This window comes from Triticum urartu, chromosome 7 (genome assembly GCF_003073215.2).
Source record: "Triticum urartu cultivar G1812 chromosome 7, Tu2.1, whole genome shotgun sequence".
NCBI classification, from domain to species: Eukaryota; Viridiplantae; Streptophyta; class Magnoliopsida; order Poales; family Poaceae; genus Triticum; species Triticum urartu.
Window position 1 is genome coordinate 578,441,136 of NC_053028.1, and position 72,089 is coordinate 578,513,224.

A 72,089-nucleotide genomic window follows, 5' to 3' on the forward strand; every position below is an offset into this window, starting at 1 on the left:
CTTACCAGTTCCTGTCATTCTCATTCTGATGTAATGGCCACAATGGCACAAGATTTCATCTATTTTTATCCCAATATGGATTCAAAGTTTGCAGAAATGAACCCTATCTCCAATGTGGCTAGGAAGTTGAAAGAATGGAAGGGTAGAATCTTCTGATATGTTTCTTTTTTGTATGATGGAACATAATGTATTAGGTTTTTTTAGGGGAACATAATGTATTAGTTTAATATGATATATGTGAGGTCTGAGGTAGTGTATCATCTATTCGAACATGTCGTCGAAAATGAATACTCCATCTGTCCGGAAATACTTGTCCTAGAAATTGATAAAAGGGACTTATCTATAACTAAAATAAATCTAGATACAACCATTTGTAAGACAAGTATTTTTCGACGGAGAGAGTATTTGTTATAGTTGTATATTTGAACGTGGAAGTATCATTTATCAACACAAGCATAATAGAACGGTAGAATCTGTACGCCTTTTTAGCTGATGTGCATTGGTTTCATTGATGGTATTCAGTTCCAATTTTATATCCAGGATGTTTGGGCATCTCAAACATGATAGCGCTTTTTTGAACAGTAGTGATGCGTGGTTGGCTGTATCTGTAAACTTTGAACTTTATAGGCGTGAACAAGGGCCCGGCCTTTTGACAAAGCTTGCATGCTCTGCTTCATGACCGAAAGAACTTCGCGCCCTTTGACATGCACGTCGTCCATGAACAAAATGTGAAGGCGCTTACACATCGGTAGTCATCATTTGCAACTCTGCCATGCAGTTTTGCGGCGCGGTTGAACGAGTGGAGGAGATTGCATTCATGGTGTAGAATACACCCATACACCGTTGATGGGATACATAACTCACAAAGAGATCCATTCACTCAGTAAGCACGATTTGGCGGAATACTACTGCAACCATGCGCCCACCAAGGTTCGGCTCCTCTGCAGTAAAGCTATTACTGTACACGTGCTGTAGCGTCTAGCATCTGCCGTTTATTTTAATCGGATGGCTCCAACAAAGAATCGCTGGGCTCATATAAAAAAGTAAAGGAAACTAGAAGAGACCCACACGGCCACACCATTCCCCCCTCTCTCTCTCTCTTATCTCTTTCGTCTAGAGAAGCTCGGCCACTGTTTTCCCCAATCCACAACACTGCTCCGGCCGAGCGAAATCCAGGTACACTCCGCTGCTCCGGCCAAATTCGCTCGCCCCGAACTGCTCTGGCGATTCCCTCCCTCTATATCCCTGCCTCTCTGCGCGCTGCTTCTTATCCATCCCCGTGCGGCCGTGCCCCATGGCTTCTACCGGCAGCTGCAAGGGATGGCCGGAGAGCGCACTGCTGCGGGAGCCGACCGAATACGCCGCTGCTGCACCGCCACATGCCTCTGGCTGCTAGTAGCAGGGAGACGACGAACTACACAAGCAGCAGAGCAACGACGAAATCGACGAGCCTGACGACAACGGCAAGCTGGAGTCTCCCCCGACGAGCTCGACGAGGAATAGGACGACGGTGATGTCCCGGAGCAGCACGGTCGACCTCGGCGCCCTCCTGCCCGGCGTAGCCCCACTAGCAAAACCCAAGGTGAATTACTTAGAACTAATTTATTCATTTTTTTCATCATTAGTTCGAGAACATGTGCTTGTTTGACTATCTATTAATCTTTCATGGCAATATGGTTAGTCAATAGCCAGTAGAGAGTACATGCATGTGTGCTGAGTTTAATTACAGTTATGTTGTGACAGTGGTCACTTGCGTCTCTGTCCAATTATTCAGATCACTACCTGAAGAATTAGTGCTTGTGCTGATGATCAAATAGTGCCACTAGCAGTCCATGTTGTATATGATTGTACACCGTACATGGAGAGATAAAAACCTATTATGGTACATAGTTGTAACCATCTCACTAGAATATTTAAAAGTGATAAGTAATCAACAGATCATTGTTGTAGTAAACCGAAATTAAACTGATTGTTCTGTCTTCGGAAACTAGGAATGAACTGAGACTAAACCGATTGCAGTGAAATAATGAACACTCAACAGATTGGCTCCCATGTGTGCTGATTCAGATATTCCTTCTGCATAATTTGTCGATCTAGCAAGACAAAATAACACATATTCATCAACCTATCCCATGATAGTTTTGTAAGTTCCAAAGATCATCGGCTTCACTCTGCAAATTAAGGGATATATAACTGATTATATGAAGTATCATATTGCTTAACAATGAATTTTATGAATTTTAGACATGGTAGGTGGAAATACCGTCAGTAAATGAGCATAGTACCCATATTCTTGCAAACCATTTGCATTTGTTCCAGCCATTTGCTCTATAGGTGCTTGGTATTGTGCTACTGAAATGTCATTCTTTCCTCCCTATGCAAAAATAAAAACAAAACAAAACCAATGTTAGTTGAGTTGTTACTATATTACTCTATTTAATAAGTAGTCCGGTTAGACATGTGCAAGAGATTTACAGAATGATTTTGATTTTTGGGTACCGCTTTAGTTGTCTCCTTCTTCTTTTTATTTGGGTGCTGATTGTCAAGCCATGATTTCTTTCTTCTTGAATTTTTCTTTGGAATTTCCTTTTTCTTTAGGCAAGCATCCTTTAAACAATCGTCTGGTTCTTTAGATATATCTTCAGTTCTGCACGTAGTAGTACGAGCTTTCTCTTCAACTTGCTTCCTAAGATTCTTCAAAGCATCATCTACTAGTTTGATACACTCTTCTGATGTAACTGCCTGTGAAGCTATGCCAAGGAACTCGTGCATGAAAAACTTCAACTGTTGTCTATCTTCTGATCTAGGATCTTCCAAAACAATGTTTCCATGGCTGTTTTGTATAGTGCCGCTTCGCGCTTCTCGAGTCCATCGCTTCAAAATATAGTGTCCTGGAAGGTACTTAATATTCATGACATCAAGTGCTTTCAAAGCATGACTACACAATATACCAACTCTTTCAAATTGCCCACAATCGCAGAAAACTTTTTGCTCTTCATAATCAACTACAACTTTGCACTCTTCTTCATATGTGAATTCTGGGTCAAGACTTGCAATTGCAACAATATATGCATTGTGTTCCATCGATGGCTTGATGTATGCTGAGATGGATCTTTCATATTCATTCTGAAAATCTTCAAATATGCGTGGTGTGTAAACCTTGCTCGCTTGTATTACCATAGGAGTCCTCATTCTGACTCTAGGTAATTTTTTCCTAGACTCATATTCCTCATTTACCTCGTTATCTCTTTTCTCTTGCACAGCCCTCTCTACGTGCTTGAAAAACCGAAGGATGTCAAGATCAGACTTTAGATGGTCTTTCAAGTCACTGTTCAAGCTCTCACTTAATTGTGTGCTTCTCATGCCTATAGTGTAAGCATTCCTCATGTAACATCTTGCCCATTTCTCTTTTACTTTGTAGATGATGTCCAACCAAGTTTGTGTATCCACATTGCTTCTGATGGCATTGAAAGCTTCTACAAAGGCTTCCTCTTCCTCATACTTGTACATGCAAGCACTAAATCAGCAAGTACATTTGGTCCCTCCTCGTCTTTTTTCTTATGAGGTAAGTGCCTGATGACATTTTGCATTATGTGAAAAGTGCATAATCCATGCCATGCTTCAGTAAATACCGCCTGAACTGCATTACCCATTGCTACATCTTGATCAGTAAAGATTGTTCTAGGTTGCTTCTTGTTATGCAATGATAGGAACGTGTTGAACAACCATTTGAATGACTCAAATGTCTCATCATATAAAAGTGCAGCACCAAAAATGACCATTTCTCTAAAATGGTTGAATCCAACAAACACACCGAAGGGTCTGTACTCTTTGTTTGTCCCAAATGTTGTATCGAAAGTAACAACATCACCGAAATGAGCATAGTCAATGATCATCTTTGCATCAGCCCAAAAGATATTCGCTATTTGTTCATCGCAATCTAGTTGCATATCATATTCAAATGCAGGATTCTCATTCTTTTTATCTCTGAAGTACTTAAGCATACTTCCAGCTTCACCATACATCAAGTCCCTTTGACGCCTGGTTCGCAAGTGGTTCTTGCGATCACGACATGTGTAGCCAAGGTTCAGTGGACCACCAACTTGTCGACTTGCTAACTCATGGGCTCTTTTAGGTACAATTCCTGAATCATCTGCTGTTTCAATTTCAAATGCTTGCAATGCCGAAATCTTCCGTTGTGACGGCATCAAGTGGCTTGTCCCAGGTAATTGCAAGACATGGTTGTGTTCAACAACTAACTCGTGCACCTCATAATTTTCTGCTTCTCGGACTATAGTGATTCCCATTCGAACATTGCAGCCGGTCCTTGTTTCTGCACGAGGACGCTTTGTATTATTATCCCTTTTGTCCTTTCTTCTGTAGCCTTCATTAGAACAAACATATCTTGCAGAAGTGATTACTCCGTCAAGTTTGCTCTTGTTTTCATAATTTACCCTTACATCAAAACCAGTATGACCTCCATAACATGTCCAAAAGTTCCAAGCCTCTTTTGTGGAATTAAACTTCATACCAATCTGAGGCATCCAACTAGGAACCACATTTGTCCTGCACAAATTAAGCATAACTTATTTGTTTCTCTGCTTACACTACAATCATAAGATGACATGGCCTAATAAGAATTGAATAAAATTATTGGTACCTGTTAGAACCTTCGTTGGTGGAGTTAATCATATTCTCCATTACACTTTGTGTTTTTTCTTTTATAATCTATGATAGCAAACTCAGTCCATGAGATCTTTGTTGCTGCCAACATGAATACAATTGAAACATATGTCATATACTTTGAGATTGACGTCTTTATTTTTGTTGCTACCATGTACTCCCTCCGTTCCAAATTACTCCCGCGACAAGTAATTTGGAACGGAGGGAGTACATCACAGGCACCTGTATATCATCTACAACTCAATATATCTTGTTCTTGTCCTAGCTACAAGGAGGACGATCAGGACAAAAGTAAGATAGAAGGGAAATCATCTACAACAGGCACACACCAACGTACCTTGGTCTTGTTCTCGCTAGAGAGGACGAGTGGGAGGAACAAGGGAGACGAGCAGGAGGAGGCGCCGAGGAAATTGTCAACACGTTCTGATTGGCCACAACGTTAGTTCAGCAGAAGCGAGATCTCTACAACACGTTCAGATCAGCATACCTTGGTCTCATTTTTTCTCCGAGGAGGACCATCAGGAGGAAGAGGACGAGTGGGAGGATTTTGGCACCAAGAAACTATCAGCTCGCTCTGTTTGGCGCCAGCGTTTATGTGTTTGGCGGCAATTGTACAACCGTGGGAGATTTTCCTCCGGACTAATAGGGATTTTTGTTCTAATTATTCATAGAATTAAGGGGGGAGAAAGAAGAGCCATCCGATTAAAATAGACGGCAGATGCTAGACGCTACAGCACGTGTACAGAGGAGCTGAACCCCCCACGAAGCGGCGCTTCATGTACTACTAGTGCAACCCTGAGGACGCTAGTTGATATAATATTTCATGGACCATTAACTTGAATTCTCGGTGTCTCCTTCTCCCACATCGGCATCTATATACACATGGCATTTGCTAATCTCATCAATTTGTGTTTTCATCAATCTCATCTCTCTGAAGGAAAAGAGATTTTGGTCGTGTGCCTACTTTGCTACTTCAGCAGTGTCACACATGTAAGCTATTGTTATGTGGGACAGCCTTGCACGCATTACAAACAACAATGAAGGTTGTGAAGCTCTAGTAAGGCCATTTAAATAGGATATACAGGCTATGCAAATCGGGGACATCATTCTAACAGGAGAGGATGGCACATGGATATTTTAATTCATGGAGATCTTGATGTCAACTTTGGTCTAATAAAGTACACACTTTCTTCCTAAATGTAAGATGTAATTTTGAACTGCCAAATCGTCTTACATTTAGGAACAGATGGTGTATTTGATAGCACTCTATAAATTAGCATATAACTCATGAACATCTAGCCTGGTGTGATTAACAATTTTAGAAGTCATTGGGCAAATCTCCCGGGCAAACAGACTGCAAAACATACACAGCGAACACGTTTGCGTACCGCTTACTCAGTACACTAATCTTGAAGAGTGCATTTACAGTATAAACAGAAATGGGCCAAACTGATGAGCAAAAAAAATGTTTATTTCCACTAAAGAATCGAGTAACCGCTTTCATGGTTGTATATGTTGCAAAGGATATAAATATGAAACTACCAAACCCCCATTTGGATTCTTGCACCAACCACAACCAACACAAGGGGAAGCCAATCAAAATTAATAGACAAAATGGACAGTACATTATTCTTTTACATTGACAAACACTACATGGTTGAATCAGCTCAGTCGACGAGAAGTCAGCGTGGACGATGCGGTCAGACAGACAGGACTGGACTATGGAAAGGGACCGGGCAAAGGATGCACAATCTTCACAGGTGCGCCTAAGTACTTACGGATGAAGATCGTATATGCTTATTCGCCTTGCAAACAGTAAAGTTGGCGCATATTTCCTGAAGCTGGACACAAGATTTAATACATCTAATTGTCGACTCCAACAGTTTATCTGAACAGCAAATGAAACAATTTTTGCAATGAAAGAAAGTCTGATGGGGGAAACTGAAAACATAAAGACCAGGTCGATCATATAGTTGAGTTTGCTACTTCGGTTACAAATACAAATTCATTCGGTTAAGTTTACCAATTTTTGAGTCAAATGAAAGAATGCACCAAGAACCACATTCTTATCACTGTATTAAATATTGTCCATATCACTTCAGAAATGACGAACAAAGCAATCAAGAACCATGGCAAGCATCAAGAACTGCACTATTATTAGTCTTGTCCAAGTCTCCCAAATTGCGAACTTTACTAATCCTGAATCCTAACAGGGATCCTGAACCATTTTTTTATCAGTGAGAGCATCAGTTGTTCTTTAGAAAGTGGTTAGTGTCAGTTGAATATTAATGGAAAAATAAATATGACTACATTATGTACGGTTCCAAACACATATATGAGAAATCAATGGTGATAACTCCAGAAAAGCCAGTGCCAGATCATTGCTTGGAGTCATAATTATCCACCATACTGCACAATGTAAGATCATATGACCACTAACTAACTAGAGCGGATATTGCATGAAAATCAAGTTCTCACATATTACCATGAGATAGCGAGTGACAATAGCATGGACTTTTAATTAACTTATGTTTTCGAACATGTAACCTAGTGTGATTAATTAGGAATTTTAGCTTATGTTAACATATAGTTTGCGAACATGTAATCTAGTGTGATTAACTAGGAATTTTAGCTTATATTAACATATAGTTTGCGAACGTGTAACCTAGTATGATTAACTGGGAATTTTAGCTTATATTAATAATTTTCAAAGTATTGTGCAAATCCTCGGATCAAATAGAGTGCTCAGATACGCAGCAAACACATGTGTGTACCGTTTACTCATATACCGATCTTCATAGTGCATTTTTATAGTATAAATAGAAATGAGCCAAGTTAAAGTGTGAAAGATGTTTATTCCCACTAAAGAATGGAGTAACCGCTATTCATGGTTGTATATGTTACAAAGGATGTAAATATGAAACTACCAAACTCCCGTTTGGATCCTTGCACCACCCGCAGCCAACAAAGGGTGAAGCCAAAATTAATAGGCAAAAATGGGCAGTACAATTATTTACTCCATCTGTTTCTAAATATAAGTCTTTTTAGAGATTTCAATATAAACGACATACGGATGTATATAGACATACTTTAGAGTGTAGATTCACTCATTTTGCTCTGTATGTAATCTCTTATTGGAATCTCTAAAAAGACTTGCATTTAGGAACGGAGGGTGTATTTTACATTGACAAGCATGACACGTTGGAATATTGTTAGAAATCAGGTTCAGTCAACCCTCTATTCCTATTATGCAGTAGTGTTCAGCTCTCCTTTATGCTTGGGGTTGCGACCACCTTTTATTTCGTATGCATGAGACTAATACTCGGTCATATAACTCATGAACGTCATCAGTACCCTAATCATATAAATCTACAATAAAACTCTGATAGCTCTTCAACCTACCTTCACCCTAGGCCTGTATGGTTTGGCTGGGGTCGCGGACGCAATTTCCCGAGTTGCACCTAGTGTTAATGAGATAAAATCCATAACAAAATGCATATCAAAATTCTTAATAAATTGGGTTTGACTAGATATGCACAACATGGTAGTATAGGCAACCATATGTTGGTAACACATCTAATCTGTATATCCCTGGGCTGCAACCCTATCTTATGAGATTGCATCCACGGTGTAGAATACACTCATACACCGTTGCTGGGATACATAACTCCCAAAGAGATTCATTCACCCAGCAAGCACGATTTGGCGGAATACTACTGCAACCATGCGCCCATCAAACGGCGCTTCATGGACTACTAGTGCAACCTTGAAGACGTCAGTTGATATAATATTTCATGGACCATTAACTTGAATTCTCGGTGTCTCCCTTTCCCACATCGGCATCTATATACACATGGCATTTGCTAATCTCATCAATTTGCCGTTTCCATCTCATCTCTTGGTCGTGTGCCTACTTTGCTACTTCGGCAGCGTCACACATGAAAGCTGTTGTTATGTGGGTCCGCTGGTGCACGCATTACAAACAATGATGAAGGTTGTGACGCTCTAGTGAGGCCATTTAAATAGGACATACAGGCTATGCAAATCAGGGACATCATTCTGACCGGAGAGGATGGCACATGGATATTTTAATTCATGAAGATCTTGATGTCAACTTTGGACATCATTCTGACTGTACACACTTTGTTCCTAAATGTAAGACATAATTTTGAACTGCCAAATCGTCTTACATTTAGGAACAGAGGGTGTATTTTATAGCGCTCTATAAATTAGCATGTAACTCGTGAACATCTAGCCTGGTGTGATTAACAATTTTAAAAGTCTTGGGCAAATCTCCAGGGCAAACAGAGTGCAAAACATACACAGCGAACACGTTTGCATACCGCTTACTCAGTACACCAATCTTGAAGAGTGCATTTACAGTATAAATAGAAATGGGCCAAACTGATGAGCAAAAGAAATGTTTATTTCCACTAAAGAATCGAGTAACCGCTTTCATGGTCGTATATGTTACAAAGGATATAAATATGAAACTACCAAACCCCCATTTGGATCCTTGCACCAACCACAACCAACACAAGGGGAAGCCGATCAAAATTAATAGACAAAATGGGTAGTACATTATTTCTTTTACATTGACAAACACTACAAGGTTGAATCAGCTCAGTCGACGAGAAGTCAGTGTGGACGATGCAGTCGGATGGACGGGACTAGACTATGGAAGGGGACCGGGCGAAGGATGCACAATCTTCACAGGTGCGGCTAAGTACTTACGGATGAAGATTGTATATGCTAATTCGCCTTGTAAACAGTAAAGCCGGTGAATATTTCCTCAAACTGGACATGAGATTTAACACATCTACTAATTATCAACTCCAACAGTTTATTTGAAGAGCAAATGAAACAATTTTTGCAGTGAAAGAAAGTCTGATGGTGGAAATTGAAAACATAAGGACCAGGTCGATCATATAATTGAGTTTGCTAATTCAATAACAAATACAAATCCATTTGGTTAAGTTTACCAATTTTTGACTCAAATGAAAGAATGCACCAAGAACCACATTCTTATCACTGTATTAAATATTGTCAATATCACTTCAAGAATGGCGAACAAAGCAATCAAGAGCCATGGCGCAAGCATCAGGAACTGCAATATTATTAGTCCTGTCCAAGTCTCCCAAATTACGAACTTGACTAATCCTGAATTCTAACAGGCATCCTGAACCATTTTTTTTATCAGTGAGAGCATCAGCTGTTCTTTGAAAAGTGGTCAGGGTCAGTTGAATATCAATGGAAAAATAAAGATGACTACATTATGTACTGTTTCATACACATATATACGAAATCAATAGTGATAACTCTAGAAAAGACAGTGCCAGATCGTTGCTTGAAGTCATAATAAGCCACCATACTGCACCACCCGCAGCCAACAAAAGGTAAAGCCAAAATTAATAGGCAAAAATGGGCAGTATAATTATTTACTTTACATTGACAAGCATTGGGCTCAGTCTACCCTCTATTCCTCTGCCTTGTCGTCCATTAATACATACTAGTATACATTATGCAGTAGTGTTCAACTCTCCTTTATGCTTGGGTCACGACCACCTTTATTTTATATGCATGAGACTAATTGAAAGATCAAGAATGTCGCCTAGAGGAAGGGGGGGGGGGGGGGTGTGAATAGGCGCTTTAAAATAATTACGGTTTAGGCTTGAACAAATACGGAATAAACCTAACGGTTAATTTGTCAAGCACAAAACCTAAAACGACTAGGCTCATCTATGTGTACCAACAACTTATGCTAAGTAAGATAAACAACTATGTGATAGCAAGATATATGACAACAAATAATATGGCTATCACAAAGTAAAGTGCATAAGTAAAGAACTCGAATAAAAGATAACCGAGGCATGCGGAGACGACGATGTATCCTGAAGTTCACACCCTTGCAGATGCTAATCTCGTTTGGAGCGGTGTGGAGGCACAATGCTCCTCAAGAAGCCACTAGGGCCACTGTAATCTCCTCACGCCCTCGCACAATGCAAGATGTCGTGATTCCACTAAGGGACCCTTGAGGGCGGTCACCGAACCCGTATAAATGGTGACCCTTGGGGCGGTCACCGAACCCGTACACTTTGGCAACCCTTGGGGGCGGTCACCGGTACCCGTCAAATTTCTCGGGGCGATCTCCACAACCTAATTGGAGACCCCGACGCTTGTCCGGAGCTTTACACCACAATGATTGAGCTTCAAACACCACCAACCGTCTAGGGCGCCCAAACACCCAAGAGGAATAAGCTCATGGGTACCAAGCACCCAAGAGTAATAAGCTTCTCAACTTGTAACTTCCACGTATCACGTGGAGAACTCAAACTGATGCATCCAATGCAATGGCAAGGACACACGGAGTGCCCAAGTCCTTCTCTCTCAAATCCCACCGAAGCAACTAATGCTAGGGAGGAAAATAAGAGGAAGAACAAGAAGGAGAACACCAAGAACTCCAAGATCTAAATCCAAGGGGTTCCCATCACATAGAGGAGAAAGTGATTGGTGGAAAAGTGGATCTAGATATCCTCTCTCTTTTTCCTCAAAAACTAGCAAAAATCCATAGAGGGATTGAGAGTTGGCAAGCTCGAAGAAGGTCAACAATGGGGGAAGAATACGAGCTCAAAGGATATAGTTCATTGGGGAAGAAGACCCCCTTTTATAGGTGGGGAAAAACCAACCGTTATGCTCACATCCCGCACAGAGCGGTACTACCGCTCGTTCTCACGGTACTATCGCTAGGGGTCGCGGTACTACCTCAAAGGGTAGCGGTACTACTGCTTGCGAGCGGTACTAAAAAAATACATCCGTGCGTACCACCGCTGGACTTGTGATGAGTTTTTGGTCCAGAGCGGAAGTAGCCACGGAAGTAGTAAAAAATCACATCCCCTCCAAGCGGTAGTACCGCTGCAGCTTTTATAAGGACACCAAAACTGACACAACTTCTGCAAACGGACTCCGAATTCAACGAAACCAAGTTTGTTGGAAAGCTAGCGACAAGGGCTAACACAATCTTGATAAAAAACAATAAGAAGCAAATTAGAAAAGTCCCATAAGAAAATGGTGAGAACCCTTCCTCGAATAAGACTGGTAAAACCTCCAACACCGAAAACGCAATAGAAAAAGCATGTGAACTCCATTTTCGATGAACTCGAGCTTGTCAAGAAGATGACCATAAGCTCCCAATCTCACAAGGAGAAAACCAAACAAGAACCAAGAAAGATGATGCAAGCATGCAATGGTTTGAGCTATCTACGAACGATACGATCAAGCTACTCACTTGGGATCCCCCCTTGATAGTACGACAAACGATCCTATAACTCGGTCTCCAAACTACCACCATGAGACCAGTAAAATGGAGAACCTATCAAGGCCAAACCTTTGCCTTGCACAAAGTCCACTTGAGCTAGATGTAGACGATCTTGACTTCCTCAAGTAGGACCACCTTTCTTGATTGCGTTGGCTCGGTGAAGACTAGTAGATTTCTTCCCCATACTCCATTATGGGTGAGCCACTTTTCAGCACATCTTCACAAGCCCATTATCACCACAATGGACGGCAATATTCAAGCACTTGATCTCTTCGTGATGCATCACTTGAACGTGCACACCGCAACCTAACCCCACAAAGAACTCTCACGAAGACTATGGGTTAGTACACAAAGCGTAATGGTCAATGCTTACCATACCATGGGATCACTTGATCCCTCTCGGTACATCTTCTACACTTTGTGATTTGATCAACTTGATTCACTCTTGACTTAGTCTTGATCAACCTTGAACCTTTCCAACTCTCTTCATTTGGATGATGCCTTGAAGGTAAGCATGAATGATCACACAATCTTCTTCTTCAAGACATGCTTGCAATAAGACCAACTCTCACATGACCAATCTTTGGATAATTCCTTAATATCACCTTGGTCAACACATAAACTCCTTGAAACCAACACATGGACTTCAAGAAGTGCCTATGGACAAATCCTTCAAATATAACTCAATGCAACCATTAGCCCATAGAGAATGTCATCAATTACCAAAACCACACATGGGAGCACCGCATGTCCTTTCAATCTCCCCCATTTTGGTAATTGATGACAATCACTTTCAAGAGAGTTTATATAAGGAATTATGCATCACCATGCAATGCAACAACTAATGATCCATGAGTATGAGATGCAGATGCTTAGGAACAAAACCAAAGCAATGCATGAGTATGAGATGCAAAAGCTTAGGAACAAAACCAAAGCAAGAACAAAACTCTGAAAACTTCTCCACAAAACTCTCTGAAACTTCTCCCCAATTAGCATCGATTGCGAAAATGGGAGGAAAGCTTAGAAGGCCAATAAATTGTGTTCCTCCATAAATTGTCTATTTCTCAACAAGAGAGTGGAATGCAATACACATATCCAACAGTAAATACTTGGAGGAAGACAAACTATATTGAGGCCCAAAGATTGCAAAAGAATGATATGCCACAAAAACATAACAAAGAGATAAACAAGCAATAAAGCAATCAAAAGATACCAATTGAAGCAAGCTATCAAAAGATACCAATTGAACCAACTAGACCAATGATCCTACGTGCCACATGAATAAAAGATATTATGGTATGAACAAAGGAGTGTTCTAGAGAAACTAGAGAAGCTCCCCATGATTTGTGCACAATTTAGTTTTGTAATTGGATACAACGAGCACAAAATAGGATCGTCACTCCCCCAAGATCAATAGAACCTCACGACAAGTGCAAGAGAGCAATGGAGTGTTCTAAAGACACTAGTGAAGCTCCCCATGATTTGTGCACTCCTTAGAATATTTGTATTAGGATACCAAGTGCACAAAATAGGATCATCACTCTCCGAAAATCAATAGAAACTCACAACAAGTGCAAGTGAGCATGTAGGAAACAAAGCCTAGCACTTGCAACAAACAAATGGTTGAGCAACATATAAAAGAGTCAACTTAAGAGTAGGCTCAACCAAAATGATGTGTGTGAGTCATGGGAAAGCACTTGAGAAGACTAATGTAAGGGTGAGCATTAAGCATCAACATAGTCTTGAATAGTGGAGATACAAGGTGCATGACATGTCCTTCCCACACACACCAAGCAAATAGATAGACAAGCTTACTAAAAAGTGAAATTACAACAAAGCTTGTGACAACCCATGGTGAAGATAGAAAGTGAAAGCCTCATCAAGACGAGGGATACCAAAGCCTCGTCAAGACAAGCATGAGGAAAAAGATCTTCACCACACAAGAGTGCATCAAGATGCAACGAGATATGACCCGCACTCAAGGCACACACTTTCACGGAGCCACCAAAGAAATAACAAGAGAAAGAAACTGTGGGCGTGAAACAAGGGGATATCAACTAGAAATGCAACTTCTCTCAAGTGTATAAGATTCTAGGTAGATGAATATCAATCCAAAAAGAAGGATGTACACACGAAATAATTACACAAAGGAAAGAACAAGATATCCACAAGGAAGTCATAAATATACCAATAAGATATTTGCTTGAAAGCATAGCACATGGCTAGATATGGTATTATTGTATATAAATGAAGTCCAACCACACATCCATCAAAGACATCACAACTAGCAACAAGAGATCATCGTTGGTATGCTTTAAGGAAGGAGACAAGTATCACGAGAAAGAATGAATTACATGCCATGATGTAACCTACACAAGGTTGATGCAAGAAATGTGTGCATGAAGTAGATAATGATACTTGTTACTGAGATATCAATGGAAGGAAGTAGTAGATACCAATTAAAGGTAGATAGTAGTTCATTGATCATCCTCGCTTGACTCCAATAAGCACATGGTGACACCACCTTCCTTGTGAGTGAGCCGAGCATCCAATGCATTTCCAATTGTCCCTAGACCAACAACACAGACAAAATGGTACCCAAACTCATTGGGACCAAGGAGCTAGAGAACCAACAATACATAGGACAAACTCCACATAAATATGTGCATATAGATATGAAAATGAATTTCATGCACATCTCATCCAATTTGAGACTTGGTGGAGTTTCCCCTATATATAGGGTCAAAGAAAGAAAGCATGCCAAGGAAACTACATGAAGTTAATATGCATGCTCAAGACTTTCAAGAACCGATACCAAATGACAAACAAATACCAAGTGAAGAAAAGATACCAAATGAATAAATCATCACTTGGAGGATATCCATAAAAGATACATCTAGGAATGAGATATCCATTGATACATGCAAAAAGAAAGATGTCAAACTCCCAAACGAGAGAATGGTTTCAAACAAACCAAGTGCTCTACAAAGTTTCATGATGGCACAAAGTACTAAAAAGAAACGATTTTCATTCCACCAACACAAACTTGATAAGGATCACAAGGTGAGCGTTCTAAGAAAAATAGGATAGCTCCCCCAAGCATTGTGCATTAGAGAGAATTTGCATTTGAATACAAAATGCACAAGATGGGATCACCACTTTCACTATATCTATACAAACACTAGACAAGCTCAAGGAAATAACAATATCCACAAGTGGTATGGAATACAATGGGAGATGACACAATCCTAGGCAAGAGATAAGGCAAATAAAAGCAAAGGCCAATGTAAAGATGATCAATAATTTCTACCGCACATAAGTGAGTACCAATTGTCATAAGACAAGAAGTATTTGGAAATAGTTCCTGTTGATAGATAACAAGGATATCCAACATCATCTTCACACCAAACACAAGCAAATTGCAACTTGTAGAGCTAACATGCCACCTAGGAACAAGATAATTTACAATATCAATTCATCTCAAATGTACACATTTTCTAGGCTTGTAATATGCACATAGTATATTACTCCCCCATAATGTGATACCAATAAAAATTTAACAAGAGGCAATAAGAGGATTCAACAAGATATAATTAATGGACTATTTAAAATTTTAATTTCTCATGAGAAGACATACCACATAGCGACTAGATAATCTTGTAATATCAATACTATATGATATTCCTCATGTACACACATTTATAGGATTGTGGGGTGCACAAAGCACATCACTCCCCCACAATGGGATATTCCATTAATCTCTCACAAGAGCCAATTAAGATACAAACAATATGCAAAAGGCTCAAAACACAACTCACACATACATGAAGTGCAAACCAACATACACATACTTGATTACTCAAAATAAGCAAATTGGAAGCACACATATACAAACACATGCAAGGAACAAAGCCAAAACATGCAAAGGGGCAAGTAACTTTCAATGTAAACAATTTGAGTACAAGTTACCGAAAGGAGGCACATTGGATATAGTATAGAAACTTGATAACCCAATTGACTTGGCTTGAGACAATAAGAATGATGAAGTCCCCTTAATTCTTCATAATGTAGCCAAGTCTCCAATGCCCTTCAAAGACACATATTGATCAAATTTGAGCTTGTTGGTCCCCAACCAAGTTGGGTCCTAAGAGGTTAGTCACAATAGGCTTCGCTACCCAAGTGGTTCTTTTCTTAACACCACTTTGAGTACCAACAAATTTGGCAAACACATTGCCAACCTTATCCTTCCCGAGAGAATAGAAATCAACAATTATAATAGGGTTGGATAGGGTACCATTCGTGCATGAAGAAGCAACGTGACCTTTTTCACGACATAGATAGCAACGTCTACTCTTCACTTTCTTCTCACTTGATTTCTCAACTTGAGAAGCATTAGCTTGAGTTTTCTTTGGAAGAGGCCTTTCTTCAACTTGAGGTTGAGCATGAGAATGAACTTGTGGCCGCTTCCCTTGTTGCTTATCACTGATGACCTTCTTCTTCAAAGGGCAAGATCTAACATGATGCCCTTCAATTTTGCACTTGAAGCAAATGATCTTGGACGGATTCTTGACTTGTTTTTGGACCTTATTCTTGTTGCTCTTGGACTTCTTCTTCTTATTGGAGTTGAATCCAAGTCCACCTTTGTCATTGGGGGATTTTTTCACACTCAAGATATTGTTGAGTGTGGCCTTCCCTTCATGACACTTTTCCAAGTTTTTCTTCAAAGAAGTGACTTGGGCCTTGAGCTCTTTGATTTCTTCTACATGGTTAGTCTCAACACAAGCACTAGAAGAAGTATAAGCTTCATCGTTAGAGCAACAAGGCAAGGAAAGCAATTCATCACAAGATGTACCAATATTATGCATGGATGAATCACGAGGACTAGCACAAGGCAATATAGCATTTTTGACTAAAAGTAGTGCTAGTATCCACATGAGGCTCACTAGATGTTACCTTAGCAATCATGGCCTCATGAGCTATCTTTACCACATAATGGGATACAAGAAGATCATCATGAGAGCTTGAGAGCTTTTCATGGCTTTCTTCCAATTTCCCATAATTGCTAGATAGCAACTCAAGTTGAGCCCGAAGCGCAACATTCTCCTTCAAAATGGATGCTTCATAAGTAATAGAGTTAGTAGCACAAGCATCATCAATAATAGCAAGAGGAGAAGGAAACTTGGCAATGTCTTTAGAATATGAAGCTTTAAGTTGAGCATGAGACTTGGTGAGTTTGATGAGCTCACTCTTAATGACCCTTGAGCCATTTTCGAGGTGCCTAGAGTCCTCAAGGAGTTTAGCATGCGCAACTTCAAGCTTCTCATTTTTAGTTTCAAAAACATTGGCCACCTTCAAGAGCTCTATCATGAGATTCCTTCACTCTAGATAATTCTAGAGAAAAAGTCTCCTCAAGAGATTCCTTGGTGGTTCGTTCAAGTTCAAGAGCTTGGGAGAGGTCCGCAATCTCATTAGCATAATCACGCTCATGACATTCCATTTTATCAATGGTGACCTCATGCTTGTCAAGATGAGATTCCAACTCATCAATATATTTCTTGCCCTCAATAGCAATAGACATGATTTCCATGAAGTTGGAATGAGCAATTTTATTCTTAAGAAGAGCTTTAAAATTCATTTCCCCCTTAATGTTTAAGGAGGCAACATTATCATTCTCTTCATCATAATCAACATCGTCATCATTCTTGCCATCATCAATATCATCACAAGATATATTAGGATTCAAAGTGGGAGATACCTTTGAAGCCCTGGCCATAAGGCAAACTGCAATAGATGATGATGTAGGATCCCTTGAAGCACCATTCAAGACCACATCTTGTTCCATGGGGTGTTGGGTTTCCTCTACATTATTAGCACAACAATTCGAGGAAATGGATGCATTTTTATCATGGCAACAGGACATAGTAAGCATATCATCATGAGATTTAGTCAAGCAATTTCTACAAGATATGCAAGGACTATCAACACAAGCATGTGAAACATTTGGAGTGCTTGAAGTGCTAAAGTCCAAAGATGAAGCATTCCAATAAGAAAGTGATGAAGGATTATCAACACTAAGCCCACTATCATCATTGCAATGAACACCACTACTCACCATGTCATTACCTTGTGGCAAACCACATGTAGGTGAAGTAGAAGAAGTTGAGAACACAACACGACTGGAGGTGGAGGGAGAACAATCATCCCCACAAAACTTGGACACCCCATATTTATCTTGAAGCTTTGTCCACAACTCATGAGCATCCCGGAACGGCATGAGTTGAAATATAACTACATTGCTCAAAGCATCGAAAAGCATATTAGAAGCTTGAGCATTGAGATAAGAGTTTTTCTCATCCTCTAAATATAATCTTTGGGGATCCTTTGGAGGCGAAAATCCCATATCTACAATTCGCTCTAAATTTGGGTCCATGACCCTAAAGAGATTAAGCATGTGAATTACCCAAACATCAAAATTTGTGTCATCGAAACTAAGAGTGTCAGAGAATCCTAATCCCCTAGTCGACATCTTTACTCTCTAGGCGGTTAAGCCTAAACACGAGAGACGAGGCTCTGATACCAATTGAAAGATCGAGGATGTCGCCTAGAGGGGGATGAATAGGCTCTTTAAAATAATTATGGTTTATGCTTGAACAAATGCGGAATAAACCTAGTGGTTAATTTGTCAAGCACAAAACCTAAAACGGCTAGGCTCACCTATGTGCACCAATAACTTATGCTAAGCAAGATAAACAACTATGTGATAGCAAGATACATGACAAGGAACAATATGGCTATCACAAAGTAAAGTGCATAAGTAAAGAGCTCAGGTAAGAGATAACCGAGGCACGCGGAGACGACGATGTATCCCGAAGTTCACACCCTTGCAGATGCTAATCTCCGTTTGGAGTGGTGTTGAGGCACAATGCTCCCCAAGAAGCCACTAGGGCCATCGTAATCTCCTCAAGCCCTCGCACAATGCAAGATGTCGTGATTCCACTAAGGGACCCTTGAGGGCGGTCACCGAACCCATACAAATGGAAACCCTTGGGGGCGGTCACCGAACCCGTACACTTTGGCAACCCTTGGGGCGGTCACCGGTACCTGTCAAATTGCTCGGGGCGATCTCCACAACCTAATTGGAGACCCCGGCGTTTTCCCGGAGCTTTACACCACAATGATTGAGCTTCGAACACCACCAACCGTCTAGGGCTCCCAAGCACCCAAGAGGAACAAGCTCAAGGATACCAAGCACCCCAGAGTAATAAGCTTCTCAACTTGTAACTTTCACATATCACGTGGAGAACTCAAGCCGATGCACCAAATGCAATGGCAAGGGCGCACGGAGTGCCCAAGTCCTTCTCTCTCAAATCCCACCGAAGCAACTAATGTTAGGGAGGAAAATGAGAGGAAGAACAAGAAGGAGAACACCAAGAACTCCAAGATCTAAATCCAAGGGGTTCCCCTCACATAGAGGAGAAAGTGATTGGTGGAAAAGTGGATCTAGATCTCCTCTCTCTTTTCTCTCAAAAACTAGCAAGAATCCATAGAGGGATTGAGATATAGCAAGCTCGATGAAGGTCAACAATGGGGAAAGAACACGAGCTCAAAGGATAAGGTTCATTGGGGAAGAATACAACCTTTTATAGGTGGGGAAAAACCAACTGTTATGCTCACAGCCCGAACAGAACGGTATTACCACTCGTCCTCACGGTACTACCGCTAGGGGTAGCGGTACAACCTCAAAGGGTAGCGGTATTACTACTTGCGAGTGGTACTAAAAAAATACATCCGTGCGTACCACCGCTGGACTTGTGACGAGTTTTTGGTCCGGAGCGGAAGTAGCCACGGAAGTAGCGGCGGTAGTACCGCTCAAGTGGTAGTACCGCTCCCAAGAGCGGTAGTAAAAAAATTACATCCCCTCCAAGCGGTACTACCGCTGCAGCTTTTATAAGGACACCAAAACTGACACAACTTCTGCAAACGGACTCCGAATTCAACGAAACCAAGTTTGTTGGAAAGCTAGCGACAAGGGCTAACACAATCTTGATAAAAAAACAATAAGAAGCAAATTAGAAAAGTCCCATAAGAAAATGGTGAGAACCCTTCCTCGAATAAGACTGGTAAAACCTCCAACACCGAAAACGCAATAGAAAAAGCATGTGAACTCCATTTTCGATGAACTCGAGCTTGTCAAGAAGATGACCATAAGCTCCCAATCTCACAAGGAGAAAACCAAACAAGAACCAAGAAAGATGATGCAAGCATGCAATGGTTTGAGCTATCTACGAACGATACGATCAAGCTACTCACTTGTGATCCCCCCTTGATAGTACGACAAACGATCCTATAACTCGGTCTCCAAACTACCACCATAAGACCAGTAAAATGGAGAACCTATCAAGGCCAAACCTTTGCCTTGCACAAAGTCCACTTGAGCTAGATGTAGACGATCTTGACTTCCTCAAGTAGGACCACCTTTCTTGATTGCGTTGGCTCGATGAAGACTAGTAGATTGCTCCCCCATACTCCATTATGGGTGAGCCACTTTTTGGCACATCTTCACAAGTCCGTTGTCACCACAATGGACGGCAATCTTCAAGCACTTGATCTCTTCGTGATGCATCACTTGAACGTGCACACCGCAACCTAACCCCACAAAGAACTCTCACGAAGACTATGGGTTAGTACACAAAGCGTAATGGTCAATGCTTAACATACCATGGGATCACTTGATCCCTCTCGGTACATCTTCTACGCTTTGTGATTTGATCAACTTGATTCACTCTTGACTTAGTCTTGATCAACCTTGAACCTTTCCAACTCTCTTCGTTTGGATGATGCCTTGAAGGTAAACATGAATGATCACACAATCTTCTTTTTCAAGACATGCTTGCAATAAGATCAATTCTCACATGACCAATCTTTGGATAATTCCTTAATAGCACCTTGGTCAACACATAAACTCTTTAGAACCAACACATGAACTTTAAGAAGTGCCTATGGACAAATCCTTCAAATATAACTCAATGCAACCATTAGCCCATAGAGAATGTCATCAATTACCAAAACCACACATGGAGGCACCGCATGTCCTTTCACTAATACTTGATCATACAACTCATGAATCTCATCAGTTCCCTAATCACATAAATCTACAACAAAACTCTGATAGAGCTTCAACCTACCTTCATCTTAGGCCTGTATGGTTTGGCTGGGGTCTACTGATGCAATTTCTCGAGTTGCAACTAGTGTTTATGAGCTAAAATCCATAACAAAATGCATATCAAATTCTTAATAAATTGGGTTTCACTAGATACGCACAACATGGTAGTATAGGCAACCATATGCTGGTAACACATCTAATCTATATATCCCTAAGTTGAAAGCCTATCTTGTGAGATTGCATTCACAGTGTAGAATACACTCATACACTGTTGATGGGACACATAACTCACAAAGAGATCCATTCACCCAGCAAGCACGATTTGGCGGAATACTAATGCAACCATGCACCCACCAAACAGCGCTTCATGTACTACTAGTGCAACCCTGAGGACGCCAGTTGATATAATATTTCATGGGCCATTAACTTGAATTCTCGGTGTCTCCCTTTCCCACATCGGCATTTATATACGCATGGCATTTGCTAATCTCATCAATTTGCCGTTTTTATCAATCTCATCTTTCTGAAGGAAAAGAGAAAAGAGATTTTGGTTGTGTGCCTACTTTGCTACTTCGGCAACGTCACACACGAAAGCTATTGTTATGTGGGTCCGCCCGTGCACGCATTGCAAACAACAATGAAGGTTGTGAAGCTCTAGTGAGGCCATTTAAATAGGGCATACAGGGCTATGCAAATCGGGGACATCATTCCGGAGAGGATGGCACATGGATATTTTAATTCATGGAGATCTTGATGTCAACTTTGGTCTAATAAAGTACTACACACTTTGTTTCTAAATGTAAGACATTTTGAACTGCCAAATCGTCTTACATTTAGGAACATAGGGTGTATTTGATAGCGCTCTATAAATTAGCATATAACTCGTGAACATGTAGCCTGGTGTGATTAACAATTTTAGAAGTCTTGGGCAAAAATCTCCAGGGCAAACAGAGTGCAAAACATACACAGCGAACACGTTTGCATACCGCTTACTCAGTACACCAATCTTGAAGTGTGCATTTACAGTATAAATAGAAATAGGCCAAACTGATGAGCAAAAAAATGTTTATTTCCACTAAAGAATCGAGTAACTGCTTTCATGGTCGTATATGTTACAAAGGATATAAATATGAAACTACCAAACCCCCATTTGGATCCTTGCACCAACCACAACCAACACAAGGGGAAGCCGATCAAAATTAATAGACAAAATGGGCAGTACATTATTCCTTTTACATTGACAAACACTACATGGTTGAATCAGCTCAGTCGACAAGAAGTCAGCGTGGATGATGCGGTCGGATGGACAGGACTGGACTATGGAAGGGGACCGGGCAAAGGATGCACAATCTTCACAGGTGCGCCTAAGCACTTACGGATGAAGATCATATATGCTTATTCGCCTTGCAAACAGTAAAGCTGGCGGATATTTCCTGAAGCTGGACACAAGATTTAAAACACCTAATTGTTAACTCCCAACACTTCATTTCAAGAGTAAAGGAAACAATTTTTGCAGTGAAAAGAAGTTTGATGGTGGAAACTGAAGATATAAGGACCAGGTAGTCATATAGTTGAGTTTGCTACTTCGGTAACAAATACCAATTCATTTGGTTAAGTTTACCAATTTATGACTCAAATGAAAGAACAAACCAAGAAGCACATTCTCATCACTGTATTAAATATTGTAAACATCACTTCAGGAATGAAGAACAAAGCAACCAGGACTAACCATGGCAAGCATCAGAAGTGCATTAGTCCTGTCCAAGTCTCCCAAATTACGAACTTGACTAATCCTGAATCCTAAACAGGGATCTAGAACCATTTTTAAAATTTGTTTTATTTTAGCAGTGAGATCATCAGTTGTTCTCTAGAAAGTGGTTACGGTCAGTAGAATATTATTAATAGAAAAACAAAGATGACTACATTATGTGCAGTTCCAAACATATGTAGAAATCAATGGTAATGACTCTCGAAAAGGCAGTGCCAGATCGTTGCTTGAAGTCATAATTAACCACCATAATGCACAATGTAAGATCATTTTTCAATGACCACTAACTAACTAGAACGGATATTGCACGAAAATCAAGTTCTCACGGATTACCATGAGATAGCCAATTACAGTATCATGGACTTAAGGAAAAACTGCCAGACCTCAAAAAAGAGAGGGCGTCAAGTCAAAAGCTGGTAGGAGACAAGCACGAAAAAAAACAAATATGCAAACATTAATCTATCATCACAGTAATGTCAATAAAGGAATTAATTACCATATAGCCAGTCCTTGAATTGAGCATGAAGGGCACATGCCAATTCTTTTTTCCGGTTATCATCAAGCTCCAGCTCTCGTATATTCTTTTGAATGTCTTCCAGAGAAGCATTCTGAAGAAGTGCAGCAAGGAAACCAAATTTTAGAAATATATAAGATATCAAGATATGTGAAATACACTCATTAACATATCAGTATGTTATCACATAATGAGCAGCAGACAATAACAAGAGAGTGAACTAATCACACTGTTCCAAACAACATTGGACTCACTAAGTCCAAGCCAGCACCTCAAAACCCTACCAGGAAATACATATTCATTTCAAGCTTTCAGCTCATTGTGCTTATCTGAATCAGCAATAATTCAAATAACATTGGTGGTTGACGAAAGGGCAACGGTTTTGACATATATATACCCTTACTAAATTAATATTACATATTTACATTCAAGAAGTAAGTCCAAGTTACTCCCTTAATATCAATGCTACAGCCTTAACCCCATAATCTGAAAAACAGGGTATTCTAGCCCCTACAGCTCCAAACCAGAGAAAATAACCCCCTAGCCTGGTTTACTTCAAGATAGCGTAGAGTGGTGTAGGTGACGTAAACTTTGCAAGCCTAATCATCATACTAAATAGATATTTTCAAATGAAAAAGTTAATTGTGCAATCCGAAACGATTTTGGAGTTTAGAGTTGAAAAGCGGACTTTTCTTAGAGTTAAGGGTTCAATTGGGGACTTCTGCCTCTGACCACTAGCAAGAGCGGTGAGTTGGGGAGAGTTGAGAGAATTGGAGTGAATAATTTTCCAGCTGTGGCCAGTTGTTAGGAGAGAGCTGACCAGTGAAAGGGCTAGTTGTGGTATTTTTAATGGCAGAACTGATCCACGTAATCTTGCTCCAATTGTGAAGCTTCTAAATACCTGGTTATTTAATTCAGGGGGTTAAGTGACCGAACCCCAAAAGTTCAGGGTAATCTATACTAATTCCTACAACAACTTCGGCTCCTTCCTGCTCCAGACATACTCAAGCACCACGTTCCACTATATAAATACTGTAATTTAATAAACAGTGTGTGCCTGCTTTAATCAAATCCCACAATTGTGTGCAAGTATGTCCAAGATAACTGTCCTAGTTTGTACTTTGTAATGACTAACGAGTAAATGATGCAAAAATGAATTTGGATTGCAGATGAACCTTTTTCCTCTGTGATGCCCAGTAAACTTCAGGTAACGTAAATGGATTGTATTTGGTAGAACCTTCTGCCTCAAACCAACTAGGAATCTGCAGAAAGATATTAGCCAATCAGTCAAAAAAATACAGAGAAGATTAACAGTGTAAAATGTATTGCATGATGAATTCTACATTACTACAGCACAACCAATAAAAATAATATTTGGCTGGTCAGAAACCATGGAAAAAATAACATTGTGAATCTTCAATAATATATCAAGTTTCAGCATCAGGTTATTCACTGTTGCCAAGTGACAACTAACTAGTTACAACTGAGAAATATGTCAAAATGACATCTCAGTTATTACTACAACTGCCACGGACAAGGAAATAATAAGGTTAATGTGGACGCATCAGATACAACAAGTTGACATACACCAATAGATTGAGAACTGAGATCTGCTCGGCAAAACAAACAAAGATTTTCATGGAATTCATTAGTTTATCTTTATTTAAGCTGCAATAATCTAGGTAAATAACATATTTCCATACCATGAAGTCTGTGAATAGATCAGGATCTAGACAAGTGGCAGACTCGGCTTGGACATCAGAAACCCCTGCAGGATGAGATAATGAATCATGTGGATCAACAACTCCCAGCACAAAAGGTTGATCCCACTTGTTGACGTTAGGGTCCACACCAACTTGTGCCAAATGCTCCCCAAGTTGTGGATAATAAGTATTAAATGGAGCAACCTGTTAAAACAAGAGGTAAGAAAATTGTTGTTGAAGTGCGCAGTAAATATCAAATAATACAGGTCCATCATCAACTTTTGCTGTTATAATTTAGCAGGATAGATGCTAGTCTTCTACATTTGGTAGGATTGACTTTAAAACTTCACAAGTGCTCCAAAGGGTGCCTCTTTGATCTCCAAATGTGCAGGAATGGGGAAAACATAACATATTGTGCCTCGTATATATCTAAAATGCTTGCAAGGTTTGATCCCACTGTTCATACAGTTTTTGGTCTTTTATAACAAGGATATGCGGTAGTGTATATTTCATCAGATGAAAATAATAATTGAATCCCACTGTTCATACAGTTTTTTTGTCTTTTATAACAAGGATATGTGGTACTGTACACTTCATCAGATGATAACAATAATTGGATAAACATATACTCACTTGTAATTTATGGTTGTCCCCCACAATAAGTGGTTGGTGATTTACTCCCAAGTAGAAGATACATTCTCGACAATTGGCAATAAAAATTCTTTTAGAAGCCGCAACTATTTGCACACGTTCACAATGCTCAACTTTTACCACCTGACAGCATGAAACAATATTAGGCTTGAACATAGTTTAAAAAGGTGGGCCTAGGCGGGCGCTTAAGCGCGCATAGGCCCTAGGAGATAGGAAAAAAAAGCCTAGCGCTTAATGTGCACATTTGCGCATAAGCGTGCACTTTGGTTAGAAAAGCGCAAGGCAGTGACTAAACACATTATTAACGCCTAGCGCTTTTTTTAACCGTGGGCTTGAAACTATGTAATTGAAGATACCATTTCTATGTGCATAATAATTAATATAGGATAAAGTAGAACTTAAAAACTATGCATTGGAATATAAGAACAATAGTCTTATGAATAACATTATGTTGCCTGATGCATTCAAATAGAAATATGGATAGTAAAATTACATCACATACATACCTTGCCAATAGCACCAAGAACAACAGTTGTGTCCGAACATCCATACACCGTAGCATATTTGAGAGGGGCTAGGATGTAGATAACAGAATCATGGCAGTTCAAAACCTACAAAAAAACAATTAATTTTTTGTAGGAAGGGTCACAAAACTCAGCTTTGGAATTCCCTTACTTAAATAGACACTTTATGTTACTTGAATTTCAACCGAGATATGAATCACAGAGCAAATCATCTTCAGTAAACCTTGATATCAACTTACATTACTAAAAACTAATACATGGGTACCTTTATTGAATGCCCTTTAATATCAGACCCGTGTTTGACAACAGAAGTTTTGGAGATACCCTCCACAAAAGATGTATTTCGGTAGTATCCAGGATTGTTTTGCACAGAAGCACCAGTTGATGAGCTGCTCTGGATTCTTGTATTTGTGACAGCATCAGCCATTGCCACATCAGGATCAGATACACTCCGTTGATTGTTTTCCTTGGTTATAGCTTTTTCTGCAGTATATTCCAAGGAAGAAGCTATATTCTGCAGAATCCAGTCATGAACTTGAGTAGCCGGAACAGGAGCAGCAGGCATGTCTAGATCAGAATTCGCAAAAAATGGAGCAGCTTGGCTTAAAGGAGTTCCTTCGGAGAACTGCAACAAGAATCCAAGGTGCTCAAAAGTCTCCATTGTCAGTACCTGCATATAGAGAAATACAAATGACAGTTAGTGTCTATACTACTCTACTCTATGGAGTTTTCAGAGTAAGAGTATATCACACAGCAATGCGGCCGAGATTATTTCATTTACTCCTATATGACAGTAATGTGGATAATTTTGTTCTGCAATCATACACAACCATGGATGGTATATATCAAGATCTTTTGTACTGCAGAGAAGATGAACTAGCTCTGTTCTTCCTTCAATCTAAGACCCGATTCATCGAAAGTGCCTTGCATTTGCAAAGTAATCTACAGATATATTCCATCATATGTGCTTCCTAGAATGACCAACCCAGGTTACCTTATCCTCAACAGCCCATAGGAATATGAATATCTTGTCTACTTTCATCCTTAAATGTCTTCACCACACAATTGTGATCCTTGCAGTTCCTTTATTTGTTTGATGAGGCTTCTAGCCTTTGACGTGCATGCACTTGCACTGCTTGGGTTAATTATTTAATTGTTAATTCATTGATTTCAGTGGCCATGAGCATCGGGCAGGGGTTACACAAAGTAGTTGTGCCTTCTTTTCAATTCAGTTACCAGTATTATTGTCAGGAAACCAAGTATTACCGGTATTCTACCAGTTTTATTCAAAATTGTGCCCTACATCTACTACACACACTGTTTAAGATCTGAAGTTACTGCTTGACATGATGACCTTCGAGTAGGGGAATTGATCAGAGTGCATTAATGTTATTGACAAAGAACAAAAGTGATCAACTTTGTCACACAAAATATTGGATTTCTTAAAGGAAACTTGTTACAGATTAATTGATACTGACCATAGATTCATCACCCTCTCCATCAACAGAATCTGCCAAAAGAGTTAAAACATTGGCCATATGCTTTTGTAAATAAGATAACTGATGAGCTTCTTCATCTGCTTGCGAAGGCATAAACCGACGGCTATTACTGCGTACAAGCTGCAATAGAAGATAAATAGTAAGGATCTGCTTGACAACTAACAAAAGTAGATGTTGTGGATCTCTGCCTAATCTAGGCAGAAGAAATGCAGCTTGTGCTTTGCATGTAATGGCAACAGGAGACAAATGTAATTGTAACTGAGTAGTAATCATGGAAAAGGAGCACAGTAGCACAAGCCCGTGCTTGCATAACTCACTGTCATGAAAAATAGTGCCTTTAAATTTTGTTCTGGACAACGTATGATAACTGCATACTTGGAGTGGAGGATAGCATGATGCATGTAAACAACGCACTTTAAAGGCCCTCGCAGGCTCTGAAGCACCGATACGGCCATACAGAGAAATGTACGGATACGCGTATCCCTAAGTATCCCCTCCTTTTTTATTTAAAAATAATGTGATGCCCTGGCGGTCGGGATACTTGGAAGACACGGCTGGGACACATGTTGAGCTTAAACCTAGAGTAGAGTTGCTTCTAGCAGCCACCCTCCAGGCTCTCCCAGTCGTGCGATCCCAGTCGTGCGAGAGCCTGCACCTGGAGAAGAGGCGAGAGCCACAACTGCACCATCACCGGGATCTTCTTGCTCGTCGACAGGCGACGTATCCTCCATGTCCGGTGGCCAGTGCCATCCATGTCTTCCCCTGTAATTGCCAACAATGTCTCCTCCTCCCCTAAGTGGACGATGCCATGCGCCTGGAGAAGAGGCGGCGACAGCCAGGACCAGGACACTGCCGGGATCTCACATCCACATCTGCATTGCTCTTGTTAGCTGTTGCTGGCCGTTGCGGGCTTTCCTCTTTGCCGCCACCTTGTCATTGCTGGCTAGGTACAAATGCCATCTAAGACACTGGGTGAGATGTATTTTAGCTGCTGGCTAGGGAGGCAAGATATGGGGTAGTACTTCGATCTGAAATCTTAAAATTATCTTTTTGTCTTGATTACATGCAACATTTTTCAGCTATTTATACATACTTGTTGGCTGTTTCTGGAAAATGCCATATCGCATATCCCTGTGGTCTGTATCCCCGTGTTGGTGCTTCTTAGCTCACGGGAAAAACAGCATTTGGATAGGAAATTTCAACAATGGGCAAAATTGCCTTCTATAAAGAGAGATATGACCGTGGAGTATAAAAGATGCGTGGTGGTGTAAAGTTTTCTTTTTTTGACATGTGTGGTGGTGTAAAGTTGCAGCTGGGAAAGGTGTATTTTGAAGTACAACATTATTACCAGTCAAATACTGCAACACACAGTGTAGTCAACCACAGAAAAAGGCCCAAAATGCACAAGGAATATCACACTTCAGTGTAACTAACAATCACCCTGATCACTGACTGAATCATCAAACACCCCATTAGCCACTAACTCCCAGCAGCTAGAAAGAGCGGTGTCTAGAAGTATGAGTACATTACCATACACCAATACCATACAGTGCACAAAAATGGAGCTACACGTGCATTACTGATTAACAAAGTAACGCTGAGGAGCAAAGGAAAATCAAATGTTTCTCATGCTCGTCATTTCAGTAATGGATATATCACCGGGTTGTCATTTCTTAACCATGTACAAACAGAAACCAAATCCATGTACCAGACAGTAATCGGTCGGGGGCTCCCCAATCCAAACACGCAGCAATCATGCCACAAGCAATCGGGCCGGGAAGGGGGGGTTGATCGGGGCCTGACCTGGATCGGGGAGAGCGCGGAGAGGTAGCCGTCGAAGGCGGAGGTGGATGGCCAGACGTCGGCGACGGACGGCGAGTCCTTGTGGGCGCGCGGCACGAGGCGCTTGTAGGACTGGATGTAGAGGAAGAGGAGCACGTCGCGGAGGTCGGCCTCCCATGCGCCGTCCGCGGCGGGGCCGTCGTCGTCGCCGGGGAGCACCGCGGCGAGCGTCGCGAGCGCGAGCGCGGCCTGGTCGGCGGGGATCTGCAGCGCCTCCGCGAGCGCCGCGGCGCCCACGCGCCCGGGCCCCGGCGCCGCGAGCTTCGCCTTGAGCTGCGCTAGGGTTTGCGTGAGCGTGCCCTCCGGGAAGACCAGCTTGGGGATCGGCAGGAGCCCGTGCTCGAACGACTCCCGCCGCGGCCGGAGGACCAGGGACGCGGTCGCCGCGGGCGCGGCTGCGGGGGCTGCGGCCGGCGCGGGGGAGGGGGCGGGGGCGGGGTCCGACGCCGCGGCGGGGGCCGCGGGCGCCGGCGACGCGTCGAGGGGCTCGTCGGCCATTGCAGCGCGGGGTGGGGAGCGAGGGAGAGGCGGGTGGGGAGATCTGGGAGGGAGGGAAAGGTGGGGAGAGACGGTGAAAGGAACGATGGGCTCGCCGCTCGCGTAAAATTTTCCTCGCTTTTTTCCTTGTCCTGCGACGGTCTGGGCTGGGCGTGGAAGACAGTGTCTATGGCTGGTGGGGTCGGGGTGTGGGTCCGCATGTCACCGTGAGCTGGAGCGTGTGAGGCGGGAATACAGGGGCAGCATCGGGGTCATGTGGCATTTGCTTGGTGATGTCACGAATGGAGGGAGTGCAGGGCGGAGTCTGTTATTCAACGGCCAAGATTAATGCGGGTTAATCCCAAGAAAGAATTCCTTATTTAACACTGTTTTAAATTTAGTTTCCCTATTTAACACTGGAAAATATTGTTTTCTTATCTAACACCAACTTAAAATTTTGTTCCCAATATAACACTTTCGTCCAATTTTCGACCTAATGGTGTTAAATGACACATGAAATGACAAGTTTACCCCTGGCGCTAGAAGCACCTAAGGGTTGTACACTACTTCAGGCACCTGCCCGTCTATAGTAACCATCCAAGTCAACTCTAGAGAGTGGTAAAATCACCCTTCACAATGGTCTGCCTTTTATGGTAACTGTAGCATCTTAAATTATGAATTTAACTGAAATTACTCCAATTTTATCCATCTCCGGCTGGCCGGGCGCAAACGCCATGGCGTCCATCTAGGACGAAGCCACACAGTCGGTGGATGAACGATACGTACGCGAAGCAGATCGATTAGGAAGAACGCACAACATGCAAAGCTTGCTTGATGCCACACCATGCAGTCCCACTCTAACACCTGCTGCTCGGCCGGCGTGCATCAAGCAGTTCGACAGTGCAGTGCGCCGGAGAAGATGGCGACAGAGAAAAGCAAAAGATTTTCACGGGATTGGAGTTTTGGAGCACCAGATATGAAGGTTTGGCAGAGGAAACACGAAATTACCAACACCCTAGCGTACAACAGGAGAAAGCTAGCTCACAAACACACAAGCAGCTGGATTAATGCTCGTCCCTAGCCAGTTAGCCGTGTATGTACTCGTACGTACCCGATCCTTACTTGCGCTACTTGTTAGTAGTCTGCTTATTTTGTTACACTAACCGTGGACCCCACCCGTATAAGACACCAGAACAAAGAAAAGGACCAAATAGATGTTCAAGGGCATAATTGTCATTTCCTGTGCCATTTAACACCATTTGCACAAAAAATGAATAGAAGTGTTATATTGGGAACAAAATTTAAAGTTTGTGTTAGATAAGGAAGAATTTTTTTTAGTGTCAAATAGGGAAAGAAAATTTAAGACAGTGTTAAATAAGGAATTCTCTCTAATCCCAACGATAACCATTTGTTCATGGACAGCCAGCGGATGTAGGCTATCCAACTGTATATCCTCTAGCATAGGGGATGGTACGCAAGTGAATATCTGGAAGGATCCGTGGCTGCCGAGGGGCACCACCAGGAGGCCAGTAATGCGGCAAGGCCAGTCGATTGTTACCACAGTGAATGAACTGCTAAACCCTGTTACTGAAGGTGTGACGAAGAGTTGGTGAAGGAGCTTTTCATCGAGGAGGATGCTCAGATCATCCTTGCAATCCCTGTGCAACCGGACATGGAAGATTTCCCTGCGTGGCACTATGACAGGAAGGGAATTTTCTCTGTAAAATCTGCCTACCAGCTGGGTGTGAGCCTGAAGGAAGCTAGGGGCCAACAGGACGCTGAATCCTCAAGCGGGCAGGGACATGTGATGGGAAATTGGCAGCACATCTGGAAGCTAGAACTGCCTGGGAAAGTTCGCATGTTCCTTTGGCGGTTGGCACACAATAGCCTTCCAACAAGAATGAACATCAAAAGGAAACACATTGAGCTAGACACCTTATGCCCTATGTGTGGGCGACTAAATGAAGATGGGTGCCACTTGTTCCTTAAGTGCAAAAAAGTAAAGGCTGTGTGGCGTGAGCAACAGTTGGAAGATGTCCGGCTGCAGCTCTGTGAGTGTCAGGATCCACATGCCATGTTTGAGAAGATCTTCACCCTGCCACGAGAGAACCTGCTGCGTGTGGCTGTACTGTTGTGGGATTGGTGGACATCCCGAAATAAAGTGAATGCTGGCGAGAAGCAAAAAATAGATGACGAGGTGAATGGCTTCATCAGCAGACACCTGCTTGACTTCTGCAGGTGTAACATTCAGAGTCCACCAACGCCTGTACCCATGCCTAGGTGGAGTCCTCCGCCGTCTGGTACAGTTAAGCTGAACTTTGATGCAGCTTATAAGGAAGACAGACACGCAGGAGCATGTGGCTTCATTGCAAGGGACGAAACAGGACAGTTTCTGGCGGCCGCTGCTGGTAGTCTCGAGCATGTCCGAAGCCCTCTTCAGGCGGAGGCCAACGCATGCCTGAAAGCGATTGAGGGCGCGTCTGATCTAGGGGCTCAACGTGTCATTTTTTAATCCGACTGTCTAACTCTGGTGAATGCTCTGAAGGGCCGGGAACATGATGCTTCGGACCTGGGGGTGCTCTACAGAGAAGCGAGGAGCCAATGCCATGCATCCTTTCAATCTTGTGAGTTCATGTTCTGTAATCGAGTCTGTAATAAGGTTGCGCATAGTCTGGCGCAATTTGGAGTGGGATCGGCTAACCCGCCCTCTGTGTGGGTGTACGACGCCCCAGACTTTGTATCTGTCATGGTGGACGCCGATTTGGCGGTCCAGGTTTAAGTTGAATCCATGTGGTTCTGTTCAAAAAAAATGTATATCCTCTAAGGCCTCCTTTGGTTTGAAGAAATTTTATAGAAATTCTAAAAGATAGGGATTTTGTAAGAATTCTTTTCAAGCCCTTTGATTTGTAGGAATGGACTCCTATTTTTATGTAGGATGAAAAATCAATCCTAGTGTAGAAATTAAGATGCATAAACTCAATGAAAAAAATCTTATCCTATGAATCAAGTGACATCTCTTTTCCTATAGAAATTAGGATGCATGACATCTCACTTCATATGATTTTTCTAATTCTATGATATTCATATATCCTATTAACCAAAGGAGGCCTAATTATTTTTCTCAAATTAGCAGCAATCACGCCATAGGCGGTTGTGGGGTCGGTAATGGCTTACTCTGCAGCATAGAAGTGGGCGTTGTAGCAGTTATCCCTAGCGAGACCACTGAGGGAGTCCTGGATTAGGGGGTCCTCAGGTGTCCGGGCTATTTGATATGGGCCGGACTGATGGGCCGAGAAGATACAAGCAAAAGACTTCCCCCCGTGTTCGGGTAGGACTTCTATATGCGTGGAAGGCAAGTTTGGTGTTCGGATATGTTATTTCCTTCCCTCACAAACTGACTCTGTACAACCCTAGACCCCTCTGATGTGTATATAAACCGGAGGGTTTAGTCCATAGAGTTCATCAAAATTCTCATGGGCTAGACAGCTAGTGTTTAGCCATTACGATCTCGAGGTAGATCAACTCTTGTAGCCCTTATACTCATCGAATATAATCGAGCATGACGTAGGGTTTTACCTCCATTAAGAGGGCCCGAACTTGGGTAAACATTGTGTCCCACTTGTCCCTTGTTACCTGTTGGGGAACGCAGTATTTCAAAATTTTACCAACGATCACGCAAGATCTATCTAAGAGATGCATAGCAACGAGACGAGAGAGTGTGTCCACGTACCCTCGTAGACCGAAAGTGGAAGCGTTTAGTAACGCGGTTGATGTAGTTGAACGTCTTCATGATCCAACTGATCCAACTACCGAACGTACGACACCTCCGTGTTCAGCACACGTTCAGTACGATGACGTCCCTCGAGCTCTTGATCCAGTTGAGGACGAGGGAGATTTCCGTCAGCACGACGGCGTGGCGAAGGTGATGATTAAGCTATAGGCGCAGGGCTTCGCCTAAGCACTACGACGATATGACCAAGGTGTGTAATTGTGGATGGGGGCACCGCACATGGCTAAGAGAAGATTTGGTGTGCCTTTGGGATGCCCCCTGCCCACGTATATAAAGGAGGAAGGGAGAGAGGCCGACCCCCTAGGGGTGCGCCAAGAGTATGGAGTCCTACTAGGACTTCCAAGTCCTAGTAGAAATCCCTTTCCTTTTCGGAGTAGGAGAGAAGGAAAGAGGAAAAGGCAAGGGGGGCGCCGCCCCCTTCCCCTAGTCCAATTCAGACCCATGGGGGGTGTCGGTGTCAAAACCGGCGGATCTCGGGTAGGGGGTCCCGAACTGTGCGTCTAGGATCGATGGTAACAGGAGACGGGGGACACGATGTTTATCCAGGTTCGGGCCCTCTCTATGGAGGTAATACCCTACGTCCTGCTTGATTGATCTTGATGAATATGAGTGTTACAAGAGTTGATCTACCACGAGATCGTAATGGCTAAACCCTAGAAGCCTAGCCTGTATGACTATGCATGGTAATGAGTATATCCTTTCCGGACTAACCCCTCTGGTTTATATAAACACCGGGGGGAATCTAGGGTTACATAGAGTCGGTTACATAAGAAGGAATCTTGAGAGTCGGTCGCCAAGCTTGCCTTCCACGCCAAGAAGAGTCCAATCCGGACATAGGTACAGTCTTCAGCTTTCATGTCTTCACAGCCCATCAGTCCGACCCATGGATAACAGGCCGGACGCCCGAGGACCCCTTAGTCCAGGACTCCCTCAGTAGCCCCTGAACTTGGCTTCAATGACGAGGAGTCCGGCGCGCAGATTGTCTTCGGCATTGCAAGGCGGGTTCCCTTCTATCCGAACTTCAAGATAGTCTTCGGATGTGATGATAGTATCCGGACCTTTCACACACACACACCATACATAACCACAGAGAGAATATATTTTTACACGAGTCTAATCTGCTCACAGCTTTTTACAACATGACATCAGGTCTGCCTGGTCACAATTCCAAACCGCTTTCATGTTTCGATGCCCCACGTCCCGAGACGCGATTGCCATTGGCACGTCTTGTCAAAGCAGAGATCGTGTCCCCTTATCGCGGGATTCTCATCAATGCGGGCATGGGTAACCCAACCGTGCCATTTATACAACCCTTGGGAATAGTGTAACATCCCAAATTTTCAATTTGGAATGTTATACATAGGTCATCCATGCATACCATATTCTATTGCATTTCGGTTCCGCAATCCTCGAAATCCTAAGCAACTCAAGGACCCTCGGAGAGAGTTGGGGATTTCCCGGTTTTCATATTTGATTTTTATCAAATAATGAAACGAGGATTTTGATTGTAATAATTTTTCTCTCCGAAAAATATTTCATTTTAAAATAAATGAGAGGAGATAATACGACTTCTCCAAAATAATTGAAATATTGGACGAAAACTATTAAAATCAGTTATTTGATTTTATTTGCATTAGAAAATTGCACGTTTTCAAAATTGCATTTTAGGTCCAAGAAAATGTTCATCTTGTTCTACATATTTTATTTAGACGGTGAAAATTTGTTTTGGCATTTTTAGATTTTTATTTTATTTTCTGGGATTTTATTTCTGTCGGCGAAATTGTTTTTTTAAAGAGGAACTCCCCACGCCGACTGGGCCGAACCTAGCTGGGCCGTCGGCCCAAGTCGCAGCCGCCGCCTCCCCGCGCGCGAGCGCCGCCGCCGCCGAGCTCGGATCGGAGTCTGAGCCGGACTCCGCCTCCGCCGCGCCTTGCCCCCTCCTCCAAGTCGCCCCCCTCCTATTTATACGCGCCACCCCAGCCCCCCACCACCACACCACCGCTGCCCCGCAGCCGCCGCCACCCGCGCCTGCCGCCGCCGAGCCCCGCCGCTCCGCGAGCCGCCGCCCCGCCGCCCAACCCCGCCTCACCAGAGCCCCTCGCCGGAGGTACCGCGCCGGATCCCGAGCCGTCGGTTTTTTTAAAAACCGTTCGTTTTTTAGAAACCCTAGTTCGTTTTTTTAAATTGGTTCGTCGTTTTTTCTCGGTTCTTCTAATTAGTGGACGTTTGTCCGTACGTTCGTCTTAACGAACGGTTTTCGCCCGTTAGTTACAATTAACGAACGCTCGTTCGTTAGTCTGTTCGTCAGTTTTCTTTTTATCGGATTTATCCGCGATTATTCTCGATCGCGATTTCTGATCCGACCTTAGTTTCTGTTTATCTTTTCGCTCGTTAGTCGGAATCAGGCTATTCAAGCGCCTAGATCTTCGTCTCGAGACCTTCTTTCTGTTTAACCAACTTGCACAAGTTTTTACTACTGTAAAATTTGACCTAGGTCCATATTAGTAAACGGATCTTGTTTCTCTCGCCGTTTGAGTTTCGTTGCTCCGTTTGATTTGATTCTTTTTGTGTACCGGAGTTCTTAAGTTGAACTTTCTGGTCAACCTCTCTTATTTGAGTTTTGCTTGTGCATCTTTGCTTGTTGCTTATGTATGTTATTGTTTGTTTGCGATAGAACACCCAGAGTGCGAAGCGTGTTACTACGAGTCTCTAGGTTTCGCGGATCGTCAGCAAGGCAAGTAACACATTTGATCATACTCTTTTCATACCCAATTTTTATGCATTAATTCCAATCCTCAAACATTGCATGATTAGGATGTCTTTAACTTGTGGGTTGGGAAGTAGTTATTGAGGTAGAACATATTACCCTGTTAATATCAAACCCTTGGTAGTTACTTCTGCGCGTTGCTTATTGCTATGCTATGCTTGTAGACGTGGTTTGGGTTTGAGTGAAATCCATGACAGATGTGAGATTGTTAATTAATGGTTCAACTTAAGGTGGCAACTTGAATACACATCTGGGTGGATTAAGGCACCTGGGGAACCCAGTGTTGTCTGTTTTTTGGAAATCCCGGGGTACCCGTGTGATCTTCCTATGGACCGCCACCCAGGCTCAAAGGGAACTGAGATGATTCATGCTAGAACTTCCGTGTGCAGCCACAAGCTATTATGTGCTCTAGCATAGTTGAGTAAGTTACGTGAAGCTCTTGAAGAGGTAGATCAGTAGGTAGTGGGTTTTGTAGGTTTGGTATGGTCTACCCAGAGTAAAGAGTTAATGTTTCTGAAAGACTGTGTCTAGGTCATCCGTTTCTCAAACACCATGCAGTGCGAGAATTCCAACGGAGGCGATTGGGTCTTGTGGGGAAAAGTGCGCAAATCTCTACAGAGTGTACAATCTAATCATGGTTAGCTGTGTCCCCGGTTATGGACAATCTTGAGTATCTAGTACTTGGGTTATCACATGTATCTCATCACTCTTAATTCAATTTGTTGGGTTATTAAATACTTTATTTGGGATTGAGTTGGGGTTACCTTCTCAATGTTGTTCAACTACCATCATAGTTAAATAAAATCTATTCCTTTGTTGTAGGGAAAAATTGGCTTTACGCAAAACTGTAACCATAGAGCTTTCCACCAGCCAAATATGCATGTAGTGATAGCATTATTTTGTTCTTGCTCTACTGTGTTACTTTGCCAGCATATTCCATGTGCTGACCCATTCTCGGGCTGCAATGTATTATGTTGCAGACTTTTTAGACGAGGAGTAAGGTTCGCTAGGTCGTTGCCGTGCAGCTCAGCTATGTCATTGGAGTTGATGGACTCACTTATCTTCCAAGCCTTCCGCTGTTATCGCATTAGATGACCTTAAGCCAAGTTATTGTAATAAGTTCTCTTTGGAGACATTCGATGTAATAAGTGTGTGATTGCTACTCTGTTATAAATCCTTCAAGTACTATGTGTGTCAGCATTACCGATCCAGGGATGACACTGAAGCACAACAACTTGACCGTTTGAGGTCGGGTCGCTACAAGATGGTATCAGAGCACACGCTGAGTGTAGGACACGACCACTAAGCTAAAGCCATAGATCACTATTCTCTTCTCATTTCTGACTCCTCTCCATTTTCTACTCTTTAGGATGACGGAGATGAAGAACAAGTTTGCACAACCGGATGAAGACACACCTTTTGGACGCCACTTGAAGGAAGTCACTAGGTACTTGAACATTGGAATACCAAGCTTCACCGGGACGTCACTACAAAAAAAGACACATCCGTGACATTTTGGGCCGAATGAATTTTTTTTCTGTCATACATATGACACTTCTATGACGATAATTGTGACAAAACCCGGTATCATCATAGATGTGGTGGGCTCCTACTTCTATGACAAAAAATCATGACAGAAAATGGGCTTTTCGTCCTGGGCAGGCCGGAGACGCAGCTGCATGACATTCTTTGGGCCATCCATGACGAAAAAAACTGTGGTAGAAGCGAGGGCGAGGAAAATTTCGGGGAGTTCCCGGTTACGGTGGGAGGTCGGGGGCTGAGCGATGCGCGCTTCTCTCGTACACGTACGCGCGTGTGTGCGAGGCGTTGGCTCTAACTGAACCCGAGCGATTGCACTGCAGGCTACGCGTTACTGAACCCGAGCGATCGATCGACGGCTGTTAACTGAACCCGATCGAGCGATTCCTTCGCTACTGCTGCTAACTGAAGCCGATCGATGCTGCCTCTGGATGAACAGTGAGCGTTGCGGGGGGGAGGGGGGGTTGGATGAACAGTTCCCGGTGGGGGTGGATGAACAGGACCCCCGTGGTGTTGCCTCTGGATGAATAGGACCCCGATCGATCGAGCCGGTTGGGGCTGGATGAACAGGACCCCGTGGAGGGCTGGATGAACAGGACCACCCCGTGGAGGGCAGGATGAACAATAGACGGTGGAGGGCAGGATGAACAGTAGCCCGTGGAGGGGTGGTTGAACAGGAGCCTGTGGAGAGGGCTGGTTGAACAGGAGCCGGTGGAGTAGCGCGCGGTGGAGGCCGGATGAACAGGAGCCCGTGGATGAACAGTCACAGGTGGAGGCTGGAGGAGGTCGACGGTGGATGAACAGTAGCTCGTGGAGGCTGGAGGGGGTCGACGGTGGAGATGAACAGTATCCCGTGGAGTCCCGTTTTGCGGTACGCCACACCCCTCCTGATAAACAGGACCCCTGTTTCGACCGTAGCGCTCCAACACAAGTCCGTTTCGCCCGTTTTGCGGTACGCCACACCCCTCCCGATCAACAGGACCCCCGTTTCGACCGTAGGAGGTCCGTTTCCTCTGTTTTGCGGTATGCCAGACCCCTCCCAATGAATAGGATCCCATTTCGAACGTGGCCGGTCGAACACAAGGCCGTTTCCTCCGTTCTGCGGTACGTCAGGCCTCGTTTCCATTGCCTGTTCCGTCCAAGCCCTCCCGATGAACACGACGCATTTCGTTGCCTCCCCATGAACACGATGCATTCCGTTGCCTTCCCATGAAAACGAGGCATTCCGTTGCCTCCCCATGAACACGACGACGACACTGTTTCTCCGTTCCGACCCAGCCATGTACACGAGCCCTGGCCGTACATATGCGTGAGTAGGCGTTCGAGACCCCGCCCGTATGTACACATACGTGGTCGTATTTTCTTTCTTGCACCCTGGCCGCCTCTACTACGACACGTGTGCGCCTCTACATCCACCAGTATATATGTACGTACACGTTCGCGACCAGAATGACAACGCTACGTACGCTTCGACCAGGTGGGTCCCGACTGTCAGGCACTTCCTTGCGTGCGAAGATGTAGCTAGTGGGTCCCAGCAGTCAGGGGCAAACATTTTTTCACGAAATACGGTGGCCCGTCCGGTGGGTCCACGCTGTCAGGTGGAGGAATAATTATTTTGCATGTAATAAGGAGGCACTTCCTTGCTGTGGCCATGGACCCAGCTGTCAGCCTCTTCACCTACAGTCCACGTCCGATGGAAGTTGTTCCTTGACCAGGTTAACCACGCCGCGCCGAGAGCATCAGGGCGGTGGACGACGGCGAGGCCTAGGAAGGGGACGACGTGGAGCCGGGGAAGACGCGACAGTGGATGCCCACACGTAGAGGAGTACGGGGGTTCACTGGTTCGCTGCAGTGTGAGGCTGCCATCGCCGTAGAATAACAAGGGGTGTGGGTGAGTAGAGGGATGGCCTGGCCAGCGGTGGGAGTAGTAGGGGGCGGTGAGGCCTCCGCCGCATCGCAGCCGGCCACGGGAGGCAGGAGCACGAGGCATGACCGGCGCTGGTTTGGGCGGCTAGAGCAAGAAGACCAGAGGTTGAAGAAGCACTACGGCCGTTGGATGGACATCGTACGGTCACTGGAGCTGGAATCATGCATATTGACTAAGTTGACAAAGCCCTCCGTCCCCGTCAACTTAGTAGGCCCACAAGTCAGCCTCCCACCAAGGTGGGTCCCAGCTAGCAGGGGGTATTCATTTTTTTGTGCGCAATAAGGAGGCACTTCCGGTGGGTCCGAGCTGACAGCAGGGGGAACGTTTTTTTGCGAAATACGGTGGCCCGTCGGGTGGGTCCCAGCAGTCAGGGGCAAACGTTTTTTTTGAGATATACTGGTGGGCGTCTGGTGGGTCCCTGCTGTCAGGTGGAGGAATAATTATTTTTCGCGTAATAAGGAGGCACTTCCTTGTGGCTGCCGTGGACCCAGCTGTCAGCCTCTCCACGTACAATATTCTGCCGATGGAATTCGGCCGTTGACCACATTGACCATGCCGCGCCGACAGCACCACGGTGGTGGACGACGGCGAGGCCTAGGAAGGGGACCACGCGGAGCCGGGGAAGACGCGGCAGTGGATGCCCACGCGGAGAGGAGTACGAGTGTTCACTGGTTCGGCTGCGCTGCCGTCGCCGCAGAATAATAGGGGGTGTGGGTGAGCGGAGTGGAGGCATGGCCTGGCTAGCAGTGGGAGTAGTATGGGGGCGGTGAAGCCTCCGCGGCAGCACAGCCGGCCACGGGAGGCAGGAGCAGGCGACACGACCGGCGCTGCTTTGGGCGGCTGGACCAAGAAGACCAGAGGTTGAAGAAGCACTACGGCCGTTGGATGGACATCGTACGGTCAGTCGAGCTAGAATCGTGCATATTGACTAAGTTGACAAAGCCCTTCATCCCCGTCAACTTAGTAGGCCCACTATACTGGGTCCCAGCTAGCAGGGGGAGTATTCATTTTTTTGTGCGTAATAAGGAGGCACTTCCTTGCGTGCGAAGATATAGCTGGTGGGTCCGAGCTATCAGCGGCGGTAACATTTTTTTCGTGAAATACAGAGGCCGTTTCGGTGGCTCCCAGATGTCAGGTGGAGGAAATCATTATTTTGCGCATAATAAGGAGGCATTTCCTTGCATGCGGCCGTGGACCCAGTTGTCAGCCTCTCCACGTACAGTCCACTTCAGATGCATGTCGGTCGTTGACCATGCTGACCACGCCACGCCGAGAGCACCAGAGCGGTGGACGATGGCAAGGCCTAGGAAGGGAACGACACGGAGGCAGGGAAGACTCGGCCGTTGTTTTTGTTTCCCACGCGGAGGGGGGTACGACTGTATGAGGGTTTACTGGTTCGTCTGCCGTCGCCGGAGAATAACAACAGGTGTGGGTGAGTAGAGGGATGGCTAGGCCAGCGATGGGAGTATGGTGGGGCGGTGAGGCCTGCGCGGTAGCACAGCCGACCGCGGGGAGGAGGGAGCAGGCAGTCCCGCCGGCGCTTGTTTGAGCGGCTGGAGCAAGAAGAGCAGATATTGAAGAAGCACGACGGCCGTTGGATGGACATCCAACAGTATACAGGCCATCTGTGGAAAGCCTCAAATCTGTGGAAAACAGCATACATCCCATCTGTCATTATTTCAAATAATTTACAACCCATTTGCTAGTTCTTACGGGTTTTTTGGAGCCCATATTCTTTATGTTAGCATTACAGCCAATATTGTGGCCACGGTTAAAAAATTATATGAAATTTTGCATATGTCGGTGCAGTCTGAATTGTTTTTAATCCCAAAATTTCGAGTCACATTTAGACTGATTTTAAAAAATAGTTGTATATCAATATAAAATCCAATAAATTGTCCACACATAAAAATCAATGCAATTTAAAATCTTGAAATGAAAAAAATATATTTGAAAATAATTACCGGTTTGATGTGTTTTAAAAATGTACAACCCATTTCTCATTACTGATAGGCCATTTTCTCGGGCAGCCGAATGAAGCTCTCCTCATCTTGAAAGATTTGCAGCCCAACAGGTCTGATAAAGCGACTTACTTGACAAATCACAAAAGAACTGAGCTAGCCATTTTCAGAAAGAAAAAAAACTACTGGGCTGGTTTGTGGTAAACATAAAAGAAAAGGTTGTCTAGACAGGCCAGAGTGTCCCGCACAGCCCAGTTGACACCCTACTTCCGTCTCAAAAACAAATTAGATAAATGCCACTCCAATTATGGCGATTCATAAAAATGCCACTGCAATTTCCAAACTTTGAAAAATGCCACTGCAATTTTTGCAAACTTTAAAAAACGCCACAGCAGTTTGCAAACTTTGAAAAACGCCACTCCAGACTTCGAAAAATGCCACTAGAAATGGCATGAAATGGCATTTTTCAAAGTTTGGAAATTGTAGTGGCATTTCTCGGATACACCAGATTTGGAGTGGCATTTATCAAATTAACCCAAAACAAAAATAATTGGGCGAGCTGCTGGGTCCCTGGTGTCACCCGCTCGTTGTGCAATTCTCTCGTTTATTGACTACGTTGACAATGGCATGGGACCCAGATGTCAAAAATCCACTAGGAGGAGCCATTTTTTATTGGCTTGAAATAAGGAGACACTTGCTTGCGTACTGCCATGACCTTGGCGGGTCCTTGCTGTCATCCTCTCCACGTACAATCATCTCCTGATTGTGTACACGTCAACTTGCTAGGCCCACAAGTCAGCCTCTAAACCGTGGAGGACAAATACAACCCATTTAAGAAAATAACAGCCCATTCCATACGTTCAAACGAAAAGTTCAACATTCAGAGCAAAGTAACAGGTCTGATCCACATATAGAGTACTGAACTTCCACGTTGACAACCATCATAGCCAAGTTAACTATCTACTCCCACTAACACTCTAGTAGCGTACAAGTACTAACTTACTCTTAGTTAACTAGACGATCTTCTGTCCATGCTAAACGCCGGCACCGGTGTCCTCCGCCTCACCTCGGACTTGCCAGTGGTGCAATAGGGCGCGTTGCTCACACGCGTTGGCCCTTTCCATGCCGGCGTGGTCCACCAAAGCTTCGGCTTCCAAGCAGGAAACCCACTTGACGAACTGGTAGTAAAAATCGGCGTCGCGAACGCGTGCGTGCCCGACAGCCTCCAGGGCTATTTGTCGGGCGCCGGCCTCCACGTAGTCGGCCCAGTTGCGGGCGCTCTGCTCGCGACTCAGAGCGTCGGTGCGCTGCTGCTCCATGTCCCGCTGGCGGCGCAAATCGGCGATACGCTGCTCCTCCGCCAGGCGGTCGCGCTCCAACAACTCCTGCTCCTCCGCCATGCGGTCACGCTCCAACAACTCCTCGATCTCCGCATTGCCATCTAAAGACAGATAGAATGCCTCCTCCCTCCGTCTGCCTTCCGGTGAAAACCAGAACACTAGTTCCGGCGGTGACCGCCTCCGGCGTCGCTTACCGCGAACGGGCGGGGGCATGGCGGACGTGGCGAGCAACGTCGGGCCGGTGGGGGCTTATGAGGATATGGCGAGTTGGGTCACAGTGGTACCTGAGAAGGCCGGGAAACAGTACTTATAGGCGGAAGGCAGCGTGACGGTCATCAGAATTCAATGCATAATGGCTTAGCGCGCCAGCTTGCCGTGGAAAACTAGAGAAACTGAAATTATGATTGTGCCGTCCCGTCCCGTCTGGGTCGCACGCCGGCATGGCGGTCAAACGAGTGCACTCGAGTCATCTCCCTCCTTGTCAATAATGATTCCACGGATTTAAAGCGTATCTTTTTTCGCATCAGTTAGCTGCCTTAATTACGGCCGGCTGCATGCAGGCACTCAGAATCGCTCGCAGGCAGTACGCGAAGCAGCATGCAACGAGTCGCAGCCGAGGGCACGCATGCAGCCACTTAAATCGCAGGAATTAATTAGGCTTAAACTTCTGCATGCCGTTAATTATTGCCATGCCTTGGTCTTGCTGCTTTGCTCACGGGACTAATAAATCCCGGATGGAGGGAGTACCTTGGTTGGTGAGAGGTTTCAATTAAGCCTTGCAAACCGGAAAGGAGGTACTAGTATGTGCGTGATCCGCTATTTATTCGTGTAGGATCGAGTAGGTCATTTCTTGAATTGAGCCCTGCAAACTGGAAAGGATGTAGTACGTGCGTGATCCGTTATTTATCCGTGTAGGATCGATAGTGTAGCTTGTCAGTTTCTTCAGAGGTAGGTATTTTTATCCGTGTAGGATCGATAGTGTAGCCTGTCAGTTTCTTCAGAGGTAGGCATTTTTATTCAAAAAACTGCCACTTCGCATCTTGCGTCGCAAATAAAACTGCCAGGAGCACATTTGTAGGCTAGCTAGTGATCGATCAGTAAGTTGTAAACATTGGGCGAACAGAAATAAGTAACTGTTAATGCATCTCAATGATTCAAAGATCATATGCAAATATGTAGGTCCAAAAGCAAAGATCAGCCACTTTGGATCTTGCGTCGCAACTAAAACTAACTAGTACGATTCCCATACATAAGATCAACATGTTAATGCATCTCAATGATTCACAGATCATATACAAATATGTAGCTCCAAAAGCAAAGATCTAGAAAAAAACATTTGTTCTTCCTACTAACATGGATGCTTCTCTTGGCCAACATTCAGTATAGAGTGAAAGACAAATTTGTTTGTGAAGTCTACAATTCCTCTTGTCGTGGTTCTAAGCCTGACAGTAGAATAGGGGGGGGGGTAGGAATGTAGAGGCAAGATCCTAGCTATGGAGGAGTTGTACATGCGAGTTTTACGAGTTTAGGCCCTTCTCGAAGGAAGTAACAGCCCTACGTCTTGGAGCCCGGAGGCGGTCGACTGGATATATGCGTGTGAATTACAAAGGGTGTGAACCCCTATCCCGGAGGAGGGGGGTGGCTTATATAGAGTGCGCCAGGACCCCAGCCAGCCCACGTTACAAAGGGTTCAATGTACATTACGGCAGGGCATTACTGGTAACACTAGTAATAAAGAGATATAAATGATCTTTAAGGTTACAGAGTGAATGACCGACCGTTATCATCCTGAGTGACGTTAGGCCTTCTACACTCCGAGTGGTTTCTTTTATCGTCAAGTGGTTGTTCGCATAGTCGAGTGTCTTCTATACTGTCAAGTGGAACATAGCTTCATGGTCGAGTGGATGATGATTTTGCTTCGACCACTTTTGGTTCCTTTAGAGATGTCCTTGGGGAGGGTATCTTGGACAGATCCATGACCCTACCCTAGGTACATAGCTTCATCATTAGCCCCCGAATGAATCAGGGTTTGAGTGAGGAAGGAGTTGGGAACACTTCTGACTCATTCTTTGTGCTATGAGTATAACTTGTTCTGGAACAATGAACTGGGGAGACAACATCAACTTCTTTTTCAGTCGCCTTGGTCCATTCTTAGTTTTTTTTCGAGTGAACTTTCATGGTAGAATTCCGTATGATAATGTGGAGGATGTTTTCAGTCTGACCAGTTGCTCTGCTCTCCGCGGATTTCGCGGGATTCGAATTTCGGGAAGCGCGCTAGACGGGCGAGGCCGTGGTAATCGGGATGGATTAGGCAGGTCTCCTTGATCTCCGCGCCACCTTTTTCGCCACGTACTACGCATGCGACTATTGCGGGATTTGTTTAGATCGTCTGGGCCTACCAGTCAGTCACTCGGGGAATGACCTTATAAAAGGCACCGGACCGGGTCTCTGCACCGTGCGCTCCCATTCTCTTTTCTTCTTCCTCTGACCTCTCTGCCACGCTCGCTTCTGCTCTCGTCGCCGAACCCTCGCTCGAACTCGATCCACCGCCATGGGAAAAGAGAAGACGGTGGCGCTCGAGCGCGCGAAGAAGGCGACCGCGAAGGCGAAGGGCAAGCGGACCAGCTGGGGCGGATCCTCGTCGAGATCCGGCCTGCCGCCGGGCTGGATCCAGGGTGATTGGATCCGCTCGACGATCAGCCAGGACGACCTCGATGACCTGGTGGAGGGGGGACTGATTCCCCACAAATCGGCGCGGCTCCCGGGGAACGAGACCGAGCCGCAGCCAAGGGAGGGTGAGTGCGTTCTCCTCGCCACCCACGTCGATCGCGGATTTTCTTTGCCTCCCCATCCTTTCTTTCGGGGATTTTTGAACTTCTTTGGGGCTCAGCTCCACCAGTTCACTCCAAACACCATAGTCTATCTGGCTGCTTTTGTGTCAATGTGTGAAAATTTCTTGGGCTGTCGACCGCACTGGGGCCTCTTCAAACATATCTTCACCTGCCGCTCCCAGTCGGTCAAAAAGGCCAATCCGAGTGATGAGAGGATGCACGTGATCCAGATGTGCGGGGGCCTGGGGATCTAGATGAGGAACAAGAGCACCTTCCCGGCGATGATCCTTCCCGACTCGGTCCGCGGCTGGCAGTCGACTTGGTTTTACTGCAAGGATCAGCCGACCCCGGGTCAGTCGACTGGACTTCCTCCCTTTTCCCTGGCTCGAGTGGAGAAGCCCTCCTCCTTGAAGGTGGTTCCCGAAGAGAAGGCGCAGGTCAAGGTGCTGGTCGAGCGGTTCGTCCAACTCGTCCGCAACAGGGTGACTGGGATGGACCTGCTGGAGGTCTTTCTCGGTCGACGCATCCAACTGCTTCAGGCATGTGATCATCCGATGTGGATGTATTCTAGACTCGAGGACTCCACTCGGATCCACCCGGAGGACGTCAGTGAGGACATCTTGGAGAAGTGGCTGATGGGAATCACCAGCAACAAAGACAACCCCCGGGGGTCTAGGAGGGTGATTCCATTCGACCACTCGCGCCAGCCGGAGCAGGTATGATTCTGTTTTACCAAGTATCTTTCCAATTCACTGTGTGACACCTTGTTGATGGTCGATTGTACTCCTTTTGCTCGTTGTTCTTTCAGGCTCTCATTGACATGTACTTGATGCCCAACGGAGTGCAGGAGCAAGACGTCGAGGAGGGAGCGAGCGGGGGCGAGAGCGGCGAGTGGCACTCAGATGCAGAGGAGGACGGGGAGAGCGACGACTCGAGCGATGACGAAGAAGTAGACCCGCCTCGTCGCAGAGAGAGGAGATCCAAGCACGCACACGACCCGGCGAGCACCCCGGACCTGGCGACCGTGCTGACTGGGCAGTCTTCAAAGCGTCCCCGGACGTCTTCCCCAGCGTCGATTGAGAAGGCCCCAAAGCAGCCCAAGATTGTGCCGCCTCCAGCTCCAAAAGCACCGAAGGCCACCTCCTCCAAACTGCCCAAGGCTTTGCCCAGGATCAAAGTGACCGTCCCTACCATCTTCGGGTAATCATCTGACTTGTTCTTTTCGTCAACTCGAGCAACAAAACGTAACCGACTGAGTACGGACACTTGCAGTGCTGCTACATCGGGAACCTCTTCCCTCCAGTATCGAGACGAGGAGATGGAAGACGCGGTTACCTCCAACCCAGGTAGAAACTCTTATGATCTTGTTCTTGATTACTTGGTCGATTGCATTCTAGTGGTTCACTTGGGGTCGACTGATCTGTCTTGCAGCTCCACCCAACGTCATCGATCTTCCAGATGACGATGAAGATGTGGCTCTTAAGCCCAGGAAGAGCAAAAAGGTAGCAGCTGGCCAGATGTCTCAGCAAGGTCCAACAACAACACCACCCGTCCGTCAATTTGAAGACGCGGGCAGGGCGTCTATAACCTTCACTGCATCCTTGTCGAGTGAGCACCCCGCACCGTCGACTGCACCGGTGATTCCTCCAGTCGTCCAACTCCATGCCACGGAGCTCCAAACTACCACACCTGGGTCGTCTGCTCTCTTTTTCACCAGCTACCCCGTTCCGGACAACCAGTCGGAAGCGGCTGCAGAAGCCATCCGTCAGGCTAACATGATGATGGAGCGAATGAAGACGGTGCATGAGAATAGCTAGGCTGCTTATGACGCCAGCGCTGCTCTCCGGGACAATGTCCAGGTAAGTAGACTTTTTGGCTGACCTTGTTCTGTCAGGATATGCTATCTGAAACATTTTCTTCCATAGAATCTCCTGTTGTTTGCGTCGAATCTGTACACCCACTGGGTGTTTTGTTGTATTTGGTATTTGCGTTCTTCCACTCGGTCTGGGCGAGTAGGATCTAAACCGGTGGGGGCACGCTAAGTGCACCCACTGGGTGTAGTCCCCGAGACCGCAGTCGACTGCTGGCAGTCAACTGGGGTCTGAGTTCTTTTTCCTTTCTGTTCTTCCACTCAACCTGGGCGAACCGGTCGAATGGGATCTGAACCAGTGGGGGCACGTCAAGTGCACCCACTGGGTGTAGTCCCCGAGACTGCGGTCGACTGCTGGCAGTCGGCCGGGGTCTGAATAGTTTTTTTACTCGACCCGGGAAGGCCGGTCGAGTGCGGTCTGGATCAGCGGGGGCACGCCAAGTGCACCCGCTGGGTGTAGTCCCCGAGACCACAGTCGACTGGGGTCTTAAGTGACCTCTTTAGGTTTTATCCACTCGGAAGTAAACAACCTTTGATCTTGTCGATTGACCCGTCTTTTGCCTTATGCAGAAGTCTTGTACTCTTATTTCCAAGTTTGCTGAACTTGAGGGGAAGCAGAGGCAACTCAACCTCGACTTGGAATTGGCCCAGCAGAATCTGAAGAAAGCTCAAGATGAAGCTGCTGGTATGGAAGGTAACTGCTTGTCGACTGTCTTTCAATATATTTCTTCGATCTCTTGTCTGATTCGATTGCTTCTTTTGCAGAGAAAATGAAGTTGGCTCTGGAGAAGAAGGACTCGGACCTCGCCGCCACACAAAAATAAGCCCAAGATAAAACTGCCCTTGCAGACCAGAAGCTGGCTTCAGTAGGAGCGCTGGAAGGGGAGGTGAACAAACTTAAGTCCTGCCTCAACGAGTCCAACCGAGAAGTGAGTCGTCTGAAGAAGGATAAAACTGTCCTGAATGAAAAGCTGGAGTCTGCGGTCCACAAGAGGAATGACACGGAAGCTTATCTGAGAACTCTCGCCAAGAAGCTCTATCTGATGCTGGAAGGTACTCCTTTCAACCCGACTGTGTTGATGCTTGCAAATGAACCCTGTCCAGTCGACTCACTAATTTTTTGACTGCAAAATTCTGCCAAGACTTTGACAAGGAAACTGGAAGGGTCGAGACGGGTCTAGACCCTATCGCTTCTCTAGTTTGCGACGAAACTGCAATGAACATGCTCTGACTGGAGTCTTGTGTCACCGACGTCTCAAGCTACCTCGTGCGTCGGAAGGAAGTAGTCTCGCGAGTCGACTCATTGCTCTGGCCAAGGGCGACGCTTCAAAATGACCTGGAATCCCTGATGGCTCAACTCAACGAGATCCCTGATCGAGTGCAAGAATGGAAGAAGTCCTCCGCCCAGTGTGGTGCTGAGGTGGCACTATCCTTGGTGCGAGTCCACTGCAAGGAAGCTCGTGAAGACAAGATGGCGGTGATCAAGGTCGCTAACACCAAAAAGCATGACTTCCAGTCCTGCATGGAGACTTTCATCGCTGCTGCCACTCGGATCGCGGATGGGATCGACTTGGACGAATTTGTCGAGCCTGCCAGCCCTCCTCCTGCCGAGTGAACAAACTTATGAGACTTGAACCTGCCTTAAATTTGCCTTGGAGTGCCGAGTGATTGCTGTAACCGTTAAACTCCTTCGGGATTGATGCTCGAATACTTTTGGTTTGCTGCTTGGAACTTAAGGATTCATACGAATTTGGTTTATTTCTGAATATGCTAGCGTTTTGCCTTCAAGTGGAATTTGTTTTTTGCTCTGAATAATCCTTTTGCTTGAGATGTAGCTCTGAGGTGGAAGGTTGCAGTCGACCTGCACCTCGCCATCCTTGTGGATAGGGATGGAGCGTACATTGTACTTGTGGCGTAGCTCCGAAGGAGAAGGTTGCAGTCGACTTGCACCTCGTCGTCCTTACGGATAGGGATATGTTTCGAACTTAGGTGAGTACTGGACTACAGCTAAGCCCCCGAGTGGGAGGATTGCTCTCCACTCGGTAGGATTTTTTAAACTTAGGCGAGTATGGACTGTAGCTAAGCCCCCGAGTGGGAGGGTTGCTCTCCACTTGGTAGGATTTTTTCAAACTTAGGCGAGTACCGGACTGCAGCTAAGCCTCCGAGTGAGAGAACTTAGGCGAGCACTGGACTGCAGCTAAGCCCCCGAGTGGGAGGATTGCTCTCCACTCGGTAGGATTTTTTCAAACTTAGGCGAGTACCGGACTGCAGCTAAGCCTCCGAGTGAGAGAACTTAGGCGAGTACTGGACTGCAACTAAGCCCCCGAGTGGAAGGATTGCTCTCCACTCGGTAGGATTTTTTCAAACTTAGGTGAGTACCGGACTGCAGCTAAGCCTCCGAGTGAGAGAACTTAGGCGAGTACTGGACTGCAGCTAAGCCCCCGAGTGGGAGGATTGCTCTCCACTCAGTAGAATTTTTTCAAACTTAGGCGAGTACCGGACTGCAGCTAAGTCTCCGAGTGAGAGAACTTAGACGAGTACTGGACTGCAGCTAAGCCCCCGAGTGGGAGGATTGCTCACCACTCGGTAGGATTTTCTTTCGAGCTTAGGCGAAACGGATTCCCAGCTAAGCCTCCCGAGTGAGAGGCTTGCTCATCACTCGGTAGGATTTTCTTTCGAACTTAGGCGAAACGGATTCGCGGCTAAGCCCACCCACTGGGGGATTTCAGAGGTAAATAAGAACAACAACAATCGTATGAGAGGACTATAAAGCTCTTGTCTTTGGTAAACAAATTACAAAGGTGTTTCTTATTACATTTTATTCGAGCGAGTGCTTAAGTATAAAAGGGGCGGAGCAGCTCCGCGTTCCAGGCTCGTGGCTCGTCCTTCTGATGCTCAACACTGTAAAGATGGTATGCTCCATTGTGGAGAACTTTGGTGACGATGAAGGGGCCTTCCCAAGCTGGGGCGAGCTTGTGTGGTTTCTGTTGATCCACTCGAAGAACCAGGTCTCCTTCTTGAAAGGCTCGACCCCTCACGTTTCTGGCGTGGAATCGACGCAAGTCTTGCTGATAGATGGTCGACCGGATCAAGGCCATCTCTCTTTACTCCTCTAGGAGATCGACTGAATCTTGCCGAGCCTGCTCTACTTCTTCTTCGGAGAAAAGCTTGACTCGGGGTGCGTTGTGGAGCAGGTCACTTGGCAGAACAACTTTGGCTCCATAGACCAAAAAGAAAGGAGTTCGTCCAGTCGACTGATTGGGAGTTGTCCTTAAACCCCACAAAACTGACGGAAGTTCATCGACCCAAGAGCCTGCTGCGTGTTTGAGATCACGCATCAGTCGGGGTTTCAATCCTTTGAGAATTAGGCCATTGGCTCTTTCTGCTTGTCCGTTTGACTGCGGGTGAGCGACTGAAGCATAGTTGACTCGTGTGCCTTGAGAAGCGCAGAAAGTTCTAAACTCATCAGAATCAAAGTTTGATTCATTGTCAGTGATGATGCTGTGAGGGACTCCATATCTGAATGTCAATTCTCTGACAAAACTGACAGCGGTGCTGGCTTCAAGATTCTTGATAGGTTTAGCTTCGATCCATTTGGTAAACTTGTCGACTGCAATGAGCATATGAGTGAAGCCGCTCCTACCAGTTCTTAGTGGTCCAACCATATCCAGTCCCCAAACAACAAAGGGCCAGACGAGGGGAATGGTCTTCAGGGCTGGCGCTGGCTTGTGAGACATGTTGGAGTAAAACTGGCAGCCTTCACATCTGTCGACTATATCTTTCACCATTTCATTTGCTCGTGGCCAATAGAATCTAGCTCGGTATGCTTTAGCCACGATGGCCCGAGAGGATGCATGGTGACCACAGGTCCCCGAGTGGATGTCATTGAGGATCATTCGACCTTCTTCTGGCGTTATGCATTTCTGACCGACTCCAATCACGCTTTCCCTGAACAGTTGTCCTCTGATCACAGTAAAGGCCTTGGATCGACGGACGATCTGTCGAGCCTCTTCTTCGTCCTCTGGGAGTTCCTTCCTAAGGATGTTCGCAATGTATGGCACTGTCCAGTCGGGAGTAATGACCAGAACCTCCATGATTAGGTCGACCACGGCTGGGACCTCAACTTCAGTCGGATCTGTGGCGCTCTTAGGCTACGGGGGTTCTTCAGTAAAAGGATCTTCCTGAACTGTCAGCGTGTGAATATGTTCCAAAAACACATTGTTGGGAATGGCTTCTCTCTTGGATCCTCTCTTTGCCAGGTCATCGGCTGCTTGATTTTTCAGTCGGGGTACGTGATGAAGCTCTAACCCCTCAAACTTCTTTTCCAACTTCCTCACCGCGTTGCAGTAACCGGTCATGGCTGGGCTTCTGATGTCCCACTCCTTCATCACTTGATTGACTACCAAATCTGAGTCACCGTAGACCATGAGGCGACGGACGCCGAGTGAAATGGCCATGCGCAACCCATATAGGAGTGCTTCATATTCTGCTTCATTGTTGGAGGAATCAAAGTGAATCTGGAGGACATATCTGAGCTTATCTCCTCGGGGGGATACCAGTACTACCCCAGCACCAGAACCATTCAACATTTTGGATCCATCAAAGAACATGGTCCAGTGCTCCGAGTGAACTTGAGTCGGCAATTGCTGTTCGATCCACTCGGCGAGGAAATCTGCTATTGCCTGGGACTTGATAGCTTTCTTTGCCTCAAACTTGATATCCAAGGGAAGGAGTTCAATCGCCCATTTTGCCACTTGTCCAGTTGCGTCTCTGTTGTGTAGAATCTCTGACAATGGAGCGTCACTGATGACTGTAATAGAGTGATTAGAGAAATAGTGTGCAACCTTCTTCGTGGTCATGTAAATCCCATATACGAGCTTTTGATAGTGCGGATATCTCTGCTTTGACGGAGTCAGAACTTCAGAAATATAATAAACTGGGCGCTGAACTTTGTAGGCTTTTCCCTCTTCTTCCCGCTCGACCGTAAGTACTGTACTGACGACTTGTCCAGTGGCTGCTATATAAAGCAGTAAAGGCTCTTTGCTGATTGGGGCAGCAAACACCGGCTAGGTGGAAATCAGGGCTTTTAGCTCTGCAAATGTTGCATCAGCTTCAGGAGTCCACTCGAACTTATCTGATTTCTTCATCAGTCGGTAAAGAGGCAGTGCCTTTTCACCGAGGCGAGAAATGAATCGACTTAGGGTGGCCAAGCAACCAGTAAGCTTCTGGACATCATGCACACGCACAGGGTGTTTCATTCAGAGTATAGCACCCAGTTTCTCTGGGTTAGCATCGATCCCTCGTTCGGAAACGAGAGAACCGAGTAATTTTCTTCCGGAACTCCAAACGTGCACTTTGATGGATTGAGCTTGATATCATACCTTCTGAGGTTGGCAAAGGTTTCAGCAAGGTCAGTCAGTAGGTCGGAACCTTTACGTGACTTGACCACAATGTCATCCATGTATGCTTCCACATTTCGACTGATCTGAGTGAGCAGGCACTTCTGAATCACCCGCATGAATGTGGCTCCAGCGTTTTTCAAGCCGAATGGCACAGTGACATAACAGAAGCACCCAAATGGGGTGATGAAAGCTGTTTTTATCTCGTTGGGTCCGTACAGACGGATCTGGTGGTACCCGGGGTAGGCGTCCAAAAAGGACAAACACTCGCACCCCACAGTCGAGTCGACTATCTGGTCGATGCGAGGGAGAGGAAAGTGATCTTTCGGGCAGGCCCGATTGATATGCTTGAAGTCAATGCACATGCAAAGTGAGTCATCCTTCTTTGGGACCATGACAACATTAGCTAACCACTCGGAGTGGTAAATCTCACGGATAAACTCATCTGCCAAAAGCCGAGCCACCTCTTCACTGATTGCCTTCCTCTTCTGTACGGCGGACCGTCGAAGATGTTCTTTGACTGGTTTCACTTTTGGGTCGACTCGCAAACGATGCTCAGCCAGTCCCCTGGGAACACCTGGCATGTCCGAAGGTTTCCATGCAAAGATGTCCCAGTTCTCACGGAGGAACTGGATGAGCGCTTCTTCCTATTTGGAGTCGAGTGTAGTTGAAATGTGAGTCGGAGCAGCATTGGGGTCTGTCGGATGAATGTGAATCGACTTTGTTTCGCCAGACGACTGGAATGCTGAGTCTGTGGCGGGCTTCTTGGCTCGCAACAAATCACTCGGATCTGCATTTTTCTGATATTCTTGCAATTCTACCACGACCATCTGTGCATCGGCGATCTTTGAACCCTTCTGGAAGCACTCTTCTGCCTTCTTCTGATTACCAGTGATAGTGATCACCCCTTTGGGACCAAGCATCTTCAATTTGAGGTACACGTAACATGGTCGAGCCATAAAATGTGCATAACCTGGCCTGCCTAGAATAGCATGATAGGCACTCTGAAAATCCACAACTTTGAATGTCAACTTTTCTTTGCGGTAATTCTTGGAATCACCGAAAACCACGTCGAGAGCAATCTGGCCGAGTGATGCAGCCTTCTTGCCTGGAATGACCCCATGGAAACTCATATTACTCTCACTGAGTCTGGACATCGGAATGCCCATTCCTTTCAATGTCTCTGCATACAGTATATTCAGGCCACTGCCACCATCCATCAGAACCTTTGTCAGTCGGGTGCCTTCGACTATTGGGTCGACCACCAATGCTTGCCTCCCAGGGGTGGCTATGTGCGCTGGGTGATCGGACTGGTCGAATGTAATGGCAGTCTGGGACCACTTCAAATAACTGGGTGTCACCGGAGCGACCATGTTCACTTCTCTGTTGATGACTTTCAATCGACTTTTACTCTCAACGTCAGCGAAAATCATCAGGGTGGAATTCACGTGGGGATAACCATCATCATCCTCTTCCTCATCCTCAAACTTGTCTGCCTCCTTCTCCTTTTCCTTGGGCTGCTTCTCTCAGAACTGTTGGATTAGGAGTCGACACTGTCGAGTGGTATGCTTCGGGTAAATGAAATTACCCTCTTCATCTTTTTTGGTGTGGATGTGGCATGACAAATCTAGCACATCATTTCCATCTTGATCTTTTACCTTCTTGGGGTTCCACGGCCCCTTGGGCTTCCCCTTGAATTTTCCTTAAGTCACAACTAAGGCTTCACCAGGGGCGGCTGGCTCGGCCTTGCGCTTCTGTTTCCGACTGGAGTTACCTCCTCCGGTTTCATGGGCGACTATTTTGTGCTTGTCACTCTGAAGTCGGTCTTCTTCTTCACCGTTGGCATACTTGGCAGCAATTTCCACCATTCGAGTCAGAGTCATATCTCCTGTCCGACCGAACTTCATATTCAACTCCCGATACTTGACACCTTCTTTAAAGGCACAAATTGCCTGGTGATCAGACACATTCTCCACCGTGTGATGCAGTGTGATCCATCTCTGGATATAATCTCTCAAAGACTCATTCGGTTTCTGCATGCAACACTGTAATTCAGTCAGCCCCGCCGGCCGTTTGCAAGTCCCTTCGAACATTCTGACAGATACTCGGGCAAGATCTTCCCAAGTATAAATACTGCTTGGTGCTAACCGATTCAGCCATGCTCTAGCCGAGCCTTCCAACATCAGAGGAAGGTGTTTCATGGCCACTTCATCATTGCCGCCACCAATCTGGACATCCACTCGGTAGTCTTCAAGCCAAGTATCAGGCTTGGACTCACCAGTGAACTAACTGACTCCAGTCGCCAACCTGAAGTTGGGAGGAATCACTGTAGCCCTGATGGTCCTGCTGAAGCACTCCGGACCTGAAACATGCGCCCTGCTGCTGGTTGGTACATCTCCGTCACGATCCTCTCGGTGAGCTATGTTTCTGTCGACCAAGCCCTGAACGAGAATAGATCTTGCATCAAAGCCCGGTTCTCTGGGGTCGACTAGAACCCCTCGCCCCACACTGTGAGGGCGTCTATCATCATGTTGCCGAGGCACGTACGACCCACTCCTTGGGGGAGGTGTGGGCACTCGACGATGATCATTGTGATCGACTCGGTGATCATACTGCTCACGGTTTCTATATTGATCTCGTCGATCCCCACGTCCCTCATGCCTCGGGGGCGATCTTGGGCTGTGAGCCGACTGAACTGTGTCTGCAACCACAGACTTGCTATGGATCCTATTCCGCGACTGAGATACTCCTGTATTCTGCTCTCTTGCTGCACGGAGCAAAGCTCGGATCTGCGCCAGACCTCGACCAGTTTCTGACTGGGAAGGTTGGATCGACTCCGCTATCCGGGCTGCAGCTGCGAGATTCTGGATCGGAGTTCGGTATACCCGAGTCGGAGGCGGAAAGAGTTGACGTCGACTGGATTCAGGAGCATGCTGTCGAGCACGCTCATCGAGTGCACGCTGGAGATTCTCCAGTTGAGTGCGCTCAGCCAAGTTGGCCAGGCGCGCCTCCTCCAAGGCCTGGGCCTCAGGGGTTTCTCCAACGATAGGAGTGTGAAGTGCATCCATGTTCCGGTGGTGAAGTTCTTCTCTCCGCTGCGAGGAGAGGGGTTCGGGGCAGTACTCTTCATGAACGCGCGACGGATCGCCGTTCCCATCGCCTCTGTCTTCACGGGTGAAGCGAGGAGGATTGCGTGGTCCATTGACCATCAAAACTTCTGCCCCCCGGGTCGCTGCTATCGCACTCGGATGCGGTCTCTACGGAGCCAGTCGACATATCGAACAAGCCGTAGAGGGTTTCGTCGGGCTTGATTGCCACGACTTGAGGGGTGGCCGATTGATGAGCCACCGCATGCTTCACCCACCGCTGAAGCCTCGACCGACTGGAACGTTTGCTCTGGCAGGCCGCAGGGAGGGGGGAAGCCATAGGAGTCGATCGGTACTGGGTCAACGGCTGCCGCAGGAGGATGCCAAGGATGCACGTGCAAAAGTGCGTCGCCCCACGGACGGGGAGTGCGTCGACGTCGAGTGGAGCCTCCTGAATCCAAGCGAAGTCATCGGCAACAAACATGAACTCGCCGAGACAGATCTCGCGGCCCTCAGCCAAACCTCCGCTTGAAACCATGATGAAGGGGATCGGAAAAATTGCAACTTCTCCAAAAAGTCGCTAAGACACCTGCCCCACGATGGGCGCCAACTGTCATGGTTCTAAGCCTGACAGTAGAATAGGGGGGTAGGAATGTAGAGGCAAGATCCTAGCTATGGAGGAGTTGTACACGCGAGGTTTACGAGTTCAGGCCCTTCTCGGAGGAAGTAACAGCCCTACGTCTCGGAGCCTGGAGGCGGTTGACTGGATATATGCGTGTGAATTACAAAGGGTGCGAACCCCTGTCCCAGAGGAGGGGGGTGGCTTATATAGAGTGCGCCAGGACCCCAGCCAGCCCACGTTACAAATGGTTCAATGTACATTAAGGCAAGGCGTTACTGGTAACGCTAGTAATAAAGAGATATAAATGATCTTTAAGGTTACAGAGTGAATGACTGACCGTTGTTATCCTGAGTGACGTTAGGCCTTCTACACTCCGAGTGGTTTCTTGTATCGTCGAGTGGTTGTTCGCATAGTCGAGTGTCTTCTATACTGTCGAGTGGAACATAGCTTCACGGTCGAGTGGATGATGATTTTGCTTCAACCGCTTTTGGTTCCTTTAGAGATGTCTTTGGGGAGGGTATCTTGGACAGATCCATGACCCTACCCTAGGTACATAGCTTCATCACCTCTTGCAAACGTAAGTGGTTTCACCAACAGTTGGAACCATGAGAATGAACCACACATGATGGAGGAACATCCACTGCAATATGATTTGGTCTTCTCTCGATCACATGGCGAGACTATTTTCGGAATACAAACTTTAACTTAGGCAAAATGATGCCCATTGTATAATCAGACCAAAGCAATTAAGCACCTAGTGTTGGCCAATAAATAGTACAATACTACTTTTCTGCAGTCCATGAAGTGACTATCCAATCTTTCTGTGTCTATTTTCAAATGTCACTGCATGCAGTGACTATACTATTCTCTTGTGTAGTTCAACCAAAATTGCGGGCACTTTGTTTGTTTGCCAAATAGCAACGGGCAGACATCTCTGTCTGCACAAATATCAAGCAGCTAGTAAACATATACCACACCTTGTATTTTCGGTTTAAACATGTCTCTTCCGCTTAGCATCTGTCATGTTCTGCACTGGACAATCTGATATAGTTATGTTTTGCCCTGGACAATTTCATACTGAATTGATTTGTTGGTTCAGAGAAGAAATATAGCGCCTATTCTTCTAGACCAAGGATATCCATGTTCGTAGTGATGGAAGAGGTGAAATTGATACAACCGAAATTGAGCATCCAATCATTGAATCCTATCCTGCACCTCCAATGTAGGTCCACCCTGCCAATAAATTCACATGCAAACCACTAGTATTACTATCTAATGACAGTACAAAACGAGTAGCAAGATAGTAGCAAACCATGTACCTTCGTAATGAACAGCTCATAGTGCCACCAATTGGATATAAAGGTTTGGGAAAAAACATGCTCCTAATGTTGAACCAGTTGGACTTTTTGTGCAGTTCCACTAAAATCGAGCATCCCTGTTTGCATAGATATTGAAAGTATGATTACTCTAAAGGTGGCACTAGTTGAAGCATAGACTCACAAATATAAGCATTCCAATTTCTTAATGGGAAAAGGTAGCAAGACTGTTTCTAACCACCTGTTTGAAGGAATAAATAAAGCAACAGCGGCTGATGTCAGGAAGGCATACATAGTTTTTTCTGGAAAAGTGAGCCATTCCTGACCTTTCCTCTTCTTTTAAGCAAATTTTGTGCAGTTCTACTAAAATAAAATGCCATCACCACCTTAACAATTCAGTGACACTGTACAAAAGGAAATGACTTAACATTACATCATGATGTCAGGTATGTAGTAGACAGACGTTAGAGACAAACATATAGACCTCCTTAAGAGAACAGCCGGAGGAGGAGGTGCCCACTCTTGACCTTTCCTCTTGTCTTCATAATTGTCTGTGCAGTTTAACCAAAATAAAATGACATCAGTGCCTTGGCATTTTGGTGACACTGTACAAAAAAATTAACTTATCTCATGAAAGTGAGGTATGTAATCTATAAGCATTAATAGTTTAAAAATCTGAAGGTAGTAACAAGTTTCATCGTTGGTATACTGGCTGTGCAACAACATTAGAATGCCTTAGCTGAAAAATCTTTAATACATCCACAATCAACAGCTAACCCTGAAATAATCCAGTGACATTAAATGGCATTGCTTAAATTTATGGGTGGCATTAGACTGAGAGCGGCATTAGTTAAATGTGGCATCACTTTAGCAGTAGCATTGATTGACTTGACTGCTGGCGTTATACTAATAGCAAAAAAGTGGCAATAAGAGCATGGGAGGCCCATTTGGACAGTGGGCGCACCAGTACTCCACGGACGCAAAGTGGTGAGGGAGGAATGGTTGCCCAGAGCAACAAATATCCAGGCAGCATATGTGGATTACGTCCCATTTTTGTTCTCTTTAGCCACCTTTTCCTATGCGAGGACAACAAACCGATCGACCTGGTCATTCTCTATTGCGTTGCCATGCCTTTCTACCCTTCTTCAACCAAGAGACACGAGACTTGTTCCTTAGCTACTGATTTTCCCCTTTTCAACCTAGATGAGGGTTCGATGCCTACTCTCTTGGACAGTACAGTCTCCCTTCCTTTCCTTATTCAACCCAGACATGGATTAGTCTGCATGAAGTAGGGTTTCCTTTAATAGTGCAAATTATGGTTTTCGTCTGCGTGGCCAGCAGAGTAGAGGATAGCAAATTGGGAAGATGGTGGAGTGGAAAAAGATCCACATGCAACGACGTAGCAGATGGGGCAATAGAACAAGGTTATGGCTCGAAAAGAGGTAGCATACCTGAGGGTCGGCGGGAAGTGGCTTCGCTCGTGGTCGTCGTCCTCCGCACACACTACGGCAGCGAGCTTGGGGACGGAGGCCATCCCGCGCGGGCGCTAGGTCTGAGAGGACGGCCTTGTCGTCAGTGCGTGACCTCGCTCGCCGACGACGAGTGCGTCAACGCTGCACGTCCTTTTCTTCCCCGACAGATCTGTGACCACCGGTGAGGAGGGAGAGAGGGGCCGTCTTTTTTAGATCTAGAGAGAGGGTGGTAGTGTGAGAAGCAAGTGGGCAGCCCTTAGCAAGAAAGCGCCGAAGCTCCAGCCTATATATATTTTTATACTACTAGTACTGGAGGTGGGGTAGTGGTAGAGTAGTTTATATTTTCTCTACGTACAGTACCAGTTAGTCATGCTTCAAAACTGATCGGCATGCCATTAAAAAATAAAGGTCGATAACTAATGCGGCACCTCGGGTCAACGTGGCCAGATCACATTTTGCACGAGAAATTACACACCATGTTTCGTTGACATGTGGTCCCGTTCCAACATATCAGTGAGATGACGGCGAGTAGTAGGAGTATTTCTGAACGGACGTGTAGGCCGGGGCGCCTCTTCGTGAACCGTGGAGAACTCGCAACCGTCCACCGACTCTTCGCCTTTCCCTCTCGATTTGGAACTGCTGTCGCACGCTCTTCCTCTCCCTCCTCCATTTTCCTCAGCCCTTCACCCTTTCTTCTACCATTGTTCGATCGTCTTCTCCATGGAGGGAACAGGCCGAAACAACCCCGTTATTCTTGCCCCAATCTGAAAGATGACGTGGTGGATGAACTCATTGATCGGTGCGACGTTATCACCTCGGCTAGCATGGCAGGTTCATTCAAGCCCATTCTCGACTCAACTAATAACATCACTACAAAGAACCCAAGAGTCAAGGAGCGGTTTGATCTCCCCTATCTTCTTCGCCGTGACCCTGATGACTGGCGCCGGCACGACGGAGGCCTCGCCCTGTTCCAGTTGATGCCGCTTGATAATGATACGCATGATGTTAAGATGCCATCGCTTGAGGGCAAGGCTTGGCGGGCGCAAATGGAGATTGGGTTGTTTACATTGGGTCCAACTGCGAGTGGGAACTTGTGAATGTCTACACTCGTGACCGGGTTCCACTTCCAAAAATCTCAGCACACTGCCCAGAGGTTGAGCACACCGGTATTGTACGCACGTTCAAATACGATCATTGTGACTGTCTTCTATGGAAGATAGCAATTTTTCGAGTTCCCAACCGCTCTTGGAATTACAACAACTATCAAGTTGTTGCTATCTTCGACAAGCTTGTTGCCGTCCTTTGTGGTTCGACTCGATGGTCATTGCTCAAAAATCAGTTTCTGTACACGGATGAGTACTGTGATGCAATTCAATACGAGGGCCTTGTGTTTGCTGCCACCACTAGTGGCACTGTTTTTGCATGTAATCCTCATAGTTTCGGTACGGTTGTCTTCGACCGTAATTATAATTGTTTCATCCACATGCATGCGGGTTAGCAAGTTTCCCTTTACTAATTAACCTTCTTCTTGTGTTTCCAAGGTCCTGTGAACATCCCACCACCTATACTTGAAAATTTTTATAACCAAGGGGGAGATGACGATGGTGATGATCACGAGCATGAGGACGAGCAGCACCCATATACTCTGTGGTGCCTGGCAACTAATTCCGATGGATCACCTCTTCTTGTGTGTATACAGCCCACTGATGATGTTATTGCTAAGGAAGCAGGTGTAGTCTCCCATGGTCGCACTCTCCGTACCTATTCCAACACCCGTTGCATGGTATTCGGGATGGATACTAGTGTGCTAGCGCCAACTCCTTCTCCATGGTACAGAATTGATAGTCTTGGAGAAAACTCGCTCTTCCTTGGACAAAACTATCCGATGATGGTGAAAGGCGATCCAACTGCTGTTGACACAACGTTAACAGTACCATTTATGAGAAGCAACTATGTCTATACCTCGGACATTTGGGTGGTTCCCTACCTTGGTACTGATATAGTAGGCCGCTTCAGCCTGGATGATCAGTCCTGCGTTGGTTTCTAGATCGACAATCGATGGCCCGTCCCAGAGAATCACCTGTGGTTCAAAGCAAGCGTTTCCAACGCCGAGGAATGGTTGAGTTGAAGTTCATTTCATTGCTTGTTATTTGTTGTGTGGTGAAAACTTTAGTATTTATAATGTATCCTCGTGTTGTCGATATGGGTTGATGACCTGTTGTATGTAATAAAATGATATGCGTGTGATAAACTTACTAAATTTATGAATGGCTTTCGAGTCGCTTCTCTAAATTTGTACTAGCTTCACATGCTTCACGCGTCGGGCGGGTGTTTTTACTGTAGCCATATGTTAATGTGTTCGCTGTACGTAACCAGCACCTCGAATCCTCGATACTAGTACTATATAGTAGGAGTAAGTAGTAGGAGTAGTAGGGTGGCATGGGCCAGAACAAGCATTCACGTCCAGGAGTACAACACACGCCACCACCACGACATCCATCTGACACCATATTATTTCTTGGAGTCCGTGCTAGAGCAATCTCTTCAACCTCGTTGTTTCTCTAACTTCAGCCATCGCGCGGCGGGCGAGGTGGGGGTTTGCCGATAGTCGATTTCCTTAACTGCGGTCCCACTTGTAAGGCCAACTCCAACGCACGACCCCAAACGCACCTCCGTTTTACACGAACTCCAATGATAATTTTGACTAGAAAAGCAAGACCAAAGAAAACAAGAACCACAAGAATACATTTTACTACTCCTGTAAGTTGGATTAGTGCCTTCTCAATGCATTCATTGTTGATCTGCGGAGGCTCGATCTTGCATCTGTGCTAGCTAAAAGTGATAGAACATCTACTAAATTGCGCTCTGTCAATATATGGATGTACTCTTCTTCCCAATACAAAAACTTGCATCCATTTTACTCCCTCCGTTGCACAATACATGCCTTCTATTTTTCAAAATATATATGTATCTAGACATGTCTTAGTATATAGGTACATCCATTTTTGGACAAATGGAAGTCAAGTATTTTGGAACGGAGGGAGTACACAATAAAATTTTTAAGTTAGCACAACTAGTCTAATCCGAGAGCAGAACCAAAGATTTGGTCGGGTTCTTCCTCCTTTTGCCGACACGTGGGGCATCCAACATCCAGGTCGTGTCATGAAAGAAAATAGAGTGGTAGTTGAAGCCACGAGATGTGCATCTTGGGTTAAACTGTAAATAGAATCTTACTACTCTTGAGTAACTCCAAAAGCGGCCACCGAAGATCTTTATTGGATTTGTTTTTCATCACCAACACGTCGAGGTGAAAGATGTGCAGGTTCAGTGGGTCCTCTTTCGTTTTCACTGACATGTGGGGCCGCATGTGAGCAAACAGACGATGGGCTCCGCGCGTTTGCTGGCTGCCTGAGAAGAGAGATAGAGGAGGGCTGAGCATGGACTGCAGGAAATTTGTTCTACATACCTCGATATAGGCTCGATATAGTGGGGTGGCATGGGCCATAACTAGCATTGACGTCTAGTAGTATGGCACACGCCACCCACACGAGTCCCATCCGGCACCAATTTTCTTGGAGTCCGTGCTACATCCATCTCTTCTCCATCCTGTTTTCTCAGCCATCGCGCGGTGGGCGGGGTGGGGGGTTTGCCGATAGTCGGTTTGCTCAAATGCGGTCCCACTTGTAAGTGAAAATGCAACACCGCATGCATTCCCACTTGAGCGACATGCCGGACCAACCGTGTGGGGGTGCGACGTGAACACGGCAGGCTTTTCCTTTTAAACTCGTAACTTGTAAAATTTGGTTCTGCTCCATGGCGCGACCGATAGATAGAAAATAACGATTTTTCCTAGAGTAATGAGAAGTTTGGTTCTGGCGCCGTTCATGCATGGAGTACGTACGAAAATTATGAAGTTGATGCGAAAGGTAAGATAATTACTGTAGTATCATATACTACTACATGGATTTGATGGAAAGATAAAAATACATATGGATCCATCAACGTTCAACGACATCCTCATGCCCTAGTGCGCCGGGTCACCAACCGACGTGTGAGGAGCAGCGGTGTTGGTGGCGGGCTCAACGTGCTTCTGAACAGTGCCGTCCAAGGTTGCCCTGCGCTCCAAGAAGGCCAGCGTCCTATCGTCCTCCTCTTGCATGTAGTAGTCCTTGTGGACGATTTGCGCGTAGACGTGGGTGATTATGCCGATGGTGTCTTGCTGCGCCAGGCGCTGCGCTGCGAGCGCGACCTCGAGGTGGACATTCTCCGGCATGACGGCGGGCAGTCGCAGGGCCACCAGTGCGTCGAAGAGGTTGTTACCATAGTGGCCGTTGAGGGTGGTGGGCATCGCAGAGCCTGGGCGCGTCGGCTGGAGGCTTACGTCAAAGTCGTCCGCAAGCTTCTTGACGACGGTGAACTTGTCGAGGAAACCGACGAGGACCTCGTCGAACAAGGAGATGAAGCTGTCGTCCAAGCGGCCCCTCGCCCTGGCGGCCTCAAGCAATACTACCTGGAGACGTTCCTCGGTGCCGGGCCGCAGGCCGACGTCGTGGACCATCTGGCACAGCCGGCTGATGCTCGCGCTCATCGCCTCCATGGGTCTAGCGTAGCTTCTAGTCAACTGATCTTGCGATTCGAGTGATCACTCAGCCCTTGGTTAGCGTGTGTAGGTGTGTAGGATTTCGTACTACTCCTCGGCCCTCTACTGCACCTGCCTTTGGCTGTATGATAGGTGGGCCAGCCACCCCCTGGGGCCACGTGTCATTCACCCAAAAGCAGTTGCCGTAAGTCAATGAAGCTGCGTCCCCCTCCGTGCCGGTGCAGTATAGTCATCTCATCGGACCTCTAGTTGGGGCCAAACGAGAGAAGTTTGATGTTTACTGGTTTATTGGTCCCCTTTGCATTTTGCGCCAAGTTTTGACCTTTGATTTAACTAATAAAATGTTAATGCATGTAAAAAAAAATGTTGTGTAAGTCACCTTAAGAAAACCAAATAATCCCAAAATACTTATGCACGGTGCATTAACTCCTTCCTTGTTTCTTATTTCGTGACATATCAACCAATGAGAGATGTGGGCCGTGCATGCTTTCAATGACTTGAGACTACCAAACATGACATGCAGTGTTTAGTTCATTGCATGTAATCCTATTAGTACTCTAGTTAGGAGTAGCAAAAAAACACTAAGTTCTCTCGCCGATAGGAATGAAACACCATGTATTTATTTACAGATGGAGTTGTACATTTTTGGTGACATGCATTACTAGATATTGCTAGCCAAATACTAAAATCCAGATGGACGTGGTAGTACTCCTAAATCCAGACGGTGGTGCTACTAGTACTAGTAGTAGTACTACCAATGTAGTAGTAGGAGTACTAGCACTGTACTACTCGTTGGTCAAATTATTACGTGCTGCTCCTCACAGTGAAGTGACAAGACCTTGCGCCGGACATGACACCTGAGTATAGGCGCCGTGTTCGGCATACCATAGTCAGCCTCACCGTCTACAGTCACTATCATCATGGCTGTAGAGCTAGCCTGCTTACAACTAGCCCTGTTCGACATAATTTCCCGTGCGTAGATGCCCGTGCATTGCACGGAACACCAAGATTGGGGGTGGACGGCTCCGGCAGCGGCCATCGCGCTAGATTTTTCCATGGCCTTCTACTCCTAGATGTGGTGGGGAGGAGATGAGGCTGATTGTGAGAGACAAGGAGTTGTTTGTAAATAGGGAACAAGTGCGGGCATCTTTTTGCAAAAATGGAGAAGCTTGGTTTGTATGCATCAGATCTAGATCCGACGGCTATTAGTGAAAAATGGGAGGCACAACATCATCACCAACTTAGGACCTGTTTGATTCGCAGGATTTTCAAAACGCAGGAATAGGACACGGCAATATTACAAGTTTCAAACTGATATTACAAATGTTAGGAGTAATGCTGCACCTACGAAGAGGGAATTACTAGGAAGTTTACATAAGAACTTTCGTTACTTTAGGTGGATGCAGCATTATCGTACAAACTAAAATCCACCGCCCTGACAAGTCACTAATGGGCAAATAAGTTTTCGAGTCTCTGGCCACTTGATGTTTCAAAAACAAATTCAGCTTCTGCGGATGTCGGATTTCGGGTTCCGGCAGACCCTTGAGGTTCGAACACTGGGGTGCGCACGGAGATTTCGCCTCCTACCTACCTGCACCCCTCCGCCTCGCTAAGATCTAATCTAAGGAAAGAACAACACAAGAAACACAGGGTTTATACTGGTTCGGGCCACCGTTGTGGTGTAATACCCTACTCCAGTGTGTGGTGTGGTAGATTGCCTCTTGGGCTGATGATGATGAGCAATACAAGGAAGAACAGCCTCGTGAGGGTCTGTTCTTGGCTGGGAGGATGAACTGCTGGGAGGAGTTCAATCACCCTTCTCTCTCTCTCTCTCTGATTCGATCTTCTCCCCTTGATCCTCGATACTCTATCTCGAACCTTTTTTCTACCCGGTGGGTGGCTAGTCCTATTTATAGAGGCCCTGGTCCTCTTCCCAAATATCGAGCGGGAAGGGAGCCAACAATGGCGGGCTAATTTGAAGGGGGACAGCTAGTACCAGCTATCCTGACAAAAGTAGTCTTCGCCTGCATAAAGCTCTGGTGGTGATGCTGTCTTGGGCTCCACGATGACCTTTGTCTTGCAGTCCTCCTGGCCTTGGTCTTGTTGCACCGAAATGGCAACCTTTGCCTGATGCCTCAGTACCCCGCGGCTGTGCTTGCCCCCTTTGCACCAAAGAGGAAAGGAGGACACTGCGTGGGCTGGCGCCCGCCTGGCGCCCTTGGTCGTCATGGCTTGCGTCACGGGCACCTCGTGAGGTACCCCGCCTTGATCTCTCCGCCTCCTCGGGAGCCATCCTGATGAGGCCGTGCCTGAGGAAGCTCCGTGTCGTCCGCCCCGCGAGGCTTGGCCCCTCGCGAGGGTCTTGGGTCTGTGTTGATGAAGATGGGCCGTGCTGGCCCCCCTTTGAGCCACGCCGCAGGCCGTAGGCAGGCAAGTCTGGGGACCCCCATTCCCAGAACGCCGACAGTAGCCCCCGGGCCCAAGGCACGCCTGGACTTGGCCGTGCAGGGAGGCGGAAGGGCTAGAGCGAAGCGCCGTGGGCCCTAAGAGCTTGCGGCCTTGGGCGCCGCATGGCGGTTGATTGGACGTGGGCGGCACTGTTCCTCCATGCCCCCTTATTTTGCGCCATGCTAGGCGGACTCGTAGTTGTACACAGCCGCTCCCCTTTCTGTTGCTCGAGCTCCCTCTGTCCTTCCTCCGCTCGAACTCCAGCTTCTATTTTCAACCCAATCTCGAACCTTCCTCTATCAGCTCGGCTCTGGCCACTATCTTCAACGAATGCGGGAGGATGACGGCCTGGCCCGCGTCCCACTTCTCCATCGACAGGATAGTCACCGAGGTCCCGTATTTTGCCGACGCCCTGTGGGCGGGTCTGGTTCCTCCCTTTTCTGATTTCTTCAATGCCGTGCTTTCCCACTATCAGATCCACATGATGCATCTGGGTCCTGAATCCATCACCCTCCTTTCGGTCTTCGCCTTTGTTTGTGAGGCTATGATGGGCATCCTTCCTTCGGTTGCCTTGCTGTGCCACTTCTTCTCACTGCGCCTTGTCGACCCTACCCAATGTTGGGCGTGCGTGAGCTTCGTTGCCGCGTCTGAGACAGCGGCCTCTGGGATTGACTTCAAGCTCCCTCTGCCCACAGCTGGGTTCCGCGAGCGGTGGCTGTATGTGGATGCAGGGGTGCCCAGCCCCCTGCTATCGGAGCCAACTTCGCCTGCTGTCCCCAATTCGGGCTGGGGCCAGGAGACGCTTGAGAGCCCCCGGCTCGTCTTCGTCTGGCACCGCTTCGCGTTCTTGAGGTTGCTTGGCGTGACAGCGCCCAAGGTTGTGAAGGAGTTCCTGCTACGCCGCATTGCTCCTCTCCAACGCCACTCCCGCCAGATGTGGGCCTTCAGCGGGCGCGATGATCGTATGAGGCTCCAGGAAGAGGACCTGACACCTGAAGTGCCGAGGACAGCGCTCTTGACCTGACTGGGGACCCCAACCCTGGCAGCATCCAGCAGGGAGGGGCCTTGCTGTACCTCTGCCAGAGCAGGGGCGATTTTGTGAAGCAGATGCCTGTCTTTGATGAGTGGGGGTCGCGCCCTGCCGGCCTCCAGGGGCCTCGCAAGAACCCAGTGATGGTGACTGCCCTTCCAGTCGGCCAAGGCGACTCTTCCTCAAGTGGCGGAGCAGGGAGGCATGAGGCGCCAGAGGCCAAGGGGGCTCCCGGCGGGGTGACAGCGCCGGGCGATGCTCATGAGGGAGCAGCTCTTGGGGCCCGTGCCGCTGAGGCTGAGGGTGGCAAGCAGCTGCCCTCAGCGCCTGCGACTGAGGCCCCTAAGGCTCCAGCTGCTTCTCTTGGCGAGGCGATTGGCAGCGCGCATCAGGCAGGCGCCCCTGATGTAGATCGCCTTGACGCTCCGTCTTCGTCGCAGGTTGATCCCTGCGCTCAACTCTTGGGCCGCTTCCGCGTGGACTTTGAGGCCCTCCGGAAGAGGAGGGAGGCCCTGGGCCACGATTACCCTTGTCGCCTGCTGAAGCGTAGGAAGTACTTCGCCACTGATGAGTAAGCCTTCTCCTTTCCCGGCTCCCGATCCTTCTGTTGCTTTTACTGACCCTTGCTCCGCAGGCCCCTTCCAGCCGAGCTCGCGGAGACGGCTAAGGTGCCATCCCCCTTGGCTTCGCCCCCTCCACCATCCTCGAGCGCTCCGAGCAGCAGAGCCCTTGTGGTGAGGGCGATCGGAGAGGCGAACCGTCCCGAGGCGCGCCGTGGCCCTGCGCACCTCGCGATCCTCCTTCGCGGGCCTTCTTGTGGCATAGCCAGCTTGCCGTGGGCTTCTCGCCTGGTCGTGGACTGCGATAGGCTGAGGCGCTCCCTGCGCTCTTCACCTGGGGACGGGCTGGCTCCAGGCCGGGCTTCTGGCGTGGCGTGCCCGGCCGTCACAAGGGTGCCAGCCCCCAGCCCCCTGCCCGGAGGGGGAGTGCTGATTCGTGGCCCCCGGCGCTTGCTTGGGGCAGATGATGGTGTGGAAGACGTGCTCGAGCGCGCTCGGGAGCGTCGCGCTCTCCACCAAGGATTCCTTCGAAGGGCGGCTGACGCGGTGAGCCTGCTTGGTGAGGAGCTTGCTGATGAAGACGCGCGCCTTGAGGCCGGGGGCCTGCGCCTGGCTGTAGAGAGGCGCGAGCTGGAGGGCGCCATCGCCCTTGCGCGCCGTCAGCGCGATCTTGACGACACAGAGGCCAAGGCGTCGCTGGTGGCCTCTCGGGAGGCTCGATCTTGGGCCGCCAAGGAGGCCCGGGAAGCTGACCGGCGGCGAACGGCGGCGGAGGAGTGGGCTCGGGAGCTCCTGGCCTGGTGCCACTCACTGGAGGAGCAGGTGGAACTGCGCGAGGCAGCCCTCGCGCCGATGAAGGTGGCCTCTGGCGACTCAGCGGAGCTTCAGAAGCGTGGGGAGGCGCTGACGCTGGAAGCCGCCGAACGTACCTGCGAGTACGAGCATCTGGAGACGAGGGAGTGCTTGGTGACGCAGGCGGAGGATGATGTCACTGCACAGGAAGCCCGTGTCCTGGAGGAGGTCGGACGTCGGGTGGCGATGGCACATTTGAACCTCGAGCACGAGTTCGAGGAGAAGCTGGGGTTGATCCGGGCCGAGGCTGAAGGCAGGACTGCTGCCTTGAGGGCCAAGCTGGAGGAAGCGACGCGGCGGGCCGATGCTTTCCGGGCCGCCCTTGAGGTGGCGCAAGGTTAGTTAACCACCTCCCAGGCCGAGGTGCTCCTTCTTCGCCAGCGGGTGGAGGAGGCTGAGGTCGTTGCACGCCAGAATGCGGACGAGATACGTTAGTGGCGGATCCTGGAGCATGAGCACGGCCCCATTCTCACCACGCTCCGGGAGAGAGCCAACGCAGCCTTGGGCAACATCTGTGAGGCGGCTGTTGGCGAGCCGCACACAGTCAACTATGCCGGCAATCTTCAGTTCTTCACTGACATGGTGACGCAGCTGGAGGCGCGGTCGGTCAGGGCTGACAGGTTGGTGGAGGAGAGGAGCCGCACCCTGCTTGGGCGCGCCTTTTCTCGTGTCTTCAGCCATCTCCGGAACACGGATCCCCACTTCGATTTCGACGCCGCCATCGCCCCAGTCCCCCAGGCCGTCCGAGGTGACCTGGCGCACTGGGTGGAAGACAATGTGGATGCTCTTATCAGGGCCTTCACTTCAGACAACAACGGCGTGATCGTGGCTGCCGACGAGGGCGGTGTGGTGAACGGCCCTGACGCCGTTGGCGGCGACGCGGACAGCGATGACGAGTTCAGCGACGCCAGCAATGGCTCGGGTGGTGCTCCTGAGGACGCATTGGGGGATTTATCTGACTGATTGTGCATCGTTCCTGCTTCCTTACCCTGCATGAATAGAACTCAGGTTTTGGCCTGATGGCGGTGAGAGCATTTTGGAGGGGGAGCCCCTTATGTAAAACTTGTGTTCATCGTATTAGTAGACGCTACATTGCCCATGCGCCCGCGCCAAGTGGCTGGCTTAAGCGACGCGCTGGTCGGCTAGTTTACCTTTGTCCCGTGCTGGCCCTGAGGTAGCCCATGGGAGGCTGTGGTGTCCTGAGTGTTCCCTGATTGAATCCGTAGGATCTGCAGTAAAACACCCTCCTGAGAGGACGCGGCGGCGGCAGTCTGGGCTGCGCGCAAGCTAGGCCTGACCCGGCTCGCGAGGGGCTCATGAGGGGAGGAAGCTGAGGCGAAGTGGTAACCAAAATGCGAGAAGTTGCTCGAACGAGACTAAGCACCCCTTCCCCGAACACACGCAAATCTCAAATTCGAATCCAACTTGAATCCAGTGGGGGAAAGCAACAACCATAGGGAAAAGCAACGAAAGCAGACAAAAGGCCGCGTCTGGCACCTAATCTAGTCTTGGACGTCTTCTCACCAGCGCGGAGCTAAGTGCTGCCACTGGGCATGGGAGGGAGCCCAGGGCCTGAGGCCGGCACCCCTGAGACTTCGGGGCGTGTACAGCCCCACTCATTATTACGTGAGAGTGTCACGGGGCGGCGAGCTTCACAGGCACTGGGCCTTCTTCACAGGTACCGGCCTTGCTTCATATCGCCAGATGAGGGCCCCGCCTTGTGCCACACTCTAGTGCCATCAACGATGACCGGAAACTAGGACGCCGCCGATGGGGTAGAGCGGTCGCCAGCGGTTCCCCTGACGACCACGGGTCCTCCGCCAGGGGCAGGCCCTGAGGCACCTCCCCAGCAGAGGGCCTACCTCCTGAGAACACCTTGCTCCGAACGCCGTGGTGGTGATGTCGGATCTCGGCCCCTCTCCTGCAGCCCCCTGCGCCCTCCTCCCGAGGGGTAGGAGGCTGTGGGAGCGGGGCAGCTGCTCGTTGTGGCGTCCTGCACCTCCTGCGATCCATGGTTAGCGTATGCCTGCTCCTGAAGAATTAGCGGTACCTGATAATCGTTGCCTCTAGCGTGTCCAGTGGGACTGTCCCGGGACTCCTGGAAGGGCTCAGCTTCTGGCGCCTCGTCCCCCCAGCTTGGGCTGAGGAGCGAGCCTTGTTCGCCCTCGAGAGGGTGTCCTTGGTCCATCATGAGGGGCACGTATTCTTCTGGCGCCATCATCCCGAAGGTCGTGTCGTAGTGCTCCGCGTGCCATGCAGCTCTGCTTGACGCGCCCACCGTGGGGTGGTAGCGCGGCTGTCCACTGGGGCCGCGGGTCGCGTCGAGTCCTTCTTCGCGGACCGGGAGCGGGGGCAGCGCCGCCGCCGGTCCGGTGCTGACAGCTTCGCTGGCGTTGGAGTAGCCTTGGAGCCCGTGGGCGCGCGCGGAGCCCCCGCGCGGGCCGCCCTGGGCTTGAGATGGGAGCTGGGTGCAGAAGGGGTGAGCCCCCGAGGCGGCGAAGCCTAGGAGCTCTGCCACCCGCTCCAGCAGCACGTCGCGG

The 72,089-nt window shown here is 46.9% G+C and overlaps 2 protein-coding genes and 1 pseudogene across 4 annotated transcripts; 2 read left to right on the forward strand and 1 right to left on the reverse strand.

The window, feature by feature from the left end:
- LOC125523272 overlaps positions 1-355 on the forward strand; it is a 4,195-nt pseudogene extending 3,840 nt beyond the window's left edge.
- A 693-nt stretch (positions 356-1,048) lies between these two features.
- Positions 1,049-5,524, forward strand: LOC125518698. Of its 3 annotated transcripts, none has more exons than XR_007288070.1 (4): positions 1,049-1,582; positions 3,422-3,565; positions 4,013-4,225; positions 4,949-5,524. XR_007288070.1 is itself a non-coding variant. In XM_048683525.1 (4 exons), exons 1-4 carry the CDS (start codon positions 1,514-1,516, stop codon positions 4,976-4,978), a joined length of 333 nt encoding a protein of 110 aa, XP_048539482.1. In that variant the 5' UTR covers positions 1,050-1,513; the 3' UTR covers positions 4,979-5,524. The 3 variants fall into 3 exon arrangements, 1 of the variants encoding a protein (XP_048539482.1); XM_048683525.1 differs by having other exon boundaries at positions 1,050-1,582; positions 4,136-4,225; XR_007288069.1 differs by having other exon boundaries at positions 1,050-1,582; positions 4,013-5,524.
- Positions 5,525-22,212: 16,688 nt separating this feature from the next.
- On the reverse strand, positions 22,213-30,247 carry LOC125518872 (TBCC domain-containing protein 1-like). Its single transcript, XM_048683749.1, has 9 exons — positions 29,624-30,247; positions 27,800-27,940; positions 26,587-26,991; positions 26,304-26,408; positions 25,780-25,920; positions 25,147-25,350; positions 24,619-24,705; positions 23,426-23,537; positions 22,213-22,600 (listed from the first exon to the last, which is right to left on the reverse strand). The coding sequence occupies exons 1-9, from the start codon at positions 30,158-30,160 to the stop codon at positions 22,557-22,559; spliced, it is 1,776 nt and encodes a 591-aa protein (XP_048539706.1). The 5' UTR covers positions 30,161-30,247; the 3' UTR covers positions 22,213-22,556.
- Positions 30,248-72,089: the final 41,842 nt, after the last annotated feature.

Coding starts and splice junctions, on each gene's coding strand:
- LOC125518698 (XM_048683525.1), top strand. CDS start 1,514: ATGTCCCGGAGCAGCACGGTCGACCTCGGCGCCCTCCTGCCCGGCGTA. Junction 3,566..4,135: donor CTCGTCTTTTTTCTTATGAG/GTAAGTGCCTGA, acceptor GGGCTCTTTTAG/GTACAATTCCTGAATCATCT. Junction 4,226..4,948: donor CATCAAGTGGCTTGTCCCAG/GTAATTGCAAGA, acceptor TTCTTGTCCTAG/CTACAAGGAGGACGATCAGG.
- LOC125518872 (XM_048683749.1), bottom strand. CDS start 30,160: ATGGCCGACGAGCCCCTCGACGCGTCGCCGGCGCCCGCGGCCCCCGCC. Junction 27,941..29,623: donor CCGCGCTCTCCCCGATCCAG/GTCAGGCCCCGA, acceptor CTTCTATTGCAG/CTTGTACGCAGTAATAGCCG. Junction 23,538..24,618: donor GGGCATCACAGAGGAAAAAG/GTTCATCTGCAA, acceptor GCACTTCTTCAG/AATGCTTCTCTGGAAGACAT.